This window comes from Macrotis lagotis, chromosome 2, assembly GCF_037893015.1.
Source record: "Macrotis lagotis isolate mMagLag1 chromosome 2, bilby.v1.9.chrom.fasta, whole genome shotgun sequence".
NCBI classification, from domain to species: domain Eukaryota; kingdom Metazoa; phylum Chordata; class Mammalia; order Peramelemorphia; family Peramelidae; genus Macrotis; species Macrotis lagotis.
This window is the reverse complement of record NC_133659.1, coordinates 247,986,284-248,058,372: the sequence shown is the minus strand read 5'-3', so window position 1 is coordinate 248,058,372 and position 72,089 is coordinate 247,986,284. Positions and strand designations below refer to the sequence as shown.

The window sequence follows — 72,089 nt, the reverse complement described above, 5'->3', positions numbered from 1 at the left end:
TTATCTGTATAGAGATTAGCCAAAAGCTTTTCCAATAAAATCAAGGATATTCATTATAATCATTCTTACTCAGTAAGAAAATGGAGGAATACTTCTGGCCAAGATGGCAGAGAGAAGTCAAGCACAGTTCTAAAGTCTTCTGATCTTTCCCCATATATGATATGAAACAAACCTCTTAACAGAAATCCAATCAACAAAACCCAGAAAGAAAACCCAGGAGAATGAACATCTACCTCAGGATTTCTCTTCTGCAGTCGTGGGTTAGTCCCGGCACAGAGAGCCCAGGAGCCTGAGGGCCTGAGAACCAGACCTTCTTGTTCAGCAGTGGGGGTAGAGCCTGGTCAATCATGTGGCTTGGGTCAACTAGGGAGCAGAGGCATTGGTGTTGGCATGAACCATCTAGAGCTTGCTGACAGGGCTGGGAGTGGGGAGAGTTATGGTGCCAGAGAGCTGCGGGCATCATACCTGGGCTTCTTTGGTCCCAAGGAACTCCACAAACACAATTACAGACCTTCTACCCCAGGCATAGGTGTGTGAGCAGAAGAACCAGCCCAGATGACAATAGGGAGAGTGATGACCTCATCCTAAGGTATAGCCCACCATTGATTGAAGACAAAAGTATGTAGCAGAGTGAGGAATCACTCCCTCCAGGGTAAGGGAGAAGACCTCAATCAAGGTCACAGGCACTGTAGAGAAAGAAACCAGCACCTCCTACTGGTCATCTGGAGAAATAACACTCAGTGAATAAAGCCTCTAGGGTTCCCAACACCAAACCTCTGTGAACCAGCCCTGCCCCAACTCAAGGTCTTAGCAAAATGAAGAAAGGTCAGTGGAAAAGTGGATCCATAGAAAAATTCTTGGAAGGAAAAGACCATAACTCAGAGAGACCTAGAACCACTGAGGAGATATGATGTGGTCTTCACCACAGAAAGACTTCCTTGAAGAAATAAAGAAGGAGTTTAAAAATCAATTGGAAAATTTGGGAAAAGAAACCCAAGAGAAGATTGACACCTTGCAACAAGAAAACAAATCATTAGAAAATGCAATTGGACAAACACAAAATGAGACTAATTCTCTCAGATCCTCAACTGGGGAAATGCAAAAAGAAAATAATTCTCTCAAAACCTCAATTGGTCAAATAGAAAGCTCTTTCAAAAATAGAATTGACCAATTGGAAAAGGAGTTGCAAAAGGTAAATGAAGAAAACTCTTCCCTAAAAAAGAGAAAGGTATGGAAACTAATGACTTCATGAAACAGCAGGAATCTGTTAAAGAAAAGTAAAAAAATATTGGTAGAAAAAAATGTAAAATATCTCATCAGCAAAACCACTGACCTCGAAAATAGAATGAGGAGGGGCAATCTTAGAATTAATGGTCTTCCTGAAAATGTTGAAGAGAAAAAAGCCTGGACTTAATATTACTTAATATTACAGGATCTACTGATAGAAAATTGCCCTGATATCATGGGACCAGAGGGCAAAATAGTTATTGAAAGAATACATCGATCCCCTCTGAAAAGAGATCCTAAAATGAAAACACCAAGGAATGTTGTAGTCAAATTCCAGAACTATCAGATAAAAGAGAAAATCCTGCAAGCAGTCAGAAAGAAACAATTTAAATACAAAGGAGCCACAGTAAGGATTACACTGGACCTGGCTGCATCAGCATTAAGGGATTGAAGGGCCTGGAATGAGATATTCTGAAGAGCAAGGAAACTTGGAATGCTGCCAAGAATCCACTGTCCCACAAAGCTGAACCTTCTTTTTCTTTTTCTTTTTTTTTTCCTTTTAAATTTATTTTTTATTCTCATTTTGTACAAATGTTTTTTTTACATTAATAAAATATTCTTGTTTACAAGTAAACAAAATACCCCTCCTTCCCCATGAATATAGATAGACTTGTTTGGGTGAAAAAAGTAAAGGGGAGAGAAAAAAATTAAAATAAAAAAAATAATAGTAATAATTGTAGGTATGGCCAGGTGGTGCAATGGATGAAGCACCAGCCCTGGAGCCACAAGCACCCGAGCCCATATCCAGCCCTGTAAACCCAACAATCACCCAGCCGTGTGACATGCAAGCCACCTGATCCACACTACCCTGCAAAAACCAAAAAAAAGAAAGAAAAAAAAGACCCAAAATAAAATAAAATAGTAATAATAGTAGGGGTGTCTGGGTGGCAGACAGAGCATTGGCCCTTGAGCCAGGAGCACCTGGGTACAAATCTGGCCCCAGACATGCAAAGATCATGCCACTATGTGGCCCCAGGCAGGCCATCCAGCCCCACTTGCCCTGCACCCTCCCCCAAATAATAAAAACAAAAAATGTGCATGAGTCTTTGTTCCAACACCAACAACTCTGTCATGGGTAGATTTCATTCTTTATGATAAGTCCATCACAAAAGTTATTTCCATATTTTTCCACCGTTGCCATTGCTGATTGCAACTCCCTCCTTTCTTATTTCTCTACTACCATGTACTCTATTTTCTCTCTCCTTTCACTCTGACTCTGCTGTAGGGTCGCTGAGTGGCACAGCAGACAGATCCCTGGTCCTGGGGCCAAGAAGCCCTGAGCCCCCATACCACCCCTTAGGCCCAGAATCCACCTGGCCCTGTGGTCCTGGGCAGGCCTTCCAATCCCAGCCCCTTGCAAGAAGTAAGAAAGAAAATGTGTTATATCTGGCCACTCTCCCCTCATGGTCCAGCTTCTCCTCCTTATTCACATCCCCACCCCTTCCCCCTCCTCCCCCTCCTTCTTACTCCAGATGTCTATACCCCATTGAGTATATTTGCTGTTTCCTCTCCTAGCCATCTCTGATGAGAGCAAAGGTTCCCTCATTCCCCCTTGCCTCCCCCTTTCCATATCATTGCAATAGCTTATTGTAATAAAAAAAAAATCTTATGTGAAATATCTTGGACTATTCCCCCTCTCCTTTTTCTTTCTCCCATTCCATTTCCCTTTTTTTCTATTGACTCCATTTTTACACCATATTTTATCTTCGAATTCAGCTTTCTCCTGTGCTTCAACTATAAAAGCTGTCTCTACCTGCTCTATTAACTGAGAAGGTTCATATGAGTATTATCATTGTCATTTTTCCATGCAGGAATACATGCAGTTCATCCTCATTAAGTCCCTCATATTTCCCCCCCTCTCCTCCAGTCTCCATGTTTCACCTGAGTCCTGTATCTGAAGATCAAACCTTCTGTTCAGCTCTGGCCATTCCAAAAGGAACATTTGAAATTCCCCTGGTCCATTGAAAGTCCATCTTTTTCCCCCTGGAAGAGGACATTCAGCCTTGCTGGGTAGTTCATTCTTGGCTGCATTCTAAGCTCTTTTGAGCTTCCAATGTAGCTGCTGCTAAGTCCTGTGTGATCCTGACTGCAACTCCACGATATTTGAACTGTGTCCTTCTGGCTGCTTGTAATATTTTCTCTTTGACTTGGGCATTCTGGAACTTGGCTATAATATTACTAGGGGTTGGTTTTTTGGGATCTTTTTCTCTGGGGGATCAGCGGATTCTATCCATTTCTATTTTGCCCTCTGCTTCTAGAATATCAGGGCAATTTTCCTGTAGTAATTCTTTGAAAATGATGTCAAGGCTCTTTTCCTGATCATGACTTTTAGGTATTCCAATAATTTTTAAATTATCTTTCCTAAGTCTGTTTTCCATATCAGTTGTTTTTTCAATGAGATATTTCACATTTTCTTTGAATTTTTCATTTTTTTGGTTTTGAAGTATTGATTCCTGACTTCTGGTAAATTCATCAATCTCCCTGAATTCTATTCTTTGTCTGAAGGATTTGTTCTCCTCAGAGAGTTTTCTTATCTCTTTTTCCATCTGGCCAATTTTGCTTTTTAAAGCATTCTACTCCTCAATAACTTTTTGAACTGTTTTATCCATTTGATCTAAGCTGGTTTTTAGCAGGCTATTTTCTTCAGCATTTTTTTTTGGATTTCCTTGACTAAGCTGCTGACTTCATTTTCATGTTTTTCCTGCATCTCTCTCCTTTCTTTTCCCAGTTTTTCTTCCAACTCCCTCATTTGATTTTCAAAGTCTTTTTTGAGCTCTGTCATAGCCTGAGCCCAATTTCTGTTTTTCTTGGAGTCTTTAGATGCAGGAGCTTGTGCTTCCTCATCTTCAGACTGTGTATTTTGGTCTTTCTTGGGCTCATTTGCAAAATATTTCTCAATAGTCTTCTTTTTGTTTCTCTGCTTGCTCATTTTCCCAGACTCGGCCTGGTTTGGGGTGTTTCTGGAGCTTTTGGGACACTCCCACAAGGGTCTCAGTGTGTGAGGCTCTGTCCTCCCTCCTGGTCTGTGAATGACCATAAGCACCTCCCTCTGCCACGGGGCTGAGGTGGGGGGGACCCTGCTGTTCTATGGGGGGGCCTAGACTGCTATCAGGATCTGAATGTCATCAGAGCCCCAGAGTCCTGTTCCAGAGGCAGGGGACAGAGCTCTGCAGTCTCTCTTCACTCCCCTCCCTCACCTCAATGGGCTCATGCCCTGGGGGCTCCTGCTTACCAGCTCTGCCTGCTTCTGTTCCTGAATCAGGGCTGGGGAAAGACCATGCTGCTTGCTGTGTGCCCTGAGGGCTGGGCTCCAGGTGCTTGCTCTGGCAGAGGTCCCCCGCTGTTCTCCCCACTTTGTGACCGGTGCTCCTCCGGGTACAGCTCAGGAGACTCCCCTGCTGCTGTGAGCTCAGACTCGCAGCGCCCTGGGGCTGCCTCCTGTAGGCTGAGGTTCTTTGGCTCTGGTGGGCCACCCCTCTGGCGGGCCACCCCTCTGACCCCAGGGAGCAGAGCCTTTCTGCTCTTTTCCCAGGTTACCTTGAGTAGGAGAACTACCTCACTGGGTCCCTTTGTGGGTTCTGTCTCTCGAAAGTTTAGTTAGAGTCTTTAGCTGATGAATTTTATCAGAGAGCTCCTAAGACTGGATCCCTTCTTGTGGCCACCTTGGCTCCACCCTCCTGAACCTTCTTTTTCAAGGGGAAAGATGGACATTCAACAAAATGGAAGAATTCCAAAAATTCCTGATAAAAAGACCAGAGCTAAATAGAAAATTTGGGCATCAAACAGGAGATTCAATAAATACATAAAAAGGTAAAAAAAGGGGTAAAGGAAAAAACTGCTATTCAATAAGATGAAACTGGCTATATCCCAGCATGGGAAAAACATTCTCATAAGTCCTGAGAATTGTAACTGTTTTTATTTAGGTTTTTGTAAGGCAAACGGGGTTACGTGGCTTGCCCAAGGCCACACAGCTAGGTAATTATTAAGTGTTTGAGTCCAGATTTGAAGCCAGATACTCCTGACTCTAGGGCCGGTGCTTTATCCATTATGCTACCTAGCCACCTGAAAATTGTAACTCTAACAGAGAGAATATATCTTAGCCAGAAGTGAGGGACACTCATGATTTATCCATGAGACTGCTATCTAATGGGATGAAATGGGCTATAACCCTACTTGGGAGAAAGACTCTAATAACTCTCAAGAACTGTAACTTTATTAGATAGAATATATTTAGTTAGAAGTGATAGATACTCAGAATTTTCTATGACTCAGAATGATTTAAAAACTCCTCCTTCTTAAAAAGAGGGACAGGGAGGAGACAGGAGAGGGGAGGGGACTGAATAGGTTAAATCTCACTACATTAAGAGGCACAAAAGACCTATGGGGATAGAGTTGAATTCATGAAGATGTGTTTTCCTGATTCTAAGTCTAGTCTTCTATCCACTGCACTACCAAACTTCCCTTCCAAATATATGGCTTCTTCTTAGCATTCTTCTTTCTCGCTGTCCAGAATTTGAAATTATTGACCACATTCTTTTCCTAGATACTATTTCTGCATTTCTCTGTAAAGGAGAAAGGGAAAAAGGAAGAAAAATAAGCATTTAAATAATTCCTACTTTGGGGCAGGCATTGTGTTTAATGTTTTAAAAATTATTATTTTATTTAGTCTTCACAATAAGCCCTTTATTATCATTATTTCACTAGTGGGACAACTGAGACAAACAGATGCTAAGTGAATTGCCCATGATCACATTGTGAATATTTTAGGATTTTAACTCAGAGTTCCCTGAGTCTAATTCTAAACTATCCAGTAAATTATCTAACTGCTTCTGATTATCAGCAAGAGGATAAGCCTTAATACTTAACCTAATTTTTGGAAAGAAAAGAACCAGACAGAATATTTTGGACATAGTACTGTGTAAGTGAACTTGAAATTTCAATTCAGTCATTCTATAAAATGTTTCACAGTTTAATATTTTGAGTATCAGCTTTCTAGATAAGTAAAATGACAGTTTAAAATTGTATCTGTTCTTTTGTCAAGAAATACTTTAGATCTTCAGTATTATACATTTCTTTAGTGCAGAGGAAATAAAAATCTATATATGTTCTACATTGTTTAAAGTGTGATAATTTTCTGTTATTATTATTGGCATTTACAATGTGACATTACTGGTAAAAAGTAACATTAGGTCTATCTATCACTGAGGAAATGTAAAATTGCAAAAGGAGTAGCCAGTCATGTAGCAATGAAAAGGGATAATATATGGTATCACTACATGTTACATCACAGATTCACTGGTATACAAGGAATGTTTGTGGGTTTTTTTTAATCTAAATGCATCCATATGATATCACAGTGTTTGTTACACAGGCAGTATTTTATAAGAGTTTGCTGATTGATTAATTCATGGACTTGGTAGTTTCTCAGTGTAAGTTCTATGGAAGATTGTGGATAACAATCACATTTCCACACCCTTTCAACCTATCTAAATAGGCTAAAAATATTGAAAGTAACCAATGGACCTCAAAGCTTTTTATGAGAAAGGGAAGTGTCCACCCCAAGAATTTGAAGTTATCCTCTGTGGAAGAGGATGAGAACAATTTGCTCCAATGTCCATTAAGGCAGCTGCACACTGTGAAGTGTACAGCTCTGTCAGACATCATAGATTCCAAGATCATCTTCTTTATCTCAAATCATCACCAGTTATCATGACTTTTGCCTTGACACTGGACTTCAGTGACTCTGGAAGAGGGCAACTCTGACTCACTTAAATTCAGTTCACTCATTAGTTAAAACAACACTGTATAGTCCTCTTTTAAAAATGGAGGAATAACAACAAAAACATTGTCTCTTGAATACTTTTCTTTTAGCTCAATTTCTAAGATCCCAAACATGTACCTGAACTAAGCTTTACGTTATTCTTTGTAGAGTTTGGGATTGGAACTATAAAGAACAAAAGATTATGAAAAAAAGAGTCTGATTCCTGTCTTTAAAGAGCAGACTAACCCCAGTATTTAAATTGGTCACATGTTCCAGGGTTCTGAGTTCAAAGTGGCTCCATTTTGAAAAGAAGATGAGTATCCCAGACCCTCTGGGCCCAGCATTCTTATTGTTACACTACGTTTCTACCATGTCCTGTTCAGAAAACAGACCAATGTTGAGCTGTGTTTTGGAAGCTTAAGAGATGCATATAGGTTCATAATCTCTTCCACTAGCATTCAGAAATGGCAGCATTTGGGCAGGAATAAGTGTTTATTGTGTGTTTATTAGCAGATTGGCAGGAGATGAGCCCAACTGATGGAAAGAACTAGGACATTGCTAAATGTGCAAGGCAAAGGTGTCTGCTCATTTGATGTAAGAAGGTAAGGTGAAAAATGGCCATGAATCTTAAGATTCAGGATGGAGGATTGGGCAATAAATTTCCTGGGCAAGAAGATCTCAGAATTTAGCCTTCAAATGAGTGGAAGATTTTAGTAATTACTAGTTTTGAAAACTAACTTATGGATAATTCCAAATTTGAGAGTTCCTAAATTGAGAAAGAAGTTGAATACTGCAAGAGTAAATGCTTCTTGGAACAAGGACATAGCTCCTGAGCAGCAACTCAACTGATTAATAAAAATACTTTGCTTTAATGAAAAAGAAAGCCTGCTCTGGGGCATATTTACCTTTTGGGGGATGAGTGGTGAAAAATAAATCTAAACCAGGGGCAGCTACATTGCACAGTGGATAGAGCACTGGCCCTGGGGTCAGGAGGAACTGATTTCAAATCCAGTCTGACACTTAATACTTACTTAGCTGTGTGACTTTGGGCAAGTCATTTAACCCTATTACCTTGCAAGAACTCAAAAAAAAGGTCTAAGCTTGAGAGTGACCCTGTAAGTTTTGGAAGGAATTCTTGGAATGCAAAAGAATGTTAAATTCAATGCCCTTCTGAAAAGAGCTAATGGACAATTTGAGTATTTTATGTGTTAATGGCTCTCCCTGAAACATTTGCCTGTTCTACATTTCCTCAGGGGTGAATTAATATCTGTGCTATAAATTAAAAAAGAAATTAACCTAATAAAAATTGAAAAATGAAAGAGAAAAAGAAGGAATATAGTTTTTTTTTAAACTTTGCTTATTGATTCCAGGATTCTCTACACAGCCATTTCATTGCCCTTTTTATCTTCTTTAGGGAATTTTATGGATTGAGATAAAAATTAGGAGGCAAATTATAGAGAAATTGTACTAGTCACTTATATGAATATAATTAATTTTGCACAAAGTTGATAATTGATAAATGTTTAATATTTTGGGATAATAGTAGTAAATAAAATAACTAAAGTCAAGGAAGATCCTGTCAAGGATCTAAGAAGAAGAAAACCTTGGTAAGTGAGAGTTTCTATATAGTAGAAAAAAGAAGCTATGTGATGGGTTTAACAAGATTAGTCTGCAGGTAAAGCATCATTAGTAAGAGAATATAAAAACACATAGTTCACATTCATTTGGCATCTAATTTTCAAATGCTTTTTATAACTTTGAGATCAATACAAACTTTCTGAATGAATCCCTGAAGGCTTGTATCACTTGTTTATTTCTGAGAGTATAAATAAAGGGATTCATCACTGGAGCCACTGAGGTTGCAAGCACTGACACCACCTTATTCATAGCCACCCCTTCCTTTGCAGAAGGTTTCATATAGATGAAGATGCAGGTACCATAAGTCATGGAGACAACGATCATGTGAGAGGAACAGGTGGAAAAGGCCTTTTTCCTTTGCTGGGCAGAGGGGAAGCTCAGAATAGCCCTGATAATGTCGGCATAAGACAAAATCACTAAAACCAAAGTAATAATGAGTGTCAATATAGCAAAGGCTAAAACCATCCCTTCTATGAACTCTGTATCAGAGCACGTGATCTCCAGAAGTGGTGATGCATCACAGACAAAATGGTTAATAATGTTAGAATCACAGAATTCTAGTCGAAGACCCAGGCTAAGTGGTGAAAGGATGATCATCAACCCAGATAGCCAACAACAGACCAGGAGCTGGTTACAGACTCGGTTGTTCATAATGATTGTATAGTGCAGAGGTTTACAGGTGGCTACATAGTGGTCATAAGACATAGCAGCCAGGAGAAAAGACTCTGAGGCTCCAAGGATACCAAAAAATTATTGGGTGGCACATTCATTATAGGTTACTGTATAGTCCCCACTTGACATATTGTATGGGAACCGGGGAATACAAACAGTTGTGAATGACAATTCTAAGAAGGAAAAGTTCCTAAGGAAAAAATACATGGGGATTTTAAGATGGGGATTCACCAAGGTGAGGGTGATGATGGTCAAATTTCCAGTTACATTCAGCATGTAGGTCAGAAACAGAAAGATAAAAAGCAAAACCTGCAGGTATGGATCATCTGTCAGTCCCTGTAGGATGAATAATGTTATTGCTGTACGATTTCTCATTCCTGACCTCTCTTCCTTTTGATGGATCTGTATACAAGAGGAGAGAGAGAGAGAGAGAGAGAGAGAGAGAGAGAGAGAGAGAGAGAGAGAGAGAACAGATTTGAGAAAGAACTGCACAAAATAACAATGTGAATGGGATAGAAAAACAAAAAAATTCAGTAGCCATTCTTAGACTGTATTTTCTTTCACTAGATGAGAAGTCATACCAACACTGTGTTGTGTTTCATGACTTTGATCTATAGAATATCTACTGGTTGTAGGATTTTTATAAGGACTTTTGTCACCTAGCTGTATTTCATGCTTTTTGAAGTTTTCTGTCACATCCCATTTGTTTGAAATACAAATTCATTTAAATTTTTATTTTTTTAAATTTTAATTCTCTTTTGTTCTTTTTTTCATTCATTTCCAAGTATATTTATCTATATCTACACATATAAATATAAATACATATGTATACATTATTTATTTATTCACTTACAATGAATATCTTTGAGATTTAGAAAAAATGCTTTAAAATATTAAATATAGTGATGATTATCAGATACTTAGATCCAAATAGATGGTACAGTGAATAGAGTGTTGGAACTTGAGTCAGAAGGCCTTGTCTTCCAGAATTCAAATCTAACCTCAGACACTTACTAGTTGTGTGATCCTGGACAAAATCACTTAACCATCCTCAATGAGGACACCATAGATCATAGGCTGACTCTCTGATTTATGTAAACCTCTACCAAACTCCTAAGTGGATTTAAAACATCTCCATGACCAATCAGTAGTTTATTTTTCAGTATCCCTCAAATTTGGAAGAAAATATCTCACACTCTTTATAAACATGAGACTTTACCTAATCTCAATTACCTAATCACTGCTAATATTGTATTTTCTTGGTCTAACTTCTATTTTTCATATTGTTTAATTATTAACCATATTTCCTGTACCATTCCACAAAACTTTAACTCATAAGTTATATTATTCCATTCTTTCTGGGTGTCTTCCAGTGTCTTTCTTTGTAAGATATTCCAAAGAACAGGTAGGAAACTTTGACTTATGTGGAAGATGACCAATCTTAAGAAAAATCAAAAAGTAGGTGAAAGTTGTAACTTTCCTATATTGTTTTAGAGAGCTTCTCTCCAACCTCCAAGCTTGTTCTTAATGTTTTCCCCTTCCCTACCCAGGGCCTCTATTATACCCCGGCACTATATTCTTCATTTCATATTTTGTCATATTAAATAAACTTAATAAATGACTCTGCAGTAAGCTAGTCAGGTTGTAGAAGATCTATTAAATAAATGTACACTAAACTGTGAATAGCTAATAATAGACACCAAGTATAGTCTATCTTTAAAAAGAGAATAATTTTATTTGGAAGTTGGGTAAGGTTCAAAAATATGAAAGCAGTACTTTTATAACTGCACATGAAGGTAGATGTTTACCTATGCAGAAGATGGACTTTCTTCACTGATAGAATATCATCTAATTTCAATGTTATATGCTGTCCCATTTTCTATATCTTAAAAATCCTAAGAGCAGTATATGTAGCAATTTCATGGTAGGATGATAAAAGTCATGTTCAAGTACCAGAAAAGGAAAAGAGAAAATATAAATCTTTGTAACTCTGGTTCAAGAAGAGCAAGAATGATCACATAGTAAATATAAACTTTTAAGTGCTTACTATGCAGTAGTCCAATAGTTGTGAAAGGTAAAAATCTCTGCTCTGAAAAGCTAACAGGCTAATAGAGGAGGGTTAGTTTGAATAGTAAATCCCAGAATTATCTCCTTCTCTGCTAAGAGTGGCAGTAACAGAGAAGTTTCCTGCAGGGTGCTTCTTCTGAGAATAATATACTTTTTCTCTAGTCCCATTTTAGGGAGTTATAGGTTGTTTCTTTCATCACAGATATCGCAATATGAAACAGCAATAGTCAATCATCCCCTTCTGTTGATGAAGTTGTGTTTATAGAAGCCGCTTCTGTATACCCAGACTCTTAATGTGATTCTAAGATTAAATTACAAGGAATAAAATCCTGTTTGGGGCAGATCCCAATCACAATTGTTTAATGGAAATTATTCAGTATTTGAATATTTTCCATCCACCTTCAATTTTTATGTTTGGTATAGAATGGAATAAGCTCCCTCAAGAGAATCTAATTACTTGTAGAAATGGATTTTTCTTGTTTGCTACAAAATAGTCCCACAAAGGCCCTTAAAGGGAACTTCTCCCAAATCTTCAGAAATGAAGATGTTCTAGCTAAAATTATATGTGCACAATGCATCATCGAATGATATAGACAACATCACAGGGAGAGAGCACTGAATAACTATAGTTGACTGGATACATGAATATTGTAGAAGTCATTTCTCTTCTGTTCAGCTATTTAAAGAAATATTACACATTAAGTGACAAAAATGTGGCCTGTCTCTGAGTCTATCTTCTTGGTCTCTCTATAACCTCAGTCCTTTGAAACCCTACATCCTTTACACTACCTCATAAAACTTTCTTCTCTCTGGATACATGAAGTTAATTTGTTTCTATAAGTCTGCAGACATTTCATAGTAAAACCCAGAATTCTTTTTTCCTTATCTTTATTTCTACTACCATTGCTTCTTGCTCCAACAATATTCTCTTTCACTCAAAGTTCTGGTCCTATCCAGAGATCAGTTGGAAAGGATCTCTTAATTATTTGTACTCTCATGGTTTGAGCAATAATAATCAACTAACATGTAAGCTCTCTCAGGGCTGCCTTCATTTTACGTGACAGAAATTGTTCATTTAAGGAAACAATTAGATTATTGGAATTTCAAAAAATGTGCAGCGTATAATTGATGGAGAAAGTTTGGGAGGGTCTGTCCTGTACTCCGCTAATCACATGGGCAATTCATCTATATAAGAAGCTGGTTCACTGATTCCATTCTTTTCAGAAGACTAAATTCATCAACCATGTGAGACAGAAGAAGAGTAATATATAAGAAATGATTATTGGATGCAGTTTGGGAAAAAACATAATTCTTGTTGATTTTTTGACAGACTGACATCTCTATATAGGAAAAATAACCATACCTATTCCAACCCCACAACACTAAAAAGGAGTAGACTCTGGTATGACAAATTATTCATATACTTACTTTTATGATCAGACTTACATCTCACTGGCAAGTGTAACCATGGATGATCCTGACATGAATGGAAGTTGAGTGGCACTGTATAAGAGGCAAACTGTTTGTGCCCTTCTGGGCCCACTCTCTGTCATGCACCCACCACCTAATATTGATACACAGGCTGAAAAGAGATAGAACTCTTTAAGGAAGACATAAAAAGTAATGCTCCACTTTTCTCTATCTTTACAACCTCTAAACTATTCCAAGTTAAAAATTTTAAAAAGTTTCAATGCTCTATGTAGCAGAAAAGAAGACTGGACTACTTTCAATGGAAAGGGACTTCAGGATCTAATTATGTTAGGACCAGTCCAGATTTAAATAAGGAGACAGGTTTACCTCTATACTGCACAATAAGAGCAAAGGATATTTGTTACAAGTATTCCTTCTGCTACAGGTGCATGGGGACCAAATGAGTTCATAAACAAAAAGGCCCCTGAGAATTTAAGTTCAAAAGTCATTAATGAATCTCTAGTGCAAATAATATTAGCAAAAAAATCTTTCAGCAGGCAACTATGCTGTTGCCTACTGAGATGGGAAGATGTAATAATAGCATCAGACACAATTTTGAGGTGCTCAAGTTTGAGGACAGATGATGGAATTTGGTATCTCATTTCTCCTTGCATTATCTAAACAATTCTCAAACTGAGCTCAGGGGGAAAAAGCTATTAAGGAATCCCAGGGGGAGATCATATTGAAAAACAAACCTTAAATCAATTTTCCATAAATTTCTGAGGTTTCTACTTCTTTTATTATGAGTAAAACTCAGCAGAGTTGGAAATGCAATTGCTAGCCTATACCTAAATCTAGCATTCATTTTCTTCATACTCCCACAATAGAAAACTTAATCTCTTTCCTCTTGTAATTCATGAATGAAGGTTTTTTCCCACATCTGAATTCTCTGTTTTCTGTCTTGAATTCCTTTAGTTTTACATACTCACATATGGACTGGTAGGGTTCTCTCCATGAATATAATCCCAATCTCACTCATTTATTGAATCATTCTCTCTCCTCTCTTGCAGGTTGTACAGATTCCCAATCATGAATATTGTTTCTCCAACTACCATCACTACTTTAGTTCTATCACTTCAACCATAAAAGCAACTCTTCATCCATAATCCTTTCTTTGTCATTCTAAGGAGTTAGTTTTCCTTTATGTCTTTCTATTTCCTGTTTCAAAGGCAAATACATAAAGTCAAAGATTCAGCATATATAACAAGTAGATTCAGGAAGTTATGTACCAATACTATCTTTCTCATACGATTTTTAACTATCCTTAGTGTCTCTAATCCTTCAAGAAATAGTCATCTATTGCATCCTTTACTGATGTCAGTGATCTTGACTTTTGTCAAGGATTTTGATGGAGGAAATGAGGTTGAAGTCTTTGCTGTGACTCTGATTCACTTAAATCTAATTCTCCTGCACGTTTTGACATAACCCTTGTGACATCATTGGTCTTCTTCAAGAACGAAGGACAAGGGTAGCTAGGTGGTGCAGTGGATAGAGTGTTGACCTTGGAGTCAGGAGGACCTGAGTTCAGGTCTGGCCTCAGACACTTAATGATTGCCTAATTGTGTGACTTTGGGCAAGTCAGTAAATCCCATTGTTTTAGATTAAAAAAAAAGAATGAAGGACAAACATGCACACAATAGATACAGTACTTGTACTCCTACATTTAATGACATGATCTTTTAAAGTCCAAGCCAAATTTCACTTTCTGAAGTCTTCTCTGATTAATTTTTCTCAGACATCCTTTCTTTTTGTTAACTCAGAAGGCTTTTACTTCACAAGAACTATAATATTCAGGGGAGTGTTTTATTTTTGGAATACTGTTTAGTAGATAACTCATACATTCTTTGAATTTCTATTTTTCCTCTTGTATCTAAGTTAAAATTTTTCCTTGATAATTTCTTGAAATTTGTTGTCAAGGCTCTTTATTTTTCATGGCTTTCAAGGAGTTCAACAATCCTTAAATTATCTCTTCTATTTTCCATATTAATTGTTTTTCCAATAAGATATTTGACACTTTCCATTTTTCCTTCTTTTGATTTTTTATTGCTTCTTGATGTCTTATTAAATAATTACATTTTATTAGTCAAAGTCTGGTTTATAATGTATTCTTTTCTTTAGTAAGTTTTTGTACCTCTTTCTCATTTGGCCAATTATACTTTTTTTTAAATATACTTTTTTACAAAATTCTTTTTTCCAATAAATTTTTGTGTTCTTTTGCCTTTGGGACAGTTCTGTTATTTTTAAGAGTTATTTTCTACAGGATGTTTGTGCTTCTTTTACCAAGCTCTTAATTCTCTTTTCATAATTTTCTTGAATAAATATAATTTTATCCCACTTTTTCATTAACAGTCATTTCTTCCTTTAACTCTTCAAAGAATTTTTTTGAATTTGAAACCATTTAGCATTTTTTGAGCCTTTGTTTGGGGTTGCTGTATTCTGTTGAATATAAAAATCTATGTTACCAGACAGCCTATAGGGGAGAAGGTTAACTGGGAGGTGTAAACACTGACAGCTGAAAGGTAGATCTAAAGAGGTAGTAGAAAGAAATGAAGTTGATCAGGGAGGAAAAAGGTGAAAGAGAGAGAAAAAACTGGAAGAAGAATAGAATAGAGGAAAATACACAGGTAGTAATCACAGTTGGAAATGTGAATGGGATCAATGCTCCCATAAAATGGATAAAAAACCAGGATCCTATATTTTTAGAATTATAAGAAACAATTGTGCTTCAACTAAAGCAAAAACAAAACAAAACAAAACAAAACAAAAACAAGGGTAGCAATCATCATCTCAGACAAAGTAAGAGCAAAAATAGACCTAATTAAAAGTGATAGGAAAAGAAACTGTATCTTGATAAAAGGTAACATAGTCAATGGAACAACATTATTAGAGGAAGAAATAATTCAATTATACACTAGTTGGAAAGCACTATTATCCACTCTCAGAATGTTATAAATCTAAAAATAAATAAGAAAGAAACTAAGGGGTTAAATAGAATATTAGGAAAGTTAGATAAAATAGACCATTGGAGAAAACTGAATAGGAACAGAAAGAAATATAATTTTTCTTAGCAACACAAAGAACATACATAAAATGAGTCACACAATAGGGGATAAAATCCTCAAAATCATATGAAAAAAGCAGAAAGGTCAAATGTATTTTTTAGATCATAATGCAAGAGGTATTAGATTAAAATTAGTTGGAAACTAGATAACCTCAAATCCTTGCAAAAAATAGCTAAAAACTTTCATTTCAGATAGCTGGAAAAAAAACCAAATAAATAATAAGAAAATAGATTCATTTAAGGGAGAAAGACTGTGCAGTAGGCTGAACCAGAGCCATGTTTGAGGCAGAAAAGCTCAATATGGCTCCCATAGCTATATTAAAATAATAATAAAAATGGACTTCTGTGGCTCTGAACAAACAGCAAAGACAAATCTGAGTTTCCAGGTATAGCACAAGTACACATAAATGATGCAAATGGACAAGGTCTTTTTCCCTTGGCTTGGAGTCTGTCTTTTGAAGATTTGGAGACTCATCTAGATTAGATGTCAGTGATTCAGCCAAGGAATTCTGGGGCTCAGAAAAGTCAATTTGTCAACAAGCATTTTTTGGGAGGCAATTGGTGTTAAGTGACTTATCTAGGGTCAGAAAGCTAGTAAGTGTTTGAGGTTCAGTTTGAATGTTCAAGCACTTATGAACATATCTTATGTGCCAAGCTCTGACTGAACTTTGTATTAGATGTACAAAGCAAAACAAGAGAAATTCCTCCCTCCTCAAAGAGTTCACACTGGGGAAGCAATTAACAACAGGGTACCTACAAGATAAATAGATATAAATATAATTGATATGTGAGAAATTGGAGATTACCTCAGAAGAAAAGCACCATTTTTAAAGGGGGGCATCACCATAGAAAGGTGAAGAGTTAGGTCTTGGGAGTTGGTTCTAGTTGCATTTATCATACCCTTGGACACAGTACAGACAAAACTGACTCCAGACTTGGAGTGCTATGGCCAGAGAAGGTGGGATTCTTGGCATCATTATGAAGGCAATTTCTTATCTTAAAGAATAAAGTCAATCTATATAGAAGTCAGAAGTAATCACTGAAGAATCACCCGGCACTTAAAGGTCAGAGCTGTCTTATTCCATTTCAACAAGGAATGGAGCAAATATGCTAGGGTAGAAAAAAAAGTTAGAAATCCAGTTTTTCACCCCATAAAAGGACTGGCAAAATCCACCTTATGTTACTTGATGAGACTGCAGAATGTCAAATCTGAGGCAACCCCAACTGAAAATTTCTAGATAAGTAAATCAAATTCCAGAAAGATTATAGGATAGTGAATTCAACACAGGAAAAGTATCTCATTTTTACAGAGGAGAAAATTGATACCCAGAGATTAAATAATTTGTCTAAGTTCACATAGGTTCAAAAAGTGGATTTGAACTCAAGTCCTTTAACTCCAAGCCTAAATTATTTCCAACACACTGTGTTAGCAGTGCAGGTTTAGGGTGGGGTGGGGAACAGCTTGTGGTAGGGAACAATGAATAGTGATAGTAAGAAATTTTAAAACAATCTATAAGTAAATATCACAGGAGAAGAAAGAGATCCTTTTTTTGGAAAGTAAATTCAAATGAGGAGTGGGTTATCCAGTTGAATGGGAAATATCATAGCTGTCAAATAATGACTGGACAAATTTGATATGTTCTTAATCATAGAATCTATTTGTATAGAAGGTATTTTGGTGCACAGTAATTTCCTATCCCTCAAGCATAACTCCCTCTGGAGAATAGAAACTCAGAAATCATGTAAGTAATCTTGTCAACAGGCTTAGTCATAAGTAAAAAAAAAGGGAAACAATCAGTAAATATTTAAGAATAAATGATTAAGAATTCTTCCAGTTTTGAGAGCTATTTGCCCCATTAGTTCCCTATATGTTTTCCACCAGAGACAAAAAATTGTCTCAACATATGGGTGTTCTAGACTTTATTTTTAAAGAAAATAACTATATAGATGAGTTGTGAATCAGGTGAGAACTTAACAAAACTCAGATGGGGGAAAGGAAAGACTTGATTCATGTGTGTTTCCTGATGCAAATGAAAATTTGATGGAATGATGATAAACTGACCAGATCAGAGGAGAGAACTAATAAGAAAAAAGTAAAAGGGGATATTATCCTGGGTGGAGAATTAAGGCTCAGACGTGTTTGGTTTATGATACATATCTGATATCACAAACACAGAATTTCTTTATACCTTTGTGACAGATATGATCCTTTTGACAAAGTCCTTAAAGGCTTGTATGACTTGTTTGTTTCTCAGTGTAAATAAAGGGATTCATCACAGGGGCAACTGAGGTCACAAGTACTAATACCACCTTGTCCAAAGTCAATTCTTCCTTCCTAGGTGGCTTGATGTAGATAAAGATGCAGGTGTAATAAATCATGGAGACCATAATCATGTGGGAAGATCAAGTGGAGAAAGTTTTTTTTCCTTTGCTGAGGAGAGGGGAATCTCCAAATAGTCCTGACAATGTAGGCATAAGATAAAACCAGTAAGATTAATGTGATGATGAGTAGTAGTACAGCAAAGATCACAATTACCTTTTTTAAGAAAGTTGTGTCAGAGCATGAGGTCTTCAGAACCAGGGATGCATTACAGTCAAATGGTCAATGATATTAGAACTACAAAATTCAAGCTGGAGGCCCAGGCTAAGTTTTGGAAGGATGAGCATCAATGCAGTCAGCCAATAACTCAGGATAAATTGGTAGCAGATTTTGCTGGTCATGATGGTTGTATAATGTAGGGACTTGCAGATGGCCACATAGTGGTCATAAGACATGGAAGATAAAAGGAAAAGGTTTGTTTCTCCAAGAAAAGTGACAAAAAATATTTGAATGGCACAAGCATTAAATGTCACTGCATTATACCCATTTGACATACTGTATAGATATCTAGGAATACAGGCACTTATGAATGAAACTTCTACAAAGGAAAAAAAAATTCAGAGCAAAAAAATACATAGGCTTTTTCAGGCAGGGATCGACCAAAATTAGGGCAATAATAATCAGGTTTCCAGGAACATTCAACAAATAGAAAGATAAAAACAAGACTCTGCACCTGTGGGTCATCTGTCAGTCCCCACAGGAGAAATAATGTTATACCTGAATGGTTTCGCAACCCTTGTTTCTGATATTTGATTGACCTGTGTGTAAAAGAGAAAGATTGGAAAGTAGCGAAATGAGTTAAAATGTGAATTAGATAGAGGAAGTCATCCGTGGTTTTCTTTTTGCTTTAACTCAGTAACCTTATATTAGGTAATTTCATTGACATTGCTAAATAATAGGTTAGGGGTTTGAACTTTGAAAACTATTTTTGCCACTGAAATATAATTTATTTTATTCTAAACCTCTGAAATTCATGTTTTTGTTTAAAAAATCATTTCAGAGTCACAATCCATGCACTAACCTGTGCATTTTTCTGACTTCATTTATCTCTAATATATGTTTAATAATTTTCCTTTTCATCACTTAAAAGTTACATGAAATCTCATCTTTAAGGAAAATTCACTGGGATATACAAACCATATGTGCTACCACCATTTCCTCAAATAGTCACCTAGGTGTCACCTAGGATTGACCCTAATCCCTTACCATATACATATTCTGAGGAGGACTGCCCTTCCAAATTCCCCTCTTTCTGAGAATATCATAAAGCTACCATTTTGGAAGGGACCTCAACTGACAATTAGTCTAATTCCATTAGTCCACAAGGCACTCTACTTAGACCTGGGGATACAGCAAGAGACAAAAGACAATATCTACCCTTGAGGAGCTCACAAACTAATAGAAAAATTGACCCTCTACCTGAAGGAAATCATAAGCATAACATATCATTAATCAATCACCCAGTCTTCCAAAGAGAGAGATGTCTTTGACTTGCATGGCAACCAATGTTACTTTGGGACAAACGTAATTGTTGGGAAGGTCTTATTTGTTTCTTTTTCCCCTTTCATCAACTCTAAATTTGTCCCTTTGAAAAAATTCCTACTTATTTCTATTGGTATTATCCTCTGCAGTCAAATGGAATGAAAGAACTCTTTGACTTGACAGCTTTTCAAATACTTGAAGATAACTATCCTGTTCTCTATGAGCCATTTCTTTTCCCAAGTTTTCTCTGCACCACTTAAGTATATTTAATTCTTTCAGCATCCTCTAGGACATAGACTCCATCCCCATCTTGATCTCAGTTGCCAATTTCATCAATTTTACCAATGTCTTTCTCCAATGGTGTCACCTAGGACTTACCATAACACTCCAGATGAGGTCTGGTGGGAGCAATGAACAAAGTAACCATCATCTCCCTATTCTTTGAACTTTTGAAGCCTTTCGTGGCTATCATTGCATCCTGCTGACTGATATTTAGTGTGCACTGTGTCATTACTCAACAAATCTTTTTTTCAAACATTCCATTTCTAGGCACAAATTGATCATTATCCTATCTAAGGAATATGAAGTCTTTGAAAGCAGTGCCTATTTCATTTTTATCTTTTTTATAACAATCACTTTAAAAATTCTTGACAGAAAATAAAAACTTAATAAATATTTGGGAATTAAATTTTATCCATCTCAGTTGATGAAATGGTCCTAGTGAATCTGTGACATAATAAAATATTCAATAATTTTCAGAGTCAAAGTTTTGAGAGCATAGGCATCTTACTAATGTGAGCTTTCCTTTTTCTCACATTCCTAAACTCTTTAAAGATAGTTATTTTTAAAAAGACAATTCTATTATATAATGAATTATATAATAAAAGTTTCCCACATCTCACTGAAAAGTATTTCAGTCTAATTTACCTCTACTCATTCTAACTTAGAGGCACCATGGTAGAGGGGAATGAACATGCTCTCTGAACTCAGATGATGTGGGTTCACATCATCACTCTGATGTTTATTACCTATGTGACTTTGTCAAGTCACTTGAACTACCTGGGACTCAGTTTTCTCATCTATAGAGTGAACAGTTTGGAATAGATAAACTCTGAAGTCCTAATTAGTTCTAGAACTATGAAACTTTGTACGAGGCTCACAGTTTTCATCCATCCATTTACATGTTCTACTCACAAATACTTCACTGAGACATAGACTTTTTAGTGTCAAACTGAGATGTACATAAAATTACAGGAACACCAAATATACACCATGTATAAAGCCAGACAGTTCAAACGACATTTCACTTTATCATATCTATTCCATTTTACCAAAGAGGTGAGGAGCAGGAAAGGAGAAGCAATCTAACTGTTCTCACAATGAAAGAAAGCAGGGACCCCTTTTCAGCTCCACATACATACAAACTTTTAGTGTTTCATCTAAAGTACTCTGACATTTTGGAAATATCTGTTCCCTCATTTTTAATTTCTCTTATTTATTTTGATTGGAAACCCTTTGTAATACATCATCATCATTCTTGAATGTCATTACTGGAATCAGAAGGACCTGAGTTCAAATCTAACTTCAGACACTTGACACTTACTAGATATGTGACTATGGGCAAGTCACTTAACCCTTATTGTCTCACATCCAAGACCATATCTAGTAATTCTGATTCATATCTCACCACAAGACCCAGATAGCTATGGAGGACAAAGTGAGGCTGACTTTGCACATACCCCCTCACTGAAAGCCAATTCATGTGCATTTTATGACATCACATTCCTTATATCTTGGACTTTTTTTGAGAATGAAGGACAAGCAACAATTTTCTATGTAATTCATAGTTTCATCCTCTATAAAATATTACCTAGAAGAGGAAGGAAAATCTGTCCTAAAATGGAGAGGGTAGTTGCCAAAAAAGAAAAAAATTTACATAGATGTCACTGTCCATCAAAATCCATGTTTCTCAATTCCACTGGACCCCAATGCAAGATGTATTAATTTTTCTTTCTGTTAAAATCTTACCAAATGTATCTCTTCCTAAAGGAAGCTGGACTCAGGTGGTAGCTAGATGAAAGATCAATCAATACCCATTTTAACAATTACAAAATCCCATGACAGTTTTAATGAATAAATCCACTAAAGGGGTAATGGAAGGACAGGCCATCCTAGGAAACTTTCTCTACTTAACAGGTGATGCACCATGGTGGTTTAGTGAAAGAGGTTTGATGCCATTTTTGTTTGATGACACTTCTGCTAAATCTGTATCTATGATTCTAAGGGAAAAAGAAAAGGAATCTAAGTCTAAGGAAGGAATTAGGCTCAGTTAAAGAGCTAAGATGACTAATTAATTATTTTTAGTAGATAATTAATTATTTTAGTAGATGCTTAAAAATTTCCCTTCTGCAGTCAATTTTCTTCCAAGCTACAAGGGATACGTTTTCTTAAAAGATCCCAATTAGCTATGGATTTTATTTAGTTGCTATGCAATATTTTCCACAATGATCCCTGAATGACATTTACTAATTATGGAGAATGGAGTTTGTTGTCTTATAACCAAGATAATTTATGTCCATTCCTTCTGTGTGTACAATTTAAAAAATACAGATATGTCTACTACTAGGCCTGGGACATAACAAGGGATATTGATTCAAATTGGCTAGGTTATGATTAGGGAAGAATATACCCCATGCCTTTCCACCTAAAGCCTTTTCACTACATGCTTATTTCCTTAAACAGCTCTCCTTGTTTTGTACATTAAGACATATCTTATTTACCTTCACACTATAGGGCTATATAAATAACACCATTCTCTTAGAGTCACTTTAAAAAGGAATTCCTCAATTAATTCATCCTTTTAGAACTTGACCCACAAAATAATTGTGAATTTTCCTGTGGAATAGTCATATTTGTAAATAAGAAGTCCCTATAGGCTATATAATTTTGAGTCTTACTTCATGTCCTTCACATAAAGGTTCTTGCAATAGACCTAATCACACCAAAATGCTGACCTCAGTCATCCCCCAAACTGCTCATCTTCTTCCATTTCATGTCCTACAGCAAATCTAGATCACACTGAAACTTGCTAGACATTCAGAACTGTGCCAGTAAGATATAGAGCACCTCCTTCAATCATTAACCTCTCCCTGGATATTTCAGCACTCAAGACATTATAATTATAAAATAGTCTTTAACTAGATTAGAATAATTAATAGGATATTCATTGTATCATCTAGTCCTAATCATGCTGCTGCAAAAATAGTACTATCAAAACCAATTTATTAAAAAATGACATGATAATAATAGATATGCTGAAGTACCCTCTAATATTTCTCCATTGTATTTAATTTCTGGTGTTTCTTTTAAAATTGATTTTATTTACTATGCTAACAAATGGACAATTAAGTTCTGTGATGGATAATATGTTTAAAAGAAACAAATTTTGGATTTTGTCAAAGATCTCCATCATCTATTCCAATCATGTGATTCATACATATAATATTACCCTACTTAAGTTTTATAGTCTTCTTATGAAGCAATACTTCATCCCTGGATCTGTCTATTTGATCATTATTCCTAATATTTCTAATATTTTACTGCAATTACTATTTGTTAGCATTTTATTTAAAACCTCTTTGTGTAGTTCCATCTTCCTTTCTTCTTATTGTTTTTCATACTATTTTATGATATTTTATCAAATTTAATGTGATAAAAGAGTTTGCCTGAAATTTGTGATCTCTTTTATTTAAAATTCACCTAAGTTCACTTGTCCACATTAACAGTAATATTGAGTGGAGATCAAATATGCTGAACTTAGTCCTCTTCACGACAAAAATGATTGAAGGCAATTCTAAAGGACTTGTGATGGAAAATATCATACTCATCCTGAGAAAGAAGTTTTTGCTCTTCCTTCTTCACATTTGATCTCTCTTTTATATTCCTCTTTGACTATTCCCTTACCTTAACCTTTTTTAAAAAACCTCTTTCTTACTCCTTCTTGGTCCTGTTTCCTATCATAAACCTTTTGTCATTAACCTATTTCTATATTTGAATAGAATATTTATATATCAGGAAAATGTCTGGTTTTGTAAGGGATGGGAAATGACAGAGTCTATTGGCATAATTGCACTTAATCTTGCTTCATCTGCTTTACATGAAAGTAGAATTTTAGTTTGTTTATTTTCCCCAACCTACTCCACTATTTTATCCTCTATGTAATATATAAATTAATCATATGATATTGATTTCTGTCCCCTTCCTCTTTTGATTTTTTTCCCATTGTGGTTCTATTCTCTCCCTTTTTATCCCTTCTTCCATGATCATCAAAACAGAAAAGATATATAAAACAAATGAATTCTTTAATAGTCTTTTAAAAATATTCATAGCAGCCCTCTTTGTGGCGGCAAAGAATTGAAAATGAAGTGAATGTCCTTCAATTCAGGAATGGCTTAAGAAACTGTGGTATATGTATGTGATGGAACACTATTGTTCTATTAGAAATCAGGAGGATTGGGAATTAAGGGAAGCCTGGAAGGATTTGTATGAACTTATGCTGAGCGAGATGAGAGAACCAGAAGAACATTGTACACCCTAACAGCAACATGGGAGTGATGGTCGACCTTAATGAAGTTGATCATTTCAACAGTGCAACAATCAGGCACAATTTTGGGGTATCTGTGATGGAAAATGTTATCTGTATCCAGAGAAACAATTGTGGAATTGAACAAAGAACAAAGGCTATTTTTATTAGCTTTATTGTAAAAAATGTTATCTTATTATGTAATTTTGCTCTCTCTTGTACTTTATGTTTCTTCCTTAAGGATATGATTTCTCTCTCATCACATTCAACTTAATGTATACCATGGAAACAATGTAAAGACTAGCAGATTGCCTTCTGTGGGGGGGTGGGGGCAAGAAGCAAGATTAGGGGGGGCATTTTAAAATTCAAAATAGATAATATCTTTCAAGAATTCTTTTTTAAAATTTTAATTATTTAATTTCATCCATTTGTACATGCATATTTCCAAGTTACTAAATTTCCCTCCACCTTCCCTTCCCAGCCTCCATCCCTCAGCAGGGAACACTCAGGTTAGCATTTTACATACATATTTTGTTAAATAAATTTACAAATTAGCAACTTTTGACATGAGAAATTAGGATTAAAGGAAAGAGATACATAAGAGATAATTATTATAAAATGATTATCAGATTCAGAAGGGTTGTTTTCTTTTCTGTGTGTTTCATTTTATTTTGATTTTCTTTCTCTGGTTGGGGATAATATAGTCCATAATATTCAAATACAGTTGTCTTAACTCTCTGGACTGTTGAGAGGAATTGTTTCCATCAAGGTTTTTCATCTCATAATGTTGATGTGAATATTGTTCTCTTGGCTCTATTCCCTTTGTCCAGCATTAGATCCTGTAAGATATTGCATGCTTCACTAGAGTCCAACCATTTATGATTTCTTATAGAACAATAATATTCCATAGTATTCATGTATCATAACTTATTTAGCCATTCCCCAATTGATGGGCATCCCCTCAATTTCCAGTTATTTTGCCACTACAAAAAGAACTGCTAAGAATATTTTGGAACATGGAGAAAGTCTTTTTTCTTTGATGAGTAGAGGGGAATCTCAGAATAATCCTGATTATACATATATAAGATAGAAATACCAACACTAAGGTAATGATAAGCAACAACATAGCACAGATTATAACTGTCCTTTCTGTGAAAGTTGTTTCAGAACATGAGATCTTCAGTAGTGAAAATGCATCACATAAAAAATTGTCAATAACATTGGAGTCACAGAATTCCAGTTCAAGAAAAAGACTAAGTGGTGGCAGTATGATTATAATCCCAGCCACCCAAGAACTCAGGAATTTATTAAAAACTTTGTTATTCATGATCGTTGTATAATGTGGGGGTTTACAGATTGCCACATGATGGTCATAGGACATGACAGACAAAAGAAAAAAAATTCCTTTGAAGCCAAAAAAGATAAAAAACACTTGAATGACACCTGCATTATAGGTTACAGTGTTGTCACCAGTCAACAAATTGTAGAGATATCTTGGAATACAGGAACTTTTAAATAATAATTCTACAAGGGAGAAGTTTCCAAGAAAAAATACAAGGGGTTTAAAGGTGGGGATCCACCAAGGTGAGAATGATGATAATAAAGGTGCCAGTCACACATGAAACAGAAAGGCAAAAAGAAATCCTTGCAACTGTGCATTATCTGTCATTCCTTGAAGAATGAATATTGTTATGCTTGTATGGTTTTGCATTCCACATTTCCAACTTTTGTAGTATCTATATATATAAAAGAGAAACTATTGTTCCTGAGATGGACCAAAGCAAAACCAACCAAAAAAGGGAATTTTGATAAAAAAAAACTTACCAAAGCATTCTTTTATTCTTGTTTTTTAATATAATTAGAAATACTACCAATATTTGGTTGATGTCATCCTATGTTAGTTGTATAAAGTTTATGTTAATTTTTGTCAACAAATTATACTACATATTTTGCCAATTCACTTACATGTTTTTCCAAAATCTATCTTATGAACTGGACAATCCATTTTACTGATCAGAGTCAGCTAAATCCACATTTGTTTTTTCCTTTATTATGGAATCTTTTGTAAAGACATTCACACCACACTTTCTATCACTAAAAGCTACTGATTTCTCTTTGATGATGTTTGATTGCTTCTGGATAATAAAAGACCCAGGGCTCAGAATCTCTGAGATAAAAACTGTCTAGACTTCATGATCAAGGAGACTATTATATCAGGTAAAAATTCTCTTTCAATCTCATCACTTCCAATGAACTCATCTCCAAGCATGGAAGGTCTGCTGATATAAATTCTACATGTCCTTTGGAGAATCAAATAATTTCCATGATAAAAAGTACCTCAATTGTAGCCTAGTCCAACCCTTAATTGAAGGATATACTTAGTATAACATAGTCAATGTCATCCATCATACAGCATCTGCTCAAAGACCTCATGGCTATCTATTTCAGAACACTGAGTTTTCACCTGCTCAGATTGTTACGATATTTTTTTACCTGGCACCAAGCATAAATTAGTCTTTTTTACAAATAGCAAGTAAATTCTATAGAGTCAAATGTAATAAAATTCATGGATTCTCCACTTAGCTGTTCCAAATACTTGATTTTATTATGTTCCTATTCCCCATTGAAATCTAGTCCTGAGTTTTTCCTTGTTTAGGAAAAGCTTCCTCACTTTCTTCAAACTCTCCTCTATCATAAAATCAATACCTTTCTCCATCCTGGTTATCTCCTCTCATCATGTTATCAATTCGAATTATGTCTCCCAGAATTCAAATCAAATCTACAAGAGATCTGATGAAGGGAACATGTATATTTCCCTATCCCTGGAAACACTGCTTTTCCGAAATCATGTCAGCTTTTGGACTGCCAAAGTATCCCATTGACTTATATAGAATTTATAGTGAACTTAAACTCCCTAAAACTTTTTTCCCTTTTTTTCAGACAAAATGTTAATAGTGGGGTGACTATGTAGCACAGCGGATAGAGCACTAGCTTTGGAGTCAGGAGTACTCGAGTTCAAATTCAGCCTCAGACACTTAATAATTACCTAGCTGTGTGGCCTTGGGCAAACCACTTAACCCCATTTGTCTTGCAAAAATGTTAATACCGACTATTTATTCTGAATATGAACATGATTTTTGAAATCAAGTAAAAACAATTTTCCCTGCTGAATATGTTTGCTCATTATATGTTTCCATCCTAACAATAAAAATGAAAAATTAATCATAGTAACATTAGTTAATAATTATTTTAGGTAATATTTAGCTATTAGTTAATTAGTTAAAATACATTTTAATAATCCGTTATATAATTTTCCTGGCAATTAGGTCAAACTCACTGGTCTATAGTTTCTTACTATTTACTTTTCTTTTTTATGAAAAAAATTGGGAAAAAATTGACTTTTAAAGTACTGTGGAATCATTCTCACTTTCCACAGCACTTCAAATGTAACATTTATAGCTCCCAAGTATTTCAGTATCCAGTCTACATGTAACTTGAATTCCTCAAAGGCCATTGAGTGAATTTTTGTCACTATTATGGTTGCAATTTCATTAACAAATCCCTTAATCCTTTTGGTTCAATCACTTCAAGGATAAATTCAATCTTTTTCTGAAAAGAAGAAAAAATATAAAATTTGAGCTGTTGCACTTTTCTTTATCAGTTATTCCCATCTTATGCACCTGAAGCAGTATTCTTCAACATGATTTCAGCCTTCTCATTATCCAATATTGGCAGCAACTACAACAATAACAACAAAAGCGAGTTCTTCTCACTTCGTTCCTAATTCCTACATCCAAAGTACTGCACTGAAGTAGCTTATCTCCAAGTTTATAAGTATCCTCCTAAGAGTAAATCCTTTGACTTTTACTTAATTTTTTATCTTTCTTAGTCTGCCTAAACAGTTTGATCACCATCTCATTCTGAAAACTTTCTGTTTTCTTCGATTATATTTGTTGTTACTATTTTTAGTCATTTTTTGGTCATGCCCAAATATTTGTGACCCTATTTGGAACTTTCATAGAAGCATCACTGGAGTGTTTTTTTCATTTATTTCTCCAGCTAATTCCATAGATGAAGGAATGAGGTAAACAGGATAAAAGACTTGAACAGAATCATACAGCTAGTAGAATTAGTCACAAGATTGATGAGATTTACTAACTCAAGACGTGGAATTCTACCCACTGAAACATCCATCTACCTTTGGGGTTAGTAACACTGATCTTGTTCTACTTTTATATCTATTAATATATCAGATTCCTTTGCTGGATTATCTTCCTAATAGAATATTCCCCCAAGGTATTACAATGAGCCCTCCTCTCTTCTATTTTTCTGCTTCTCTACTATGATCTCTTAGACTCCATAGATGTAGGTAGATAGAAAGGTAGATAAATACCTACATAGACATAGAGGGTTATTTTGTGAGTGTATGTTTATTTACATATATATATATATATATTTATACACACATATGCATATTGTTTCGTGTACATATACTTATATGAGTCAATGCATGTTTTATTTGCCACTAATTTTCCTCCTGAAATCCAGTATCTTTCTTCCATCTGACAGTTGTTCATCTTCACTTGATAATTTTATCAGTTTTCCCTTCTCAGTATTCTCAAAGCAGAACTCATTTTCCTCTGCATCCATCCCTTCTTCAAACTCCTCTTCTTATATAGAGTGCCACCCCATCTTTCTTCTCTCTGAGGAAATACTTTGGATTCATAAATCAAATTTCTCTCCTACTTGTTTTAAACATATTCTATTAGTAGTAAAATCTTATCAATCTTCTTTCTCTCCCATGCATCCCCCTTTCCTGGAATCACACAATTGCCACCCTAGTTCAATCCACTATCAATCCTCTCCTAAATTATTATAGGTAATGATTAATTTGTCTCTCTGAAGCTATTGCTTTCCCTTTCGGATCTAAACTACAAAGATCTACTAAAATAGATATTTCGCAAAGATCTTCAATTGTTTTCCATTGCCATTTAGGGAAAACAGAATATTCTGGTTGACATTGGACATCCATCAAATATGACTCTCCATCTTTCATTACCCTCTAATATATTTATTTTCTTCATGCATTCTCTGGACAATCAGGTCTCACATGAGTTTCTTAAATACAAAATTCCATTTCCAGACTCATTTTCTCTCCTATCCCACCCAAGGAATATGAGGTTCTTGGAGGCAAGATATTTTTCACTTTTATCTTTATGCTCCCATTACCTTTCTGTTAAAAAATATTTATTTAAGGCAATAGGTTTAAGTGACTTTCCCAAGGGCCACATAGCTAAGCAATTATTAAGTGTCTTGAGGTCAGATTTGAACTCAGGTGCTCCTGACTCCAGTGCTGGTGCTCTATCCACTGTGCCACCTAGTTGTTCCACCCCTTTTAGAAATTTTATTTTCTCCCATTACCTTTCACAGTACCTGACATATAATAGGTAACTAAAAATTTCATGAGCATATTGAACCCATCCCATCCCACAAAGTACTGAAAATGTTTTATAGGGATATGTGCTATGATCAAACTCTACAATAATCTCTGGACTCAAAGTCTTACTAGAACACTGACTTCCACTAACCTGAGCAATCCCTTTTTCCACATTTCCAAATTCTTCAGGGATACTCAGACAAACAGGATAAAAATAACTCAAGAAATGTAAACATAGGAAAAGCTCCCTTCCCACTTCTGGCCAAGATGGCAGAGAGAAGACAGGCACTGTGATAAGTGCTCCTCTTTCCCTTCAAAAACAACATGAAAGAAATCTCTTAACATAAATTGGATCAATGAAACCCAGAAATAGAAGCTAGGAGAAGAACACCTACTAAGAAGGTCTGTCTCAGGGTACTGTGGGTTAACTGGGAGACAAGAGCAGAGGATAAGGGTGGGGACAGAAGCTGGGGGAAACTAGAGGTCCAGCCTCAGTCATAGAGATTTCCATGAGTGGCGAGTGTTAGATCCAACTTTAACTGTAGAGCCTTTGACCCAGGAGAGATGAGCTACAGCAGGGTGAGTTCCAGCACAGAGTCTAAGAGCATGATTGGAGAACAACTAGGTGGGCTAGAGACCTGAGCTCCATATTTTCAGCAGAGCCCTTTGTACAGAACAAGCAATAAACAACCCACTAACCCCCTCAGGGCAACAGAGTTCACTCAAAGGAAAGAGATTAAATCCCTCCCCCAGGTCCCAGCCAGTGTTCAAGTTCAACACAGACACTGCTTCTGGGGACCTCAAACACTCGAGAGAAAGCAACCAGAGCCACCTACTAGCTAGTCCTTGGAATTACTAAGCCAAATGAACAAAGCCCCTAGGATCTTCAAAAGCAAACCTCTGAGAGCCAGCTCACCTCCCCCAATACAAGATCCTAGAAAGATGAAAAAAGGCCAGAAGGGGGGGCAATGGAAAAATATTTAGAAGTAACAGATTCTAACCCAGGGAGATCTAGAACTGCTGAGGAGAATATGAATTGATCTCCAGCCCAGAAAGACTTCCTTGAAGGAATCAGGAAGGAGTTTAAAAATCAACTGAAAAAAGTTGGGAAAAGAAACTCAAGAGAAAATTAACATCTCAAAACAAGAAAAAAATCCTTGGAAAATGCAATTGGAAAAATACAAAATGAGAATAACTCTCTTAGATCTTCAATTGGGGAAATGCAGAAAGGATTCTCTCAAAACTTCACTTGGGCAAATGGAAAACTCCTTCAAAAATAGAATTGAACAACTGGAAAAGGAGGAATAAAAAATAAATGACAAAAAGTCTTTAAAAATAGAATTGGTGGAACTTAATGATTTCATGAGGTAAAAAGATTATGTTAAACATAACCAAAAGAACGAAAAAAATAGAAGAAAATGTAAAATACCTCATCAGCAACCTCAAGAACAGATCAAGACAGAAAATCTTGAGAATTATAGGTTCTTCCTGAGAATATTGAAGAGGGGGGAAAAAAGCCTATACTTAATATTACAGGATTTATTGCTGGAAAATTGCCCTGATATCATGGAAGCAGAGGGTAAAATAGTTATTGAAAGAATACATAAATCCCATCCAGAAGGAGATACTAAAAGAAAAACACCAATTAATGTTGTGACCAAATTCCAGAATTATCAGATAAAAGAAAAAATACTGCAAGCAGTCAGAAAGAAAAAATATAAATACCAAGGAGCCATAGTAAGGATTACAAAGGACCTGGCCACATCAACATTAAGGGATCGAAGGGCCTGGAATGAGATATTCTGAAGAGCAAAAGGGTTTAGAATGCAGTCAAGAATCTTCTACCTGGCAAAGCTGAGTCTTCTCTTCCTGGGGAAAAAATGGACATTTAATGAAATGGAAGACTTACAAGATTTCCTGATGAAAAGAACAGAGGTAAATAGAAAATTTGGGTATCAAACATGAGGTTCAAGAGACACATGAGAAGGTAAAAGAAACAAAAACAAAACCCCAAAAACCCTGTTATCCAATAAGATGGAACTGCTATATGCCCACTTGGAAGAAAGGGTCTCATAACTCTTGAGAACTGTAACTATCTTAGAGAGAATATATATAGCCAGAAGTGATGTACTCTCATAACTTTTCTGTGACTCTGATAGAATAATTCTAAAAAATACCTCCTTAAAAAAGGTTGATAGTAAAGAGAAGGAAGGATGGAGGGAGACTGAATGGGGTAAATCTCATTACATCAAGTGGTACAAAAGACCTGTTTTAATTGAGGGGAAGAAAGAAGGAGGTGAGAACCACCTGAATCTTCATCTCATCAGACTTGGCTTAGTTAAGTTAAGAAACTTATCTAACATTTTAAGCATTAAAAAGTGAAAAGGGGAGGAGGGTACGGATAGGGGGAGAAAAGGGAGGAACTAACAGAAAAAGGGGATGAAGGGGAAAAGGGAAAGGGGAAAGAAAGGGGAGGAGTGCCCTGGGTTGATATAACAGGGCAAACACACTAAAGGTGTTAGTATTCAGAAACAAAACACTGAAGAATGTGGATAAAGGGAAAAAAGGGGAAAAAATACAAACAGAAGGGAGATAACATGGAGGGCAATAAAGAGTTAACAATTATTACTTTGAATGTGAATGGGATGAACTCTCCCTTAAAACTCTACTAGTGGGAGACCTCAACTTCCTTCTCTCAGATTTAGATAAATCAAATCATCAAATAAACAAGAAGGAAGTTAAGGAGGTAAATAGATTGTGAGAAAACCTACATATGATAGAACTATTGAGGAAACTGAATGGGGATAGAAAGGAATATACTTTATTTTCCTGAAGTACATAGCACTTACACAAAAAGTGACCATGTACTGGGACATAAAAATCAAGTGATCTTTTGCAGAAAGGCAGAAATAGTGAATATATCTTTCTCAGATCATAATGCAATAAAAGCATATGCAATACTGGGCAAGGGAGATATAGACCCAGAACCAATTGGAAGCTAAATAAACTCATTTTACAGAATGAGAGGATCAAGCAACACATTATACAAATAATTAATTATTTCATCCTAGAGAATGATAATAATGAAACAACATACCAAAACCTATGGGATATAATCAAGGCAGCTGTCAGGGTATATATCTTTAAATGCTTAAATGAATAAATTAGACAAAGTAGAAATCGATCAACTAAATATGCAACTAAAAATTAGAAAAAGAAAAAATTTAAAAAATCAGTTAAATATCAAAGTAGAAATTCTAAAAATTAAAAGAGAAATGAATAAAATCAAAAGCAAGATAACTATTGAACTAATGAATAAAACCAAGAGCTGGTTTTATGAAAAAAGCCAATAAAACTGATAAACCTTTGTTCAATTTGATTTTAAAAAAAGAAAGAAGAAAACAGAATTGCTAGCATCATAGATGATAAAGGTGAACTCACCACCAATGAGGAGGAAATTAAAGTATTAATTCAGTATTATTGCCTAACTGTATGGCAATAAACTTGATAATCTAAGTGAAATCGAAGAATATTTACAAAAATATAACTTGCCCAAATGAAATTAAGAGGAAATTAAAAACCTAAATAACCCTATCTCAGAAAAAAAGAAATTCAACAAGCCATTATTGAACTCCCCAAGAAAAAATCTCCATGTCCAGATGAATGTTCAAGTAAATTCTATCAAACATTTACAGAACAAATGCTTCCAATTTTATATAAACTCTTTTGAAAAATAGGTGAAGATGGAACTCTGCCTAACTCTTTCTATGACACCAATATAGTGCTGATACCTAAACCAGGAAGAGTTAAAACAGAGATAGAAAATTATAGAACTATTTCCCTGGTGAATTTAGATGCAAAAATCTTAAATAAAATCTTAGCAAAACAACTACAACAAGTTATGATCAAGTAGGTTTTATTCTGGAAATGCAGGGTTGGTTCAATATTAGGAAATTTGTTAGCATAATTAATTACATTGTTAACATACCTCTTAGAAATCATTTGATCATATCAATAGATGCTGAAAAAGTTTTTGACAAAATACAGCACCCATTCCTAATAAAAAAAACACTAGAGAGAGAGTGTAGGAATAAATGGTTTGTTCCTTAGAATAATAAGCAGTATCTATCTGAAACCATCAACAAGCATTATATGCAACAGGGATAGGCTTGAGACATTCCCAGTAAGATCAAAGGTGAAACAATGATGACCATTATCACTACTATTCAGTATTGTTTTAGAAATGCTTAGCTTCAGCAATAAGAGAAGAAAAAAAAGAAATTGAAGGAATTAGAATGGGGAAGAAGGAGACAAATTCTCTTTGCAGCTCACATGATGGTATACCTAGAGAATTTCAAAAAGTTGTCTAAAAAACTGCCAGAAAAAATTAGCAACTTTAGCAAAGTAGCAGGATATAAAATAAACCCTCATAAATCCTCACAATTTCTATAAATTATGAGCTAGATGGAGCAGAAAGATTTAGAAAGAGAAATCCCATTCAAAGTAAGTACAGACAATATAAAATATCCGGGAGTCTACCTGTCAAGGTAGACTCAGAAAGTTTTTAAAAACTATTACAAAATAATTCTCACACAAATAAAATCAGATTTAAATACCTGGGAAAACATGAACTGATCATGGATAGGTTGAGCTAATATGATAAAAATGTCAGTTCCACCAAAACTAAAATATTTGCTTGGTGCCCTAACAATCAAAATTCCAAAAAATTACTTTATTGAGTTAGAAAAAGTTCTGAGTAAATTTATATGGAAAAATAAAAAGTCAAGAATTTCCAGGAATTCAATGAAAAAAGTGCAAAAGAAGGTGGCTTAGTTTTACCAGATCTAAAAATCATATTATGAAACATCAGTCATAAAAACTGTTTGGTATTGGCAAAGAAATACACTTGTGGACCAGTGGACTAGACTAAGTTCAATGGCAGGAAATGTTGATAGTAATCTGCTATTTGATAAACCCAAAGAGTCCAGCTACTGGGATAAAAACTCTCTCTTTGATAAAAACTGTTGGAAAAATTGGAAGTAAGTATGGAAGAAGCTTAGACCAACACCTCATACCCCATATATCAAGATAAGATCCAAATTGGTACAGGATCTAGACATAAAAAACATTATTATAAGCAAACTAGAAGATCAAGGAGTAGTTTACCTGTCAGATCTTTGGTAAGGGAAGCAATTTAGGACCAAGGAAGAGATGGAGAACGTCACTAAAAACAAACTAGATAATTTTGATTACATCAAATCAAAAAGTTTTTGCACAGATAAAATCACTATAACCAAGATCAAAAGAAATGTAGTAAATTGGGAACCAATTTTTATGACTAGTGTTTCTGACAAAGGACTCATCTCTAAAATATACAGAGAACTGAGTTAATTTTTTTAAAAAAACAAGCCATTCCTGGATTGAACAAATGATCAAAGAGAATGCAAAGGAAAATTACAGGGCGGCTAGGTGGCGTAGTGGATAAAGCACTGGCCTTGGAGTCAGGAGTACCTGGGTTCAAATCTGGTCTCAGACACTTAATAATTACCTAGCTGTGTGGCCTTGGGCAAGCCACTTAACCCCATTTGCCTTGCAAAAACCTAAAAAAAAAGGAAAATTACAAATGAGGAAATCAAAGCAATCTATAGTCATATGAAAAATTGCTCTAAATCACTAATTATTAGAGAAATGAAAATTCAAACATCTCTGGTACCACCTCACACCTCTAAGACTGGCCAATATGATCAGAAAGGACAATGATCAATGTTGGAAGGAATGTGGGAAATCTGGGACACTAATACATTGTTGGTGGAGTTGTGAACTCACCCAATCTTTTTGGAAAGCAATTTCAATTTATGCCCCAAAGACAACAAAAACGTGCATACCCTTTGATTCAGTAATATCACTACTGGGTCTATACCCTGAAGAGATTATGAAAATGGGTAAAAACATCACCTGTACAAAAATGTTCATAGCAGCTCTGTTTGTGATAACAAAGAAATGGAAACTGAGGGAATGCCCATCAACCTGGAAATGTCTTAATAAACTGTGCTATATGTATGTGTTGGAACACTATTGTTCTATTAGAAAACAGGAGTGATGGGAATTCAGGGAAGTCTGGAAGGATTTGTGTGAAATGATGCTGAGTGAGATGAGCAGAACCAGAAGACCATTGTACATACTAACAGCAACAGGGGAGTCATCATCAAACTTAATGAACTTGCTCATACCAATAGGGCAGCAATCAGGCACAATTTTAGGATATTTGTGATGGAGAATGACATCTGTAAGCTGAGAAAAAATTGTGGAGTTTGAAATATTTTCAGGAAGATTTAAACAGAAGTAGAATAGAACACATCTTGCATTGAAGTCCAGTGAAAGTGGGAAGCATGGAGTATAGTGTGGAATGAGGTCCCAATTGTGGAGTTTGAACAAAGACCAAAGACATTCTACGTACCTTCTATATGATGATGATTTATTACAGCCCCACTTTCCATTTTAGGATATATTTACCTTCTTCTTCTAAGGAATGTTTTAGAGATCAGGAGACTTGGGGGATACCAAAGTATGACAACTGAAAAGTTAGTATGATCTTCAAGAATGAAATAAACAAGAGCTTCCAATCCACATAAATGTCATATGGAAGAAAATTAATTAATAAGCATTTATTAAATTTCTACAATGTGCCAAGCAGTTTAATTGAGATAAAATAAAGTGAGAGAAAATGTATGTCACAAAAAATGATTAATATAGATGAAGTTAAGTTTTGTGTGTGTGTGTGTGTGTGAGTGTGTGTGTGTGTGTGTGTGTGTGTGTGTGTGTGTATCTGAAATGGAGTCCCTGTTATCTTGAATTGGAGGAAACAGTTAAATTGCTAGCCCTTTCCTGCTAGTCACCACTATTCCACTGATAAGACAGAATACATATGACAAAATTAATCATTTGGTGGTTCTATGCTTGCATCACCTAGGTCATGAATTAAGTATCATGGACTTAGTTTGACATTGTCTTTGCTTTAGTGGATAGATTATGTGAAAGAAGAGAAGGTTGGAACTGTGGTCCCAGAAAATCTTTTTTTCAATTGAATAATAGATCTAGAACTGGTTAGTACTTCACAGTTCATCTAGTCCAACCTGTTATCTTTACTGATGAGGAAACAGAGACCCAGGTAGCACTTGTGACTTCCCAAGATGGCAGAGGTCATAAGCATCAAAGTCAGTATGTGGCCCAATTTTCTCTGAGTTCAAAGATAGTGCTGATTCTCTTTTACCATGCTCCTTATCAAATAGAGTGAGCAGAAATAAATTTACAAAAGGGGATAAGGGAAGTATAAGCATTCCCAGGAATCTCTCTCTACTTGCAGGTAACACTCTATGATGGTTTATTGAAAGAAGTTTGATGCCATTTTTTGGTTGATGCCATCTCTGCTAAATCTGTTTGTATGATGCTATTGTCAAAGAATTGGCAATCCAACACTTAGGAATGACTTAGATACAGCTGTAGAATTATAATCACTAATTCATTATTTTTAGAAGATACTTAAATTTTTTCGCATCTGCAGTCAGTTTTCCTCCATGTTTCAAGGGAATATTTCCTTAGGAGACCTCAATTAGCTATGAATTTTACTTAGATGTTGTATAATATTACCACAAAGATCCCTGCATATCATTTCCTGAAACTGGAAAGCTAAGACGATTTTGACAATTCTTGTTCTTTTTATAGTTAACAAAATGTAACTATGTCCATTACTAGTCCTGGGACAAAGCAAAGGAAAATGATTGAATTGACTGAACTATCATTAGAGGAGAAGTAATATTTGCTCATGAGCTCTAGAAAAAGATAATACAGGGATTGACTATCTAAGAACTGCAGCATAGAAAGAAGATAATTTCTAGGACCATCTCCCTGACATTTCTATAAGTCCCATCCTTATTCACTTAATAGTTGCTACAAACTTGTTTTCCAATCCAGTGCTCTCTGCACTAATCATTAAAGGTTATCTTTTATTAACACTCCCCCTCTTCCTTTAGGGTTGTATAAATAGCCTCATTCCCTCAGAGTTCCTCAAAAGAGGAGTCCCTTAACTAATTCACCCTTTTAAGCTTGGAGATGGTCTCACAATTCCACTCTCATCAAGGTATAGAAGTCAAAGGACATGTGGTACAGAAGAAAAGGATGATATTAATTCTTACTTGATTTCCCCTTGGGAACAATCATAATAATGATTAGACTTTTTTGAAAGAGATTTTCTGGGCTCTCTTTATTATCAAAATAGTAATATATATATTCCATTCCCATAGTTATATGAATGGAAACAAATTCTTCTCATACTTATATTTCTAAAAATGCTTCATATATTGCTGGGCAGTTTGATTCTAAATGTCATTCATGAGCAATGGAAGGCGAAGTCCTGGAGGACAGGATGTATGATTTTACCTTTTTTTTTCCATCTCGATTGCTTTGTATATTCAATACAATATAATAAGCACTTAATAAATGTTTGTTTTGATCCAAGTGTGACTCAATGCTGAGCAGGAATATGTTAAGGCAGAAGTACGTATGGTAGTCTGGACAAACTTTTATTCCAAAGAAGGTCTGGGAATAGATACTTCTTTGTTTCCATATTTTAGAAGGTCTGAGATTCCTGTCTTAGCCCTTTTACCCTTCAGTAATTACCTGTAAATTGACTTTTGATCTGAACACTTTAATAAAGTACGAAATACTTACATGAAATAAATGTAACTTAAGGGAACAAAGGGATCGTTGTAAGAGAGGTACCTGAAGTTCTGTACCTGTCTGTATTTTAGAAAGTATCACTTGCTTGTGTAAAGAGACTAGACTGCCTCCAAACTGTATTGAAAGACAAGTAAAATGTGTTTTATTTGTTGAATCTATTGTGAATACATGGGGATCAACTGGGGGTACAAACAAATGGGACCCTCAAGGACAAAGTTCTACAGTCACTAATGAATGGTCTATATGATTAATTTGGGCAAAAATTTTCATCAGGTAGCTGTGAAGCCAGTGCCCACAGAGACTGGGGGACAAACCAATAGCAAACTGCACCAACAGCAGTAAGAGTATTTATTGATTAGTATCTGCTTTATCTAAAGAGTTGTGCACCAAAGTGCCCTGGAGTAGTTGATGTGGTTTCCTTGGAACATAAATAATTGACAGCAGAACAAGTAATCTAATCATCCTATGTTCTATGAGATCTGGAAGATTTCTTCTCCCTACTTCTTTCATAGTCATTTCCCTCATGTCATTTTATGTCCTTTTAGGCTCTCATGCCAGTAAGGACAAGGTTGTTGTTTTTAATTTTTTTTTTCTTCACAGAGTTCCTGATCAGTTGCTACTCAAGTTGATCAGGTAGTAGAAAATACTAGCGAATTAACTTTCACTCCTAACTTCATGTCTTTCATATGTAGGCTCTTGTCAAAGGACCAATCACATTCAAATGCCAAACTCAGTGTTCCCTCAAACTACTCATCTGTTTTCTTCTCTTGCCCTAAGACAAATCTACACCACTTCTCAGAGTCTACTGGGCAACCAGAAATAAGCCAATAAGAAATGTAGTATCTCCTTTTTCACTATTTTTTTCCTGTATATTGCAACACTATGGACTTTTCAAAATATTTTAAGGGAAATTTTTAAAGACTGAAATAATTGGAAAAATATTCATTGTATATGTTGAGCTGGATCATACCAAAGTTTTTAAAAAAAAGTCAGTGTTATCAAAATCAGTTTATTAAAATTGGTCCTGATAGTATACAATCTCATTTCAACACTGATCACATTGAAAGGACCTCTAACTTTTCTCCATTTCATTAAATGTCTGAGGTTTTAAAATATATATATATATATATATATATATATATATATATATATATATATATATATATATATATTTGCTCCTATATTTTCTTTTTCAAAAGCTTTACTCTGTGCTGACCTTTTCATCAGAAATGCTTCAAAATTCTATTCTTCACTAAATTTTCCAGAAAGATTTTATTTAGATATGTCATTCTTGGTTCTAAATCTTTCTCTTCTGCCTTTAGAATATGTGTCCAATATTTTAGCTCTTCTGGACTGCATTACCCAACAAAAAGGTACTTTCTAAGGATCACATATAAATTTAATATTTATTTATAATTACAATGAAACCCATATTACCATTGAGAATAATAGTAAAATGTAATAATGTTACATAAATGGACTTTGTGGGTTTTATTCAGTCTGAATCCTGTCTTAGAATATCATATTCCAAGGAATAGATACAAGATGGTGGAATAAAGACATAGACTTGCCCCAAATGTTCCCAAACTCTTCCAAATACCTTTAGTTACATTTATTTATTTAAACAAATATTTAAATACATAAACTAGTTCTAGAGCAGCAGATGTCACCCAAAGACAAAATGAAATAATTTTCTAGTCCTTAGACAACCTGGAAGGTACACAGAAAAGTGAGAAATATCAGGGGAGAGAGGAGCACAGTTCACTTTAGACCTTTCAGCACAGTCATGGCACTACCATCAAATGGCCCCAATAAAGCAGGAGCAGGACTTGGGACACTAAATCAATGGCAACAGTAATCATTTCTAGACTTCTCAATCCATAACCACCAAAGGCAACTTATAAGGTCAACAGGAACTGCCTGTCTCACTTGCTTGAGAGTGGAACACTGTTTGACACAGACCACACCAGCACAGAAGGGACAACAGAGATTGATCTGGCAAACCAGGAATAGTCCTGAGGTGACTGAACAAGCAGCAGCAGCAACTTCATCCAAACTCTCTGCTCATAGACAGTAAGAAAACCAAATATCTAGTCAGAAGAAGATTATCAGGGTGTCTTTGTTAGTACTTAGACAAGATTCTTTTGTTTTGTCCATACTTGGATCCTGGTTATAGTCCTGGGGCAAGTCTCAGGGAAAGAAAGAGCATGAACATATCCCATTTTGTGACTGCAGGAAAGAGGGGACCCTTCTCAAAGTTTCAGTGCAGAAAAGAGTCCTTGTGATCATTCACAGACTAGAGCACAGGACAGAAGTATAATAACACTTCTCCTTATACAATATCACTTGTGAAGAACTGCTAACTTCAAAGGCCCTAGGAGTATCTGTGAAAACAATTGAATAGAACACCAAAAGTTTGGAACAGGACAGTGCAGCCTCCATCCTGGAAGCAGAGCACTATGGTAAGAAAGAATTAAAACTAATTAGGTTGGGAAAATGAGCAAACAATAGAAAAAATATGACAAAGAAATTTACCATGATAACAAGGAAATTAAAACACACAAAATGTGCTTCTGGTGGAGTTGTGAACTGATTCAAATATTCTGTAGAGAAATTTGGAACTACAGACAAAGGGCTATAAAACTATTCTTATGTTTTGACCTAGTAATGTCACTACAAAGTCTTTATCCCAAAGGAGATGCAAAACAAAAAGAAATGGGATCTATATGTATATTGGATATTTAAAGTAGCTCTTTCTAGTGATGGAATTGAAAATTGAGGGAATGTGCATCAGTTGAGGAATGGTTAAACAAATTGTGGCATGTGATTATGATAGAAAGCTAAGCTGCTATAGGAAATGATGAGCAGAATATAACAGCAAAAGAAAATGATAAATATTGTAGGTATTATATGAAAATGGGGACACTAATGCACCATTGGTGGAGTAGTGAACTGATACAATCAATCTGCAGAGCAATTTTGAACTAGGTCCAAAAGGTTATAAATCTATATGCATACTTTTGATCCAACAATATCACTCTTAGGTCTATATAACCAAAAAAAATCACAAAAAAAGAAAAAAAAAGATCCTCATATGCAATTGGAAATTGTGAGGGTACTAATAATTAGAAAATAGTTGAGTGAGTTGTGGCTTATGAATATAATGGGATATTATTGCTTTAAAAGAAATGATGAGCAGGCAGATTTCAGAAAAACCTGGAAAGACTTATATGAGGTGATGCCAAATAAAATGAGCAGAAACATGACAACATCATACACCTTCATAGCAAGATTGTACAATGATCATATATGATAGACATTTCTTTCAAGCAAAATAACAATCACAGACAGGATCTGTGAAAAAATGCAGATAAAGCACAGTATTTTCACCTTTAAAAATTTATTTTTTTCTGCTTTTTTCTTCTCATGGCTTTTCCTGTTTTGTTCTGTTGTTGTTGTCCTTCACAATTGAAGAAGACTATGATATCAAATGACTAATGATTTGACATGCATATTATGGTGATTATGATGAGAGGAATGTTGTGCAAAGGCATCCTCATTTTCTTTTCCGTAGTCATTATCACTCTATGACTTGATTTAATAGGAAACAGAGACTTCTGGTGATAACGTAAATGCTGTGCAGAGCTTGGTCTCATGGATATAGGTCTCTTATATCAGCAAGGCAACTAGGAATTCCAGAAATATTGGACAAAACAGCATTTTTGGTGACAACTTTGTGACAACACAGTATAGTTAACCTGTCTCTTGATGGTCTAATCATCAGCACGATACATTTAAAATTTTTTGACAATGCAGTCAAGCTAACTGGTCTCTCTATGATCTAATCATGAGTAAGATAATTTAAAGTGTGCTCATTCCAACTATTGTATCTTGAAACAGTCCTGTATTGTTATTTTTCATCATTACCTCCTGGACTGGGAGTCAATTACTTGTGTACCTTCTGTGTCTTCTGATTCTTCTTTCACAGCATGTCTAATACAGAAAAAATATTTACAGAATTATACACATATAATCTATATCAACTCACTTCCTATTTAAGGATGGGGAAAGGAAGTATGTAAGGGAGAAATTTTTTCAAAAATCAGTGTTGAAAATTATCATTTGTTGTACTTAAAGTTTTTATTTATTATGAGTTTTACAGTTTTCCCCTAATCTTACTTCCCTAGCTCAACCCCAGTCTTTACATTGCTTCCATGGTATACATTGATCCAAATTGAATGTAATGACAGAGAAATCATAACCTTAAAGAAGAAACATAAAGTATAAGAGATAGAAAGATCAGACAATAGAATATCAGGGTTTTTTCTAAATTAAAGTTAATAGTCCTTGATCTTTGTTGAAACTCCACAGTTCTTTCTCTGGATACAGATGGTATTCTCCATTGCAGACAGTCCCAAATTGTCCCTGATTGTTGCACTGATGGAATGAGTGAGTCCATTAAGGATGATCATCACTCCCATATTGCTGTTTGGGTGTACAGTGTTTTTCTGGTTCTGCTCATCTCATTCAGGATCAATTCATGCAAATCCCTCCAGGCTTCCCTGAATTCGCATCCCTCCTGGTTTCTAATAGAACAATAGTGTTCATAGACATACATATACCACAGTTTGCTAAACCATTCCCCAATTAAAGGACATTTACTTGATTTCTAATTCTTTGCCACCACAAACAGGGTTGCTATGAATAGAAAATTATCTTCAAATATAATTAGAAAGAAATAAAAAAGACTCAAATTTTATAAAAAAAGACTCACATGAGCAGCTGCAAAGTGAGATATACTGCTTCTAAAGTAAATATTGTAAGATGATCAGCTGTTAATGATTAAGCTTTTCTCAATGATACAATTACCATACAACATTCTGAAGGATGTATGATGAAGAATACTATCCATCTCCAGAAAAAGAACTGATGGTCTCTAAATACAGATTGAATCAGTCTTATATTTTGAATTTTTTCTTGACATTCCTTTTTATGACAAGTGCCTATATTTTCTGCAACATGATTATTATGGAAATATTTTGAATGCCAATATATCTATGACCCATAACAAATTGCTTGCTTTCTTAATGCAAGAGGGTGAGGAAGGTAAAAGGGAGATAATTTGGAACTCAAAGTTTTAAAAATGGATGTTGTAAATTGCTTTTACTTGCATTAGGAAAAATGAAATATTTAATAACAAAAATATGTCTCTATTAAAAAAGGAAAATAATAATTTAAACTTTTCTCTACTTTATAGTAATAGATACAATATTGTGTGGTTGTATTGTGAGATTTTGACTACAGAATTATTTTCTTTTATGCCACTTATAATTTGCTTCCTTTGAACTCAAAGTTTTAGATTTTGACTGTCATTCCTGAAAATTTTCATTGTTAAAATTTCTATTAAGAAATAACCAGGGTGGGGTGTGGCTAGGTGGTTCAGTGGATAGAGCACCACCGGCCCTGGAGTCAGGAGTACCTGAGTTCAAATCCGACCTCAGACACTTAATAATTACCTAGCTGTGTGGCCTTGGGCAAGCCACTTAACCCCATTGCCTTGCAACCCCCCCCCCCAAAAAATAATAACCAGGGTGGCTAGGTAGAGAAGTGGATAGAGCACTGGCCTTGGAGTCAGGAGTATCTGAGTTCAAAGCCAACCTCAGACACTTAATAATTACCTAGCCTTGTGGCCTTGGGTAAGCCACTTAAACCCATAGCCTTGAAAAATCTTAAAAAAAAATGACCAGAAGATTGCCCTTCTCCTCCCCCATTTTACATCATGCTTTGTTTCTAAGAATTCTGGTCTATTATCATTCATGATTTAAATATGGTATGAAGACCTTTGGTTTTGTTTTATATGTTTTTCTCTTTGTACAAGAGTCATTATTTTCAGGAAATTTATTTTTAGGCTGTGATTTTCTACCATCTATTCTAACATCATATTTCCTTGTCATTCTTTTTTTGTAAGAGGTTTCTCTATATGTTTCTTCATTTCTTTTAGGCCCTCTTGCTATTATTTAATCTAGGCCCTTTTTCCATTCAAGTTTTAATGAGATTACTTCCATCCTCAAGACTTTTCTCTTAGATGTCTCTTTGTCAAAAATAAATAATTCATATTATTTCTTTTCCATGGTTTTCTCACCTTAGTAGTCTCAGTGTCTCTATTGATATAAGGAGCTTGTACTAACATCAAGTTACTCTCCCACATTCCTGAATAGCATAATTGACAGATTCTGCCTTATCCTGAGTATGGTGGCCAATACTGGAAACCTTTTCCAAGGAACTCTAGCACTGATCCAAATCAGTCTAAGTCCTCCTTCTTACCATATAAGTCTACATCTCTCTCTATGTTAGACTTTACTGTAAAAATTTTTCAGTCTGTTCTAAGTTTAGAGTTACTGCACTCTAGTCACAAGGCTTTGGGATTACCTTGAGTGATCTTTGATTGGAGCAACTCCTTTGCCACTGACTATTTCCCTGGGGATGTGTTGCCCCAAGCACTTGACCTACAGCAGTTTGTATATTTCTAAAATTGTATAGGATTTTGTGGGCCTTTGTTATAGTCCCATGTTGAGTGGAAGCTTCTTTAAGAGATTCTGTTTGTTTTTCCAGTAAGTGGTAAATTTTTAGATTTAATTTGTAGTATGTGAGGGGGTAGAGGAAATGGTCTTCTCTAGGATCTGGCATACCTTCCCACTACTAACATGAAAGTGACTTGAATCCAGGTCTTAGATACCAAATTCAATTTATTTCTATTGCGATATATAGAGGTACATAGCAAAGGGAAGTAATATGGAATGTTTGAGTCACGAATAAATAAAAAACAGCCAAAATTCAAGGATAATGCACAAGTCAAGACCATAGGGTAAGACTGAGCTCTAATACTGGCAAATCAAATTTAAATAAGCATTTTTCTATCTAATAGGTTTAGAAAGGTCTTAGTTTCTGATAAGTATTGTCTAATTAGATATGTTCTTAACTATTGCATCTATATGAACAGTAATTATATTAGTTACATTAAGATCCAAATTGATCAGACTATGCTTATAATAATCACCATAAAATAAATTCCAGAAATCTGGAAAACATGTTTAGATGTAACTAAAAATAAAAGTATTTAGTATATAACCAAAGAGGTGAGAACGGATGATTCTAAGGCAGGAAAGGGGAAACTTTTTCCTGTTAAAATCTATTTAGATGTTTATCATTTGTCTGCTCTGTTTGGTCAAACATTAAATCAGTTCCCTTATAAAAGGTCCTAGATTTATTGAATTTTAAGTCCCCCTGTAGCTGTCATGGTACCACCAGATTGCTGGCTATATGGCCATGGGCTGGATGTTTCTCACCTCTGTTCTTAGAGGCCTTTAATTTTAAAAGTCTGTATTTCTACCAGTAGTTTCCTATATATGTTCTATCAAAAAAAAGAGTATGAGAGGGACTTCACAGAGTAGAATGCAAACAGAAGAGAGGTAAGCCTTGACCAATAACTATTTCAAGTGAAAAGCTTGCTTAATAATGTCAAGATGGCCAGATCACAGGTAAGTAGTGATTAATCAGAAGTGGAAAAAGTTGATTTTATTCTGGAAGGTGAATCAAGTTAGTTCATGTTTCCTTGTCACATTCATGTACCATTCCATGTATCATTTCACTTAGATTAAGGAGCCCTTTACATCTTTGGGAGATATGTGATTCTTTTGATTAAGTCCTTAAAAGCTTGTATGACTTGTTTGTTTCTCAGTGTATAAATAAAAGGGTTCATCATGGGGCAACTGAGGTCACAAGTACTGATACTACCTTATTCAAAGCAAGCTGTTCCTTCCCAGGAGGTTTGATGTAGACGAAGATGCAGGTACCATAAGTCATAGAGACAACAATCATGTGGGAAGAACAAATGGAGAAAGCCTTTTTTCTTTGATGAGCAGAGGGAAATCTCAGAATAGTCCTGATGATATACACATAAGATAGAACCAACAACACTAAGGTGATGAAAAATAACAACATAGCAAAGATTATAATCATCTTTTCTATTAAAGTTGTATCAGAACATGAGATCTTCAATAGGGGTGATGCATCACAACCAAAATGGTCAATGACATTGGAGTCACAGAATTCCAGCTCAAGACCCAGACTAAGTGGTGGCAGGATGATTATCAGTCCAGCCACCCAAGAACTCAGAAGGAGTTGATTATAAACTTTGTTGTTCATGATTGCTGTGTAATGCAGGGGTTTACAGATGGCTACATATCTATCATAGGACATAGTAGATAAAAGGAAAAGTTCTGTTGATCCCAAGAAAGTAATAAAAAATACTTGAGTTACACATGCATTATAGGTCACAGTATTGTCACCAGTAGACATGCTGTATAGATATCTGGGAATACAAGCACTTGTGAATAATAATTCTAAGAAGGAAAAATTTCGAAGGAAAAAGTACATGGGTGTTTTAAGGTGGGAATCAACCAAGGTGAGGGTGATGATGATCAAATTCCCTGTCACACAGAGAATGTAGGTAAGAAACAGAAAGATAAAAAGAAATACTTGCAACTGTGGATTATCTGTCAATACCCAAGAATGAAGACTGTTATCCTTGTATGATTTTGCATTCCACACTTCCAATTTTTGAATAATATATATATATATATATATATATATATATGAGAGAAAAGATTATATCTGAGATAAAGGATAGTAAAATGGGATATGGGCATTAAAACTTAGGAAGGCAATCTTCTGTCCTTTCTCTTTAAAACAATAGGAAATTCTACCAAAATTTTGTAGATACCTTATTATGCTAGAGGTATGAAATGTTTTGAAATTTTTTTGCCAGCAAATTCTAGTACCTGCTTTTCCAAAATCCCTCTTTCCACTCTATTTTTTCTAAATCTAAATTATAATCTGGATATTTCATTTCTTTCCAGTCTGAGTTTAATCACTTCCCAGCTGAGAATGAGATAAACACATCTGTTCTCTTCCTTATTAAGGAAAGTTGTCCAAAGACTTTCACATACCACTTTCTACCACTATAACCTACTGATTTCTCTTTGATCATCTATGGTTGACTCTGAACAGTACAAGATAAAGATTAAAGAATCTCTGAGATAAAATCTGTCCAGGGTTCATGATTCAAGAGACATTTAGTCATATAAGGCACCTATCCTTAATTTCAACTCTTCCAATGAACTCATCTCTAATTATTTATCTACTTCTCTAAATTATATATAACCTTTAGAGATTCAAAGACTTTACATGATGAAGGGAACTTATTAAACTTATCCAACCCTTACCCGAAAGATGTACTAAGTATAAGTCTCTGCTCAAAGACTATCTTAAAAATAGCAACCATTCTCTCACCGCCAAGTGACTGTTCTAGAATACTAAGTTTATGTGCTCAAATTGTTAAAATATTTTTAATTTGTTTTTACTTGACATTAAGCCTAAATTGATCTCTACAAAATTTTTCATATTGCTCTCTTAGTTTTGTTCTGTAAAGTCACATGCAATAAAAGTGATGAATTCTCCATTTATACAGCTCTTCAAATACTTGATGATGATTAAAATTATTTCCATATCCTCAAATCATTACTATCCCAAATTTTCTCATTTCCAGAATAAACATTTTTATTTTCACTCAACCCCTCTTTTGGCATGTACTCAAGACTTCTCTATAATTAAATGACCTTCTCTTGTCATTATGTCATTCAGAACTAAAATTAAATCAACAGGAGGTCTGACAAAAGAATACAATGATCCTTATTTCTATTGCTGCCTGCCCCAAATCACATCAACATTTGAACTGCCAGATCAACCCACTCACTCACATAAAATTTCTTTTTTTCCACATAAATTGCTAACCATAGCATTGTCATTCTGAATGTGAACGTGATTTTTGAAATCAGGTAAAATTGATTTTCTCTACTGAATTCCATCTTATATAAAATTCACCCTAGTGCTGTCAATATGTTTGCTTTCCAACATTATTGTTAAATAGTAATACTATCCATATTATGAATCAAGATCACTGGGTCTTTAGTTTATGGTTTTATTCTTTTCCCTTTATATAGGAAACTGTAACAACATTTGAACTTTTCAAATCTTATGAGATCTTTCTCTTTTCACAATGCCTCAAATGCAACTGTCAGGGTTACACCTACCAAGTATTTCAGTATTCAAGTCTACACATAATTCTAATTCATTAAATTTCTATTAATATCTCTATTACAGTTTCCTTATCAAATTCCTCATTCCTTTAATTTCAGTCACTTCAAGGGGAAATCATCTTCTTTTACAGAAAAGTAGAAGATGTAAAATTTTTGAGCAGTTCTGTTTTTTTTTTTCTTTTATCAGATCTCAACATTCTATTCACTCCAGTCAACACTGGTCTACCTCTTTTAAGTCTTCTAATTCTCTAATATACTCAACAACAAATATAAGAAAAACTGCAACATCAATAATGAACAATTGCAATTTCAAATCCAATTCCTATAACCAGAGCAATGAAATGAAGTAGATAGCTCCAAGAGTATCATGATTTTCTTAACAGCAAATCCAAGGTTTTTGCTTAATCTTTCTCCTTCTTAACCTGTCTGTGTACTTTTGACTTCCTTAATACTTTCCCCTCTCTTGAGTTCTATTATTCTGTTGCTGGTATTCAGTTGTTTTCATTTCTTTCTGACCTCATTTGGGGTTTTCTTAACAAATATATTAGAGTAGTTATTGTTGCTTCCTTCTCCAGTTCATTTTACAGATGAAGAAGTGTCAGACAGTCTGAGGCCAAATTGGAACTGAGGAAAATAAGTCTTCATGGTTCAAGACCTGAAACTCTATCTAATAACTCATCCAGCTACCCTTGGATGCCATAACAATGCTCTTTTCCTAACTTTGGGAACAAGAAAAGATCAATATCCTTTCCTGGATCATGCTCTCTTCTGCTTCTATATGCTTCTGCTGTAAATTCTTCAGCCTCCATGGTAACAGAAAGATGCATACTCATAAATAAATAAATAAATAAATACATATAGACAGATAAAGAGACAGAGGTGTGTATATATATATATATATATATATATATATATACATATATACATATATTCAATGTACATATATGTTTGTATTTTGGATATACACACAAATATATGCATATATAAAATTGTCTAAGTCTAATTTCTCTGCTGGAATTTCATTTCTTATTTCCTGCTACTCATCTCCAAGTGGTTGTACTATTACTTTGCAATACAGAATTAATTTTCCTTAGAATCATCTCTTCTACAAAGTATTTGACATAAGTTAAGTGCAACTTTATCTTTTGTCCCTCTGAGATCATTACTTTAGATTTAGGCATAAAATTTCACCCTTTATTCAACTTGCTAGCAGGCAAAACCTTTTCAGTCTTCTTTCTAGTGTATCTCTTCCATTCATCACGGTTTTCTGGGCTAATATAGTCACCAACCTAGGTCAAGCCTTCAGCCCCTTTCTCCTAAACTATTAGTTATTGATTAATTTGTCTCCCTGATGCTACTGCCTTCCATTTCATATCAAAACACTAAAGAGCTACTAAATTTGATATTTCTCAAAAATTTTCAATTGCTTCTCAGTGTCATTTAGGAGAAATATAGTACTCTGGATGACATTAGAAATCCTTCAAAATGTAACTCTTCCTCACTTATGTAATCTTTTATATTGCTTCTCTTCATACATTCTCTAACTAATTGAAGCAGGTCTGACACTTGTTCCTTATATACATCATTCCATTTCCAGACTCAAATCCTCCCTCATTCCAACCAAATAATACCTTGGAAATAGGGCATGTTTCATTTTTATCTTTATGTTCCCATTACCTTGCACAATATCTGATATATTATAGATACTTAATAAATGTGTAAGGAATTAAACTGAACACAGATCAGCCCACAATATATTGAATTGTTTGGTGGGAATCTTTGCTATGATCAAACACTCTAATAACCTCTGGATTGAAAGTCTTACTAGAATACTGACTTCCACAAATCTGAGCAATCCCTTTTTCTACATTTCCAAATTTTTCAGGGATCCTCAAATAGACTGAAAAACATTGTAGATATGCAAGCATAATGTCACTCACAGTCACCTAAAAGATAGTTCAGTATCATTCACTCCTGTTCACTCTAGCTCAGGGGCAGCATAATGCAAAGCACTAACTCTGAGTTCACAGGCTATTGAGACACATTCTGCCTTTGATGCCTATTGATTTTCTGAACATGGCAACTCTCTAGACTTATCTGAGCGTAATTTTCCCAATCTGTAAAGTGAACAAATTAAACTAGATGAACTCTGAATACTTGAACCAGTTCTTTGGTCCTTTGAACAAGTCTAACAAAACTCACAGTTCTAACATTCTTTCTGTTACATGGGAACTACTTCATTTACTGAGACATAGACTATCAGTGACAAACTGAGATATAAATTCACACCATTCATTATAAAGCTACCAAACATATTTCATGACCTACATGATACACCATTTGATAAATTTGAACTATTTTGCCATATTACCATTGGACTACTGGTGGCTAGCAGAAAAGGGGGTAGCAAATGTTCCCCACAATCCCAGAAAACAGGGATCTCATATCATCTCCCTATACATACACACACACACACACACACACACACACACACACACACACACACAAACACCAACAAATAGAAACACACATGTAATGTTAATACTCTTCCTCCTTTGAAATTCTTTTTTCTTAATTTAATTTATCTCATCTATATTAATTGGAAACTCTTTATCCCTCAACGTTCTTGAACACCTTAGGATCTTTACTTTTTTAATACCTTTCTTCCTCTCCTAACTCTTTGAATGAGGTAGGAAGATCCATCCTAAAATGGAAAGTAGAGCTTCCACAAGAAAAACCCCCCATCATATTAAAGATCTAGGTTGACTTTGGGAACTTAGAGTCTTAGAAACCTTATGGGTTTCCTTACAGAGACCTGTCTTCACTCCCCTTCTTACTCCATGCACCTCACTGGGCTTCAATGCAGAATGTATTTTTTCCTTTTACTTTTAAATCTTACTAAATACATTTCCCTTTCTGAAGGTGGCTGGTTTCAGGTTGTATCCAGAAGGAAAATCAATTAAACATGTATTTATTTAGTACCTATTAGGTGTCAGAGAGTTTTAATGAATGAATTCACAAAAAAAAGGTTAAAGGAAGGACAAACAATCCCAGAAATCTCTATCTTGTTGCAGCTTGGTTCAGTATAAGTTACTTTAGCCTATGTTGATTTATTTACTCAAATATTTTTTATGCCATTTTAGGGGGATGACACCCTTGCTTATTCTATCTGTATGAAGTTAAGATCATAGGACAGGGAATCTAACCCTTACAAAGGAAATAGTCACAGAATCCCTAGATAATTTTTTAGTAGAGGTTCAAATGTTTCCCACCTGCAGTCAATTTTCTCAGGTGCTACAAGGGAATAAGCATCCTTAAGAGACCCAAATTATCTATGGATTTTGCTTGATTGCTATATAATATTTCCCACAAAGATCCTTGAATGGCATTTCCAGAGTGTGGAAAATGGAGCCTCCTATTTTACTGCTAAGATGACATGTGCCAAATCCTTTTATGTGTACAGTTAAAAAAATGCAACTATGTCTTTACTATATGCCTGGGATATGGAAAGGATATTGATTGAATTGTCTGGACTATAATTAGAAGAGAAGCAATCTTTACTCAAGTGCTCTATGAAAGATTAAGAAAGGAGTTACCAATTGACTAAATACTATGACATGGGAGAGGACTTTCCCCATGATCTTTCTGTAAGTCACTAACTACTTAGAATCCTTTTACTGTATGCTTATTTTCCAATCCAGTTCTCTGAACATTAAAGGTCATCTCTTATTTACCCTTCCACTCTTCCCATAAGACTATATAAATAGCCTTATTCTCTCAGAGACTCTCCAAAAACAGAAGTCTCTCAATTAATTTGCCCTTTTAGAGTTCAACCCATAAAATGAAATATGAACTTCCAATAGATTATTCACATTTTCAAGTAGAAAGATTATACACTGAAAGTAAATTTTTACAATACCACTAAAACATCTGTTCATCTTATGAGTAGGAGTGATATTTTTCTGAGGGGGCATGGTCTACTCTCAAGTCATACAATGTATGGAGAGAGTACCATGATTTCACACTTAAATGATGGAAGTCAAAGGCCATGTGATTCAGAACAAAAGTACAATGGGTTTTTTCCCACAGTATTCCTGATCAGCTGCTTCCCGAATTGATCCAGTAGTGGATAATGCTGCCAATCCAGAACAAAATTGACTTGATTTCCTCTCTAAAATATCCAAAATAATGTTTAGATTTTTCTGAGAGGCATTATTCTAGTCTCTGTGCCCATTTATTGTAGAAATAGCCACACATTACATTCCCAAAGGTACCTAAAGTGAGGAGGGAACTCTTTTCACACTTACATTTCTGTAATTTCTTCATGTCTTGCTGGTAAGATTGAGCCTTGGTGAGCACTAGAATTGAAGAATCTGGAAGACAGGAAGCATGTCTTTGCCTTTCTTTAGATCTCCAGTGCTTAGTATAGTTCCTGGAATATAGTAAGCATGTATCAATTACTTGTTTTTGACCAAGTCTAGGGATATGTTAGTGGATAAGCATATGTGGACTTTCAGACAAGTTTATAATTTCAGATAGGCCTCGGAAAGGAGACTTCTTGAATAACCTAGGTTTCTATTCTAGCCCTTTCTCCATTTAGCAATCAACTCTAAACAGACACTGAACCTGCAAGTTTTCTCACTGCAGAAAATATTTACATGCATTTGATGTAACTGAATGGGAAACAGGATCATTATAAAAAAGAATAGTCTTTGAGGCTCTCTTGTGTGTATAATATAAAATATCACTGCCTGAGTAAAGAGGCAGGATTGTAACTGTTTGCTAAAGACAAGAAATATTTATTATCTCTGTTGAATTTATTTTGGATCCCTAAGGATCAACTGAGGGCTCAAACAAAAAATCCCCTGGAGGACAAAGTTCAACAGTCACTAATGAATCTTCCTTGTGATTAACTTGGGTAAAAGACTCACCAGACAGCTACAGAGCCAGTGCCCACAGACACTGAGTTACAACAAAGTAACTTCAGATACAGATAGAGTACCCAACAATAAAGGAACAATGTAAGGGCAAGAGTTTGGCATCTTATGATTAGTTCCTGCATTATCTAAAGGGTTATGCATCTCAATTTCTAGTTGATGAAAATTCCTTGGGATATGTCAGATTGACAGCAGAGCAAGTAATAATATAATTACCCAATGTACTATGTGATCCTCGAATTTTCTTCATTCCTGTTTATATGTTGCCATGATCCCAAAATATTTAGGACAATAGTTTTTTTCCTCAGAATTCCTGATCAGCTGCTGTCTAAATTGATCCAGCAGGGAATAGTGTTGCCAAATTAGCTTTCAGTTTTACTTCATGTTCCTCACATGTAGATTTTTGTCAGAAACCCAGTCATACCAAAATGCTGACCTCAGTCACCTCTCAACCTGTCTGACTTCCATTTTATGCTCTAACACAAATCAAGCTCTTTCTATAGTTTTCTATAGAGTTTTCAGAATAATGCAAGTAAGATATGTAGCATCTTATCCACCTCTAAATTCTCATCAGATATTGCAGCACTTAAGACTTCAAAATATAATAAAATACTCTTCAAAGGAAAACTTTTAATGACTGGAATAATTAGAAGAATACTCATTGTGTGCTCTAGTTTTGATCATAAAAATGGAAAAAAATTTCATACAATTAAAACCAATCTATTAATATTCTTTGTGATGATAAGAGATATCCTTACCATCACTGAACATATTGAAGAACTCGCTAATATTTCTCCACTTCTTTAATGTCTGATCTATGTTTTAAATAGATATTATTTTCATTTTTCTTTTTTTTCTTTATTTAAGGTAGTTTTTTAAATTTATTTAAGGCAATTTATTTAAGACAATGGAGTTAAGCAACTTGCCCAAGGTCACACAACCAGGCAATTATTAAGTGTCTGAGGCCAAGTTTGAACTCTGATCATCCTGATTCCAGAGTCCAGTGCTCTATCTACTGAATCACCTGGCTGCCCCTAGATATTATTTTCTAAGTTAAGAAAAGAAATATTTTTATGATGTCTTCTGTATTTAGTAGAAACAGATGCTGAATTTAGTTAAAGGTCTTCATCAACTATCGACACATGTATTTTTATAACTTATATTACAATTATAATTAATTATTTGTATTGTTTTTATGATGAACCAATTTTGCATTCTTTGAGACAATTCATCATGACCATTTTGCAAAATCTTTCTAGTATTTTGTTGTAGTAATCAAATTTCTGGTATTTTATTTAAAATTTTTTCTTACGCTAACATCTACACTTTTCCTATATTTTTCTTCTTTCTTGTCATTTCACCACACTTTACCAAATTGTATGTGATAAAAAAGAATTTGTCTGAACCATGTGACCTATTTTATTTAATTGAACATTGCTCTCTCTGTGGTAGCTAGCCTCTCCCCAGTATAACATCTCTAATCTTAAATTTTTGCTCTTTATTTTCCTTTACTTTTTTTCCCTTTTATTTTTAGGTTTTTTGCAAGGCAAATGGGGCCAAATGGCCCGCCCAAGGCCACACAGCTAGGTAATTACTAAGTGTCTGAGACCAGATTTGAACCCAGGCACTTCTGACTCCAGGGCCAGTGCTCTATCCACTGCATCACCTAGCTGCCCCTATTTTCCTTTACTTTTGATCTCTCCTTTATATTCTTCTATTTATGACTATTTCCTTACCTATCTTAATCTCTGTTTTAACTCTCTCTCTCTCTCTCTCTCTCTCTCTCTCTCTCTCTCTCTTGCTCCCTCTCTCTCTCCCCCTTATTCTTTCCTATTCCTTCCCATTTCCCTTTTGAGATTAATCTATTTCTATATTTGAATAGAATATGTAAATGCCAAAAATATCAAATTTTTGCAAGGGATTGGGAATGGCCAAGAGCAGTTTTGCATAATTGCATTTAATCTTCCTTTATCCAATTGGATGAAAGTAAAATTCTAAAATGTTAATTTCCTCCTAAGAGATACCATAGACAATAAAGTAATCTCAATACTAAATATGTATGCACCCAATGGGATAGCATCCAAATTCTTAGAGGAGAAGTTGAAAGTGCTACAAGAATACATAGACAGCAAAACTCTACTAGTGGGAAACCTCAACTTCTCACTCTGAGATTTAGATAAATCTAATAATAAAATAAACAAGAAAGAAGTTAAGGAGGTAAATAGTATGTTAGAAAACTTAGACATGATAGACTTATGGAGGAAACTGAATGGGGATAGAAAGAAATATACTTTCTTTTCTGCAGTACATGGCACTTATACAACAATTGACTGTGTACTAGGCCATAAAAACCTAATAATAAATTGCAGAAAGGCAGAAATAGTGAATATATCTTTCTCAGTTCATAATGCAATAAAAATCATATGAAATTTTGGGCCAGGGAGATACAGACTCAAAACTAATTGGAAATTGAGTAATCTTATTTTAAAAATAAGTGGATCAAACAACAAATTATAGAAAGAATTAATTAATTTATCCTAGATGAGGACAATAATGAAACAGCATACAAAAACATCTGGGATACATTCAGGTGGCTGTCAGGGGATATAGTATATTTATAACTGCTTATATGAATAAATTGGAGAATGAGGAAATCAATGAACTAAATATGCAAGTAAAAAATTAGAGAAAGAACAAATTAAAACTCCCCAGTTAAATGCCCAATGAGAAATTCTAAAAGTTAAAGGAAAAAGTAATAAAATTGAAAGCAATAAAACTATTGAACTAATAAATAAAACCAAGAGCTGGTTTGATAAAAAAAAAAACAAGAAAATTTATAAACTTCTGGTCAATTTGATTAAAAAAAGGAAGGAGAAAACCAAATTGCTATCATCATAAATGAAAAAGATGAACTCACCAACAATGAGGAGGGAATTAATGTCATAATTTGGAATTATTTTGCCCAACTCTATGACAAAAAATTTGATAATCTAAATGAAATGTATGCATATTTACAAAACCATAAGTGGCCTAGGTTAAATGAAGAGGAAATTGATACCTAAATAAAGCTTTCCCAGAAAATGAAATTCAACAAGCCATTATTGAAATCCCTAAGAAAATATCTCCAGCTCCAGATGGATTCACAAGTGAATTCTATCAAACATTTAAGTAACAATTGCTCCAATTCTATAGAAACTCTTTGGAAAAATAGATGAAGATGGAATGCTGCCTAACTCTTTCTATGACACCAATATGGTGCTGATACTTAAACCAGAAAAAAGAAAATTATAGACCTATCTCCCTGATGAATATAGATGCAAAATTTTAAATAAAATCTTATCAAAATGACTACAGCAAGTTATCACTAGGTTAATACATTATGACCAACAGGATTTGTAGTAATTCATGGTTTGTTCAATATTAGGAATATTGTTAGTATAATTAGTTATATCAATAACAAACCTATCAGAAATCATATGATCATGTCAATAAATGCTGAAAAAACTTCTGAAAAAATATAGCATGCATTCTTACTGAAAACGCTGGAGATCAGGAATAAATGGATTGTTCCTTAGAAAAATAAGCAGTATCTTTCTGAAACCATCATCAAGTATTATATGCAATTGGTATTGGCTAGAGGCATTCCCAATAAGATCAGGGGTGAAACAAGGATGCCCACTATGGCTAATTCAATATTGTATTAGAAATTTTAGCTTCAGCAATAAGAGAAGAGAAAGAAATCTAAGGAATTAGAATAGGAAAGGAAGACACAAAACTCTTACTCTTTGCAGGTGACATGATGGTATACCTAGAAAATCCAAAAAATCATCTAAAAAACTACTAGAAATAATTAGCAACTTATCAGTGTCACAGGATATAAAATGAATTCTCATAAATACTCAGCATTTCTATAAATGATGAGCAAGATGGAGCAGAAAGAGCTAGAAAGAGAAATCCCATTCAAAGTAACTACAGACAATATAAAATACCTGGGAGTCTACCTGTCAAGCCAGATTCAGCAACTTTTTGAAAACAATTACAAAATACTTCTCACGCAAATAAATCAGTCTTAAATAACTAGGCACATAACAACTGCTCATGGATAGCCTGAGCAAATATAATAAAATGACAATTTTACCAAAATTCAACTACTTGTTTAGTGCCCTGCAAATTAAAATTCCAAAAAAAAAATACTTTAATCAGTTTGGAAAAAGAAAGAAATAAAAATTCAAGACTCTCCAGGGATTTAATGAAAAAATAGTGCAAAAGAAGTTGACTTAGCCCTACCAGATCTAAAATTATATTATAAGGCATCAGTCCTCAAATCTATATTATATTGGCTAAGAAACAGAGTGGTAGATCAGTGGAATAGATTAGTTGCAATAGCAGGAATTGATTATAGTTATCTGCTATTTGATAAACCCAAAGTGTCCTGCTATTAGGATAAAAACTCTCTCTCTCTAAAAAAATCTTGGGGAAAATTGGAATTTAATATGGAAGAAACTTGGATTAGTCCAACACTTCATACCCTAAACCAAGATAAGATCAAAATAAATACAGGATCCAGACATTAAAAACTATATTATAAACAAACTAGGAGAACAGGGAATAGTTTACCTGTCAGATCTATGGAAAGGGAAACAGTTTATCACCAAGGAAGAGATGGAAAACACCATTAAAAGTAAACTAGATAATTGTGATTACATTAAATTAAAAAGCTTTTGCACAGACAAAACCATTGTAAACAAGATCAAAAGAAATGTAGTAAATTGGGAAACAATTTTTATGACTAGTATTTCTGACAAAGGACTCATCTCTAAAATATACAGAGAACTGAATTTTTTTTTTAAAAAAAAGACAAGCCATTCCCCAATTGACAAATGGTCACAGGATATTCAATGGCAAATGGTAGATGAGGAAATCAAATTGATCCATAATCATATGAAAAATTGCTCTACATCATTAATTATTAGAGAAATGTAAACTAAAATTCTCTGAGGTACCACATCACTCCTCTCAGACTGGCTAATATGACCAGAAAGGACAATGATCATTGTTGGAAGGGATGTGGGAAATCTGGGACACTAATACATTTTTGGTGTAGCTGTGAACTAATCTAAACTTTCTGGAGAGCTATTTGGAATTATGTCCAAAGGCCACAAAAATGTACATACCCTTTGATCCAGAAATACTACTACTAGGTCTGTACTCTGAAGAGATTATGAAAAAGAGTAAAAACATCACCTGTACAAAAATGTTCATAGCAGCTCTGTTTGTGGTGGAAAAGAATTGGGGAATGGCTTAACAAACTGTGGAATATGTATGTGATGGAACACTATGGTTCTATTAGAAACCAGGAGTAATGGGAACTCAGGGAAGCCTGGAAGGATTTGCATTAAATGATGCTGAGTGAGATGAGCAGAACCACAAGAACATTGTACACCCTAACAGCAACATGGGAGTGATCATCAACCTTAATGGACTTGCTCATACCAACAGGGCAACAATCTGTGATATTTGTGATGGAGAACTCCATATGCATCTTGAGAAAGAACTGTGGAGTTTGAACAAAGACAAACAACTATCACCTTTTTTTTGCAAGGCAAATGGGGTTAAGTGACTTGCCCAAGGCCACACAGCTAGGTAATTATTAAGTGTCTGAGACCGGATTTGAACCCAGGTACTCCTGACTCCAAGGCCAGTGCTTTATCCACTATGCCACCTAGCTGCCCCAACTATCACCTTTAATTTTAAAAAGTTTTCTTAGTATGTAACTCTGCTATATCTCATACTTTATCTTTCTTCCTTAAGGATCTGACTTCTCTCTCAACACATCCAATTAAAATCATTGAATACCATGGAAACAATTTAAAAACTAACAAACTTCCTTCTGTAGGCAGTGGGAGGAGGGAAGCAAGATTAGGGGAAAAGTTATAAAATTCAAAAAATATAAAATCTTTCAAAAATAAAAAAGAAGTTACCAGAGAATGTTCATCCTATTTTTATATCAGGTTTTGATCCTTAGATCTTTGGTCTGTTTTCATTTACAAATGATCATTGAAAGTTCTCCATCTTTTTGTTGAGAGTCATGATTTTTGGATAATCTCATAATTATTAGATTATTTCACTTTGACTTGTCTTACAGGATAGTTTAATGATAATTTTTATTTAATAAATTTATTAGCTCATTTTCAGATTTTAATTCTCTTCTTCCTCCATCCTTGGAGAATGTAGAAAATGTGATACCAGTTAAATATATGAAGTCTTTCAAAATATATTTCTATGTTAGATATTCCTAGAAAATAGAAAAGGGTTGAAATAAAGGAAAAAATATGCTTCGATCTTTAAGTGGAGGTAAATGTTATTTATCATGAATTCTTTGAGCAGTAGTGCAATATTGTATTAATTAGAAATATTTAAGTCTCTCACAATTGATTATTTTTATAAAATTATTGTAACTTGTAGATTGATTTTCTACTATTTTTTTGGCATCAGTTCTTAAAATTCTTCCAAGGTCTTTCAAAAACCATTTCCTCCATAATTCATTTTTCTATCTCTTTGTTTCATTTTATATTTTTCTTTTTTTTATATGTGGAGGAGGAGTAATTGGGCCAAAGTGGTTTTGTCCAGGGATCCTTCATATTTTCCCTATATAAAAGCCTTCCATTTGGTCATTCCTCAGTTGAAAATCAACTCATCAATTTCCAATTTTTGGCCACCACAGAAGAGTTGCTACAAATACTTTTGTATATATGTATCCTTTTCTTTATCTTTGATTTCTTTGGAATATAGACTCAATAAAACAATGCTGGGTAAATAGCATGCTTAGGTTTTAGTATTATGTTTCTTACATTTTCTCATAATTTTCAGTTTCATCATTTTATTTAATTTATTTATTGTATAGGTTTGATTTTTTTTCTTTGTTTAATTTTTAGGACATTAAATTTTAGGCTAAGATTGTCTACCATGGATTCTAATATATCCCTTACTATTCTTATTTTTTTTTCATTATTTCTTTTTCTGGATCTTTTTCATTTCCTTTGTCCCCTCTTGCTCTACTTTTATCTATGTATTTTTTTTTCTTTGAAGTTTTAATAAGAATCAAATGAGATTGTTCTCTTCTTCAAGATCTGTCTCTCAGTTCAAAGTAAAAAAAAACTTATTTAGTGTTTTCCATGGTTATCTCATCCAGCAACCTCAATGTTTCAGGTGTCAGTTTGACTGGGGACCCCATGTGAGAGCATGCTGCACACACCTATGCTACTGCATGGGATACTTGACAGAATTTGCTTTGGTCTACATATGTGGGCTAATACTAGATTCCTTTGTCAAGGGACTCCTGAACTTGCTCCAAGTCTGTCTTGGCTAAGTCCTCCTTCTTACCATATGATTCTGCTTTACTCTCTAGTTTTGACTTTGCTGGAGATTTTTTTTGTCTACTATAAGCTTTGAGTTATTACAGTCAGTATTGTCACAGAGTTTGGCATTTTCTTGAATTTTCTTTGTCAAGCATCTCCTCTGCCATTGTGATGAATTGCTTCCAGCAGTTTCCTTGGGGATGCTTTGCTCCTAACTTTTGACCTTTCACAGATTGCATATTTTGATATTTCTATAAAATTCTGGTAGATATTCTGGAAAGTTTTGTATGGAGTGGAAGAGTCTAGATGACATTATCACAATTTCTTCAATTAGTGGTGAATTTTTAAGTTTAATAGGAAGTATTTGTTGGAGCTAGGTCAAGGGGTTTTTCTAATTCATAGCAACTCACATTTAATGTGAACAGATACTTGAACATAGGTTTGTACAATAAATTCAGTTTATTTTCATTGAAATATACAATGAACAAGAGCAAAGGGTAATAATATGGGATCTTTAAATCAGGAATCAATAAAAAGTGACAGTCAGAAATTCAAGCATAATCCACAAGCCAAAACTAGACAAAGTTCTTATTCTGACAAAGAAATTTCAAATAAACATTTATCTTTACACTAGGTCACAAGGATTATAGTTCCTGCTGAATGATCATTTGGATAATCAGATATGCTCTTAACAGTAAAATCCTTATATACAGGAAATGTATAAATTCCTTTAATTCCTAAAAAATTCCGTATGCCTCAGACTGGACTTCCTCTAATCCTCATAAAATAAATTCTAAAAATACACAGAAAACAAGTTTGGGGATTTCTAAAAATAAAGAAATTTAATGTAACATCAAATGGGTGGAAATGAATGATTCTTAGAATTATTTTCACTGTAAAACTCTATGTTTCAACCAGGAGTTCTAATTATATGTTCTGCCAGAAATAAGAGTATGGGTAGGACTATACTGAGTAGAATGCAGATGGGAAAGAGGAAAATTTTGACCAATTAATATTTCTGGATGCATGTGAAAAGTTTCCATGATAGTGTCAAGATAGTCAGACTTCAGAGAAATGGTAAGTAACAAGAGGTGGGGAAAGGTGATGAAATCTGGAGGCTGAATCAAGATCATTCATGATTTTATGCACCATCTGGCACTTTAGAGTAAAGAGATTTTTGTATTTTTGAGAGATATGTGATTCTTTGATTAAGTCCTTAAGGAATTGCATGACTCACCTGTCTATCAGTGTATAAATAAAGTGGTTCTTCACAAGGTCAATTAAAGTCTCAAATACTGAAACTACCTTATTCAAAGCAAACTGTTCTTTCCCAGGAGGTATGATGAAGATGAAGATGCAGATATCATAAGCCATAGAGAAAACAATCCTGTGAAAAGAACAAATGGAGAAGACCTTTTGTTTTAATGAGCAGAGGGAAATCTCAGAATAGTCCTGATGATATATACATAAGATAAAACCACCAACACTAAAGTGATGATAAATAGCAACATAGCAGATATTACAATCATCTCCTCTATGAAAGTTGTATGAGAGCATGAAATATTAATTAGTCTTGATGCATCACAGCCAAAATGGTCAATGTCTTTGGAATCACAGAATTCTAGTTTAAGAAACACAGTATTTGAGGATAAAACTTGAAACTAAGGACTCTAACTAAACTTTTGAAGAGACAGAACCCACAAAGGGACCCAGTGAGGCAGTTCTGCTACTCAAGGTAACCTGGAAAGAGCAGAAAGGCTCTGCTTCCTGGGGTCAGAAGGGCGGCCCATCAGAGGGGTGGCGGGCCAGAGTGAAAGAACTTCAGCTTGCCCGAGGCAGGCCCAGGGCGCTGGGAGCCCCAGCTCACAGCATCGGGGGAGTCTCTTGAGCTGCACCCTGGGGAGCACTGGGCACAAAGTGGGGGAACAGCAGGGGAACTCTGCCAGAACAAGCATGTGGAGCCCAGCCCTCAGGGCACACAGCTAGCAGCTTGGTCTTTCTGCAGCTCAGATCTGGAAACAGAAGCAGATGGAGCCAGTAAGCAGGAGTCTCCAGGGCATGAGCCCATTGAGCTGAGGGAGGGGAGTGAAGAGAGACTGCAGAGGTCTGTCCTCTGCCTCTGGAACAGCACTCTGCAGCTCTGACCACATTCAGATCCTGATAGCAGTCTAGGCCCCCCCATAGAACAGCAGCCCCCCCCCCCCAACTCAGCCCCATGGCAGAGGAGGGCGCTTATGGTCATTCACAGACCAGGAGGGAGGACAGAGCCTCACACACTGAGACCCTTGTGGGAGTGTCCCAAAAGTGCAGGAAGCACCCCAAAACCAGGCCCAGGCTGGGAAAATGGGCAAGCAGAGAAACAAGAGGAAGACCATTGAGAAATATTTTGCATATGAGCCCAAGAAGGATCAAAATACTCAGTCTGAAGATGAGGAAGCACAAGCTCCTGCATTTAAAGACTCCAAGAAAAACAGAAATTGGGCTCAGGCTATGACAGAGCTCAAAAAAGACTTTGAAAATCAAATGAGGGAGTTAGAAGAAAAACTGGGAAAAGAAAGGAGAGAGATACAGGAAAAACATGAAAATGAAGTCAGCAGCTTAGTCAAGGAAACCCAAAAAAATGCTGAAGAAAATAGCATGCTAAAAACCAGCTTAGGTCAAATGGATAAAACAGTTCAAAAAGTTATTGAGGAGAATGCCTTAAAAAGCAAAATTGGCCAGATGGAAAAAGAGATAAGAAAACTCTCTGAGGAGAACAAATCCTTCAGACAAAGAATAGAATTCAGGGAGATAGATGAATTTACCAGACGTCAGGAATCAATACTTCAAAACCAAAAAAATGAAAAATTAGAAGAAAATGTGAAATATCTCATTGAAAAAACAACTGATATGGAAAACAGACTTAGGAAAGATAATTTAAAAATTACTAGAATACCTGAAAGTCATGATCAGGAAAAGAGCCTTGACACCATTTTCAAAGAATTACTACAGGAAAATTGCCCTGATATTCTAGAAGCAGAAGGCAAAGTAGAAATGGAGAGAAGCCACTGATCCCCCCAAGAAAGAGAACCCAAAAAACAACCCCTAGGAATATTATAGCCAAGTTCCAGAACTCCCAAGTCAAAGAGAAAATATTACAAGCAGCCAGAAGGACACAGTTCAAATATCATGGAGCTGCAGTCAAGATCACACAGGACTTAGCAGCAACTACATTAAAAGCTCATAGGACTTGGAATATAATATACCAGAAGGCAAAAGAGCTTGGAATTCAATGGAGAATCAACTACCCAGAAAGGCTGAATGTCCTCTTCCAGGGAAAAAGATGGACTTTCAATGAACCAGGGGAATTTCAAAGGTTCCTGTTGGAATGGACAGAGCTGAACAGGTTTGATCTTCAGATACAGGATTCAGGTGAAGCATGGAGCTTGGAGGAGAGTGGGGAAATATGAGGGACTTAATGAGGATGAACTGCATGTGTTCCTGCATAGAAAAATGACACTGATAATACTCATATGAACCTTCTCAGTTAATAGAGCAGGTAGAGGGAGCTTTTATAGTTGAAGCACAGGAGAAAGCTGAATTCAAAGATAAAATATGGTGTAAAGATGGAGTCAATAGAAAAAAAGGAAATGTAATGGAAGAAAGAAAAAGGAGAGGGGGGAATAGGCCAAGATATTTCATATAATAAGTTTTTTTTCTTTATTACAATGAGCTATTGCAATGATATGGAAGGGAGGAGGGAAGGGGGGAATGAGGGAACCCTTGCTCTCATCAGAGGTGACTAGGAGAGGAAACAGCATATATACTTAATGGGGTATAGACATCTGGAGTAACTCGGAGCGGGGAGCAGGGTCAAGGGGTGGGGATGTGAATAAAGGAGAGGATGGACCATGGGAGGAGAGTGGTCAGATATAACACTTTTTTTTTTTTTACTTCTTGCAAGGGGTGGGGATTAGAAGGCCTGTCCAGGACGATAGGGCCAGGTGGATTTTGTGCCTAAGGGATGGTATAGGGGCTCAGGGCTTTGTGGCCCCAGGACCAGGGATCTGTCTGCTGTGCCACTCAGTGACCCTACAGCAGAGTCAGAGTGAAAGGAGAGAGAAAATATAATACATGGTAGCGGAGAAATAAGAAAGGAGGGAGTTGCAATCAGCAATGGCAACATTGGAAAAATATGGAAATAACTTTTGTGATGGACTTACCATAAAGAAGGCGATCCACCCATGACAAAGTTGTTGGTGTTGGAACAAAGACTGAAGCACATTTTTTATTATTATTATTTGGGGGAGGGTGCAGGGCAAATGGGGCTGGGTGACCTTCCTAGGGCCACATAGCAGGGTGATCTTTGGGTGTCTGAGGCTGGATTTGGACCTGAGTGCTCCTGGCTCAAGGGCCAATGCTCTGTCTGCCACCCAGCCACCCTTACTATGATTACTATTTTATTTTATTTTGGGTCTTTTTTTTTCCTTCTTTTTGGTTTTTGCAAGGGCAGTGGGGATCGGGTGGCTTGCATGTGACATGGTTGGGTGATTGTTGGGTCTACGGGGCTGGACGTGGGCTCGAGTGCTCATGGCTCCAGGGCTGGTGCTTTGTCCATTGCACCACCTGGCCATACCTACAATTATTACTATTTTACTATTATTTTTTAATTTTAATTTTTTTCTCTCCCCTTTACTTTATTGCCCAAGCAAGTCTATATTGATAGGGGGAGGGGTATTTTGTTTACTCTTAAACAAGAATATTTTATTGGTGTAAAAAAAAACCATTTGTACAAAATGAGAATTAAAAAAATAAAATAAAATAAAACAAAACAAAAAAAGAAACACAGTATTTGAAAGGATAATGATAATCAGTCAATCAACCAACAACTCAGGAGGAGCTGGTTAAAAACTTTTCTATTCATGATCATCACACAATTCAGGGGTTTGTAGATAACCATGTGGTGGTCATAGGATATGGTAGGCAAAAGAAAAAAAAAATTCTGTTGAAGTTGATACAAAAGGATACCAATTAAGTGACTCGTGTGTCATAGTTACAGTATTATCAGCAGTAGAAACGGTATATAAATATTGGTAATATAGGTATTTGTGACTAATCATATGAAGGAAACATTTTGAAGAAAAATAGGAGGCTTTAAGGTGGAGTAAAGGTGAGTGTAATTATGATTAAGTTCTCAGTCACACAAAGAATGTAGGTAACAAACAGAAAGATATAAAGAAATCCTTGAAACTGTGAATCATCTGTCAGATCTTGAAGAATGAATATTATCCTTATATTTTTCAGTTTCGACAATTTTATTGAACCAATAAAATTCCTACTAATAACAATGAAAGAAATTTTAACAAGTATAAATATGATACAGTTTTACAAGCCCCATTGTTCTGTACCTATAAATAGAATTTCAAAACATCATAAAAAGTGCAGAATTATGAATTGCTGTTAGCATGTTAATACACAATTCTTTTATTTAATATGTTTTTCTCAACTCCCACTAACATTTCCCTCTGCATCTGGCCAACTAATATTACAATTCTTCCCCAAAGTAATTCAGATTAAAAGCACTAGAATATTATACGCCAACTGATCTGTTCATGTCAGTTTATAGTCAGTTACAAAAATAGCAGCACAAAAAAAAAATCTAGTTGTGCAAAAAGCTCTTATGGGTCCCATAAGAAAATGTCTTAATCACTGACTCATATAGTGGGCATAGGTTTTGTAAAGACATATCACTAATTTATGTATAGCAGGGCTTGTTTTTAGCAAGGGCAGTTAAAAGTGGCTTTTTATCAAGCTTGCTACTTTTGGAATTAAAACTATAAATATAAGACTGATGTTTGACATTATACATGTGAATCCTAAATTGCATCAATGGCCTATTTTTTAAAAGCATATTCTAATTTGAAACTTTATGTAGTAAAATATGTAAGTCTTAAAGATCACATCACTTGCTTCGCATTAGGCAAAGTCATGTGCTTCAATAAAAACAAATTTAAACATTACAGTAACAAAGCACAGGACTACAAAGGCAAAACATCATAGTTTCTGATTGCATTTGATCCAAGAAACACAAAAGATAATGTTTATTAATACATATAAATTAAAGAATATAAGATAATAGACATTCACAGAATGCTACATATATTGCTCAAAACTACTGGATAAAACCATGTCTAAAACCAAAAGTGAGAAGTTGGCAATCTGATTTTGATTTGCATATCAGGTACAATATTTTAATATATACATCATTGTAGCTGGTCCAGCAAAATCAGTAACAAGATGAATTTCAAGTTCAAATAGTATCATAGGCTGCAAGATAAATGCAGTTCTGCCATGATCAGGAAAAACATTATCAGGTTTTTAACAGGTTAATGCAAATATTGAGGCAACAGCCCAGGTTTGCACAACTTGTTCTTCTATGGTTTTGTATTCTATACTTACAATTTTTGAAGGAGCTGTAATAAATAAAAGAGAAAAGATTGTTCTAGAAATGGAGGGTAGAAAATCAATCAAAAATGAAAAGTGGTTGGAAAAACATACCAAGCCAATCTTTCTTTCCCTTTTTAAACAATAATAAATTCTACCATAATTATGTGAATGTCATACTATGTTAGAGGTATAAAGTTTATGAGTTTTTGACAACAAATGATTATACCTGTTCATTATTACTATTATATTATTATTCATATATTTATTATTATATTATTTAATTTAACTAATCCAATGATCGGAATCAGTTAAGCATAACATATATTCTCTTCTAAATTATGAAAACTTATGCAAAGACATTTCTATCATACTTTCTGCCATTATAACATCTTCTCTCAGGTTTTTAGTAGTAATAGATCATGTGAAAAAATTTTCAGCTTCTATTGAGATAATGAATGATTTATGTTTTGTTTCTTATTGATACGGTCAATTTTCCTGAAATTTTACTTAATATTGACCCAATCCTGCATTCCTGGTATTAATCTTACCAGGTCACACTGTATTTTTGCAGTGATAAATTGCTGTAATCTCTTTGATAATCTTTTATTTACAATTTTTGCCTCATATACATTAGGGAAATTAACCTATGGTATTTTTTCTCAGTTTTGGATCTTTCTGATTTAGATAACAGCACAATATTTTTCTCATAGAAAGAACTGGTAGAACTCCTTTCCCCCCTGTTTTTCTAATTACTTTATAAAGAATTGCAATTAATTTTTCCTTAAATGTTTAGTAAATTTAACTTGTGAATTCATCTGACCATAGATTTATTTCCTTGGAGAGTTCACTGATGGCTTGTCCAATTTCTTTTTGGGAAATGGGCAAAATGTTTTATTTCCTCTTCTGTAATTATGGGCTATTCATAATTTTGTAAATATTAATCCACTTCATTTAGATTGTCAGATTAATTGGCATATAGTTGGGTAAAATAGGTCTAAATTGTTGGTTTAATTTTTTTTCACTAGTGGTAAATTCATCACTTTTACTTTTGATACTGGCAATTTTGAATTCCCATTATTTTTTAAATAAAATTAATCAAAGATTTATCTATTTTATTGTTTTTATTAAAACCAAAAATATCTCCAACTTTAAGTCTTCTCACTTTATTTTTTTATTATGTCCTTGTTATTATTTTATTTTATTAAATTAGATGAAAAAATAGTTTTTAACATTCAGTCATTTGCAAGCTGCATATTATTATAACACTTTCCCTTACCACTCCCTTCCCATGGCAGTGAACAATGTGGAAAAGTTGTACATGAGCAATCATATTTAAGATATTTCTTTATTGGTAATGCTGTGAAAGTATAATCAGAACTAAGGGGTATAAGGGAAGAAACCATGAAATATATATGAAATAAGTTTTAAAAAATGAAGATAGTATGTTTCACTCTACAATCAGACTTCATAGTTTTGTTTCTTTGTCTGGTTTTTTGGATGTGGATGCCACTTGCTGTAACAGTTCTCTTAAGATGGTTATTGATCACTGAATTGCTGAGAGGAACTGTTTCCATCATAGTTGATCCATTTGACAATATTGCTATTAATTTGTACAATGTTCTCCTGGTTCTGCTGACTTCACTCAGCATCAATTCACACAAATCATTCCATGCTTTTTAAAAGACAGAATACTCAGGATTTCTTACAGAACAATATGATATTCATAAATAATAGCATGGCTAGCAATCCCAAATGAGGGGCATCTCCTCAATTTCCAATTCTTTGCCACTACACAAAGAACTTTTAAAGTTTTGTAAATGTAGATCTTTCCCCCTTAATCTCTTCTAAATATAGAACAAGCAGGAGAACAATATGAATCTGTGCCTAAAAATAAACGTTCATTCCTTTTGACCCAGCAATTCCCAATTCTAGGCCTATATCTAGAAAAAAATCATAAAAAATAGAAAATGGTTCATTTGTTCCAAAATATTCATAGCAGTTCTTTCTGTAGTGGAAAAGATTTGGAAATTGAAGGGATGCCCATCAATTGGGGAATGGCTAAACTATGGAATATTATTGTTCTATAAGAAACCATAAATAGTTGGATTCTAGAGAAATATGGAATAAGTTAAAAGATCTGATGCTGAGAGAAGAGAGCAGAACCAAGAAAAAATTTACACATCAATGGCAACGTTGTGAGATAATAAACCTTGATGGAAGCAGCTCCTCTCAGCAGTTCAGAGAGTAGGACCAGCTCTGGACAATATTATCCCCATGTAGAGGAAGAAAACCAAAACAAAACAACAAAAAACACTATCCTTCAGAATCTGATAAAGATTTTATAAAAATTATTTCTTTTGTATCTCATTCCCTTAATCCTAATTTCTCATACTGAAAATGACTAATCTGTAAACATATTCATCAAAAATATGTATATTCAATACTAACCTGACTCTTCCCTATTGAGGGGAGGGGGTGGGAAGAGAGAGTGGAAGAAAATTTTGTAATTTAAAAATATATATGTGCTTAAGGATAAAAAAATTCAAAATAAATAAATATAAAATCCTTTCAGTTAAATGCTTGTTTAAAACTACTTTTCTATGTAGATGTAAAATATTAAATATTATATAGACCAAGTGTTACTATTGCTGGATTCAAAGGGCATGCACAGTTTTATTGTTCTTGGATGTAAATTACAAAATGGTCTACAGAGTGGTAGATCAATTCACAACTCCATTAACAGAGCATGCATCTCCCAGTTTTCTCAATTCCTCTTCAATATTGATCATTTTCCTTTTTTATAACTTTAGCCAGCCTGATAGGCATGAGGTGGTACCTCAGAGTTGTTTGAATTTGCATTTTGTTAATCAATAACTATTTGGAACATTATTGTTCATACAACTATAGGTAGTTTTATTTGCTTCATCCAAAAGCACCCTATACATATTCTTTGATCATTTATCAATAGGGTAATGAATTATATTTTTAAAAATTTGACTCATTTCTTTGTATATTTTGGAAATGAGTGATTTATCAGAAACACTATCTGGGACAATTGTTTTCTAGCTTTCTGCTTTCCTTCCGGTCTGGGTTGTATTGATTTTGCTTGTGCAAAAATCTTTTATAAAAGTTAGATATGATGATTCCTGAAGAAAATTAAATGAAAAGAAAAACAAAACACACACACACACACACACACACACACACACACACACACACACACAAACACACACAACCCAATCCTTCAATACATGATGAACACTGTAAAAATTATGTTTTATAAATCTCTTCCCTTAATCCTAATTCCTCATACTGAAAATAACTAATCTGTAAGCAAGTTTGTCAAAAATATATTATGTATATTGTCCATCTGACTGTTCACCACTAAGGGGAAGAGGTGGGGGGGGAGGGAGGGTAGAAGGAAAATTTGAATGTTAAAAATAGACATGTATGGGGTGGCTAAGTGGTGCAGGGAATAGAGCACTGGCCCTGGAGTCTGGAGTACCTGAGTTCAAATCCAGCCTCAGACACTTAATAATTACCTAGCTGTGTGGCCTTGGGCAAGCCACTTAACCTCATTTGCCTTGCAAAAACCAAAATAAAATAAAATAAAAATAAATAAAGTATCAATTGGTACAACTATTTTGTATTGATGGAAAAAAAAGAAAGATCGGTCCATGGTGTATATATATATATATATATATATGATTGTGTGTGTGTGTGTGTGTGTGTGCATATGGCTGAAAACAAACAAACAAATAAATAAATAAATGAAAAAAAAATTAAATGGAAATAGAAATCTTCATTTTTCTCTGTGTATATGACATCTATCAAAAATTGGCTATCCATTTCAAATCTTGTGCAGTGAAAACTACAGTATTAAAGAATCTGGAAAGATAAACTAAAAATTATGTGATAACTAAATCTAATTTTAATGAATGAATGGATCAAACAGTAAATCATAGGAATAATCAACAATTTCATACAAAATAATGATAACGATGTGACTTCATATCAAACCTTGTCGAATGCAGCCAATTAACATAATATTTATGTGAATAAAATAAATGGGAAATCAATGAATTAGGCATCCAACTGAAAAGACTAAATAAGAAAAAATAAATCCCCAATTAAATACCAAATTAGAAATTTGGAAAATCAAAGGGGAAATTAATAAAATTGAAAGTAATAAAACTATTGAAATAATAAATAACAGGATGGCAGAGCCTAGATGGTAGCATGAAGGCAGCAGTTGCTGGGAACTCTAATGCCCCCAAACCCACAAAAAACAAAGGATGGTTCTAGCCAAAATTTAGAGGGGCAGAACCCACAGAAAGACTGAGTGATATATTTTCCCAATCCAAGATAAATTAGAAATTCTGCTGGGAAAGGTGTGTTTCACCAGTAGTGGGGGTTGGAAACAATGCCACGGCCCAGCCCAGAGATCACCAGCAACAGCTTGAAGGGGCGGAGAGAGATCTCTGCTACACTTAGGTGAGTGTGGAGTGAGGGAACCCAAGCTGCAGAATCTGCAGTGAGAATCTGCAGAAAGCAGCTTGCACTCCCAGGGATGGAAAGAGAAGTCTTCAGAAATTTCTCTGCTCTCCCTGGGGTAGGACTCTGCAGTTTGCCTACACT

At 34.9% G+C, this 72,089-nt stretch overlaps 3 pseudogenes; all 3 read right to left on the bottom strand.

The window, feature by feature from the left end:
- Nucleotides 1–8,797: 8,797 nt before the first annotated feature.
- LOC141511583 (olfactory receptor 6C2-like) lies at nt 8,798–9,733 on the bottom strand (annotated as a pseudogene).
- Nucleotides 9,734–18,139: 8,406 nt separating this feature from the next.
- Nucleotides 18,140–40,624, bottom strand: LOC141512168 (olfactory receptor 6C2-like; annotated as a pseudogene).
- A 5,615-nt stretch (nt 40,625–46,239) lies between these two features.
- LOC141511582 (olfactory receptor 6C2-like) lies at nt 46,240–47,176 on the bottom strand (annotated as a pseudogene).
- Nucleotides 47,177–72,089: the final 24,913 nt, after the last annotated feature.